The sequence below is a fragment of the Cyrtonyx montezumae genome, unplaced genomic scaffold (assembly GCF_038088225.1).
Source record: "Cyrtonyx montezumae isolate F1298 unplaced genomic scaffold, pur_monq_1.0 scaffold_8, whole genome shotgun sequence".
NCBI classification, from domain to species: Eukaryota; Metazoa; Chordata; class Aves; order Galliformes; family Odontophoridae; genus Cyrtonyx; species Cyrtonyx montezumae.
Genome location: NW_027072089.1, coordinates 18,669,836 through 18,741,075, shown reverse-complemented (window position 1 = coordinate 18,741,075; position 71,240 = coordinate 18,669,836). Strand labels below are relative to the sequence as shown.

General features: G+C 46.5%; 2 protein-coding genes across 3 annotated transcripts; both read right to left on the bottom strand.

Annotated features, from left to right (window-relative positions):
- Positions 1-15,324: 15,324 nt before the first annotated feature.
- KLF10 (KLF transcription factor 10) lies at positions 15,325-18,413 on the bottom strand. The gene is made up of 4 exons (XM_065752514.1): positions 18,327-18,413; positions 17,383-17,622; positions 16,459-17,266; positions 15,325-15,570 (listed from the first exon to the last, which is right to left on the bottom strand). Exons 1-4 carry the CDS (start codon positions 18,402-18,404, stop codon positions 15,332-15,334), a joined length of 1,365 nt encoding a protein of 454 aa, XP_065608586.1. The 5' UTR covers positions 18,405-18,413; the 3' UTR covers positions 15,325-15,331.
- Positions 18,414-28,397: 9,984 nt separating this feature from the next.
- Positions 28,398-51,963, bottom strand: AZIN1 (antizyme inhibitor 1). Of its 2 annotated transcripts, XM_065753261.1 has the most exons (12): positions 51,712-51,963; positions 46,751-46,888; positions 40,135-40,332; positions 37,887-38,060; positions 37,433-37,605; positions 34,665-34,799; positions 32,966-33,047; positions 31,877-31,951; positions 30,787-30,952; positions 30,112-30,230; positions 29,713-29,927; positions 28,398-29,072 (listed from the first exon to the last, which is right to left on the bottom strand). In XM_065753261.1, exons 3-12 carry the CDS (start codon positions 40,234-40,236, stop codon positions 28,961-28,963), a joined length of 1,353 nt encoding a protein of 450 aa, XP_065609333.1. In that variant the 5' UTR covers positions 40,237-40,332; positions 46,751-46,888; positions 51,712-51,963; the 3' UTR covers positions 28,398-28,960. The 2 variants fall into 2 exon arrangements, with proteins under 2 accessions (XP_065609333.1, XP_065609334.1); XM_065753262.1 differs by lacking the exons at positions 46,751-46,888; positions 51,712-51,963 and adding an exon at positions 39,040-39,210 and having other exon boundaries at positions 40,135-40,222.
- Between the last annotated feature and the right edge of the window lie 19,277 nt (positions 51,964-71,240).

The following is a 71,240-nucleotide window of genomic DNA, read 5'->3' as shown; positions in this document are numbered from 1 at the left end:
CCTAAAGATGACATCTGCAGGCAGTAACCTATGTGGAGAACCAACTGAAGATGATCACGTATGGCTGAGACAGCGCTGGAACTAATTGTATGATAATCAGCTGCTGTAATTTGCGAACAGAGCTCAGTGCTTGAAAGAAGCAGCAGCCACCTTCCAGAGCCACTGGAGGCTGTAACAGGTGCACACAGTCAGAAGATCCCCTTGTTGCAGTCAAGGCAGGTACACACTTCTGCTCTGCTCTGAGGAAGTGGCAGTGAGGACTATTATCACCATCCTATTGATCTTTATATAAGCATCATCAAACATATGATGAAAAAATATCCATTAAATTGTCTAGCCTCACCAGCCAGCTGTTGCCTGTAAGTGCCAAGTGATTACGTTGCAAGAGGGCCATGGCGGCCCGCTCTCACCAAGCAGCCTACCAGGACAGCACAACTGGAGAAGTTCTCTCGGTGCTTGCTGTGTGGCCCTCAGATAGGACTCAGTAAACAAAACCTCCTCTGTGAAACGAATGATTGAAGCTCCTGCCACACAAGAGGAACCTCCTCAAAGCTCCTTCGTGTGGAGATCAAGAGCACCAGAGCTTTAAAGACAGAGCGCTGCCGTCAGAAAGGTAAGCAAACTGCTTCAGGAGGGACTCTTCACAGTCTTTGAATTCATCTTTTAAATAAAACATTCATCTCAGAAATAAAAAAGGTGATGCCTTTTGTAAGTAATAAAGCATAAAGCAATTCTTTTATTTTTTTTCTAGACAGGACAATTATTCAGTATAAAATAAGCTGGCTTTTTGAAAAGCCAAACTCATACTTTGCCTCTGGAAAACAGCCTGCCATACAGCCCTCCACGTTGCAGATGCCTCAGAGGCAGGGATGCTGCTGCTCTGCTTGGGGTTAGCGTCCGTGTGGCGGCCTGCGAGAGCATGGTTTGTGTCTCAGCTGCAGCACTTATTGGAGATGATAGGACAGAGGCTGCTGGTGAGCATCAACTGCTGGGAACAGTGGTTTGCTGAGTCCTGCCCTCAAAGTGCATATGAAGCATTTGGCTTTTAAAAACTGCCTGCTGGCATATGTGGATGTAATTAGGTATGTATCAATCAAAGTTAGTTGAATGTTTGAATTTCCTCTTGCAAAGGAAACGCCAGCGTTTTGGTGTGTGCTCCTTGTGCATACTCGGCAGTGACCTGCTCCCATTTGCTTCCTAGGGTCTCTGTTGGCCTCCACTGGCAGTGGCAGCGATGTGCTGCAGCACAGCACGACAGGAAAAGGCCGTTCCATCGCACTGTGATGGAAGCTCTCCGCCCACTCCGCACCACACTGGCCGACTAGCTCTCCTAGGATACCACTGAACTGTGACGCGTCAGCAGCTCCATGACATCACAGAGTTCGCTTGTAAGACACAAGACCGACGGGAGCACCTACAGCTCTGCGCTGCAGCTTGTGCCTGCCCGCCGATTTCCAGACAATTACTTTCCCAAGTGTAACACTGGGGTACTGCACTGATACAGTTTGTCACAGCCTGAGGATATCTCAGCACAGTATCTTTATGAAGGATCATGACTGGGATTTTAGGCGCATAGAGAGAGAGGTACAGAGGCAGATGCAGCTGCTGGACCGGCACCTGCATCAGCTGTGGGAGGAGCAGCTGCCCCGCTGCTCCTGTGACCACCCCGTATCGCCCTGCTGCCCCTGCTCGCGCACGGCTCCCAGCCGCGGTGTAAGGGCTGCACGGAATGTGAAGAAAAACATGGCCAGGTAATGGCGCCTGGGGCTGAAGCACGGCCTGGGCCTGCGGTCGGAGGGAGCCCTTGCAGCAGGACACAGGCTGACACGGGTGTGCGCGGGAGGGCAAGGTTTGGGGTTTCTAGGTTTGGGGTCTGACCACTGTGGTGGTGGTTTGAAGGCTGTGAGAGGAGATGAAGGTTGCTGTCAGTACAGATAAATCCAAAAGGCAGCCCTGTGGGAATGGATAAATCCTTTCAGCTTGAGCTGAGACTTGGCCAAGCCCTGAGAAGCCAAGAGGGATGGGAGGTGCCCGGCCATTTTGAACACACCGTGCCCTGCTGGTCACTGCAGGCTCTAAGTGCTGATGCCGAGCGGGCCGTGAAACAAACCATGCTGGGATCTCTTACTGCAGTGAGAGCACATTGTCCTCTTAATGCAGTGCCTTCTGCTCTCTTCAGCTGCGGTAGGAGAAATGCACTCTATTGCATCTAAGCATTTACAGCACAGGACAATGTGTGACATGGACACACGCAGCCCAAAAGGCATAAAAAACAGCACCAGGCTTTGTGCTGAGGTGGAAGAAATCTCACATTCCCAGCTGTCCCATCTCAAGAGGACATGCTGAAATGTGCCCAGCCATTAATATCTGCAGATGTGGGCCAACACCACCGCATGTGCTGTGTGTCAGCCTGCATGTGAAGACAGCCAATGGTTTTTTTCTCTTGAGCTCAAAGTGACCCACCCATTTCTCCATGAGCTGGACTGAAGGGTTTTCTTCTTTTTATTGCAGTGTATGGAGAAAACTGACCAGGATGTGCAATGCTTCCCAAGACAGCTGTGAAGATGGAAACAGCACACAGCCACTGTCCTCACCTGAAGCTCTGAGTTCCTGAGGCACAGCTGGACGGGCTGTGCTGAGTACTCCCTCTGCTCCATTGTGTTCATCCATAGGCATCACCAACTCCCCTTACCACCCCCAAAACTAAACAGAGCATTCAAAAAAAAAAAAAAAAAGAAAAATTGTGTGAGCCTCATTTCAAAGGATTTTGGTGATCAGAAAGTGGTGGGGACAAGAGGAAAAAAAGATACAGGTGAATACTTGGCTGGGGTCACTGCTGGAGGTAGCATGATTTAGAGCAGGCATTGCTGCTGCTTGTAATCTCATGAATTTCAAAAGCCAAATGAAACCATTGCTCAGTCACATTTCTATAATAAGGTCACAGCTCTCTATCCCATTTCTTCCGTTTGAGCTGTGGGATATTTTCGAGGGTTCAACATAAATCACCTGAAGGGAAGAAGACTCCTTACAAGGCAGCACCATGGGCTAGCCTGCTACTGAGGAACTGTCCCAGCTCTTGGGAATTTGTGCCTTTGTTTCTCCTCTAAATTCGTCTAGGTTTCCCTAGGTGTCACCCCATTCTTCCTGTGAGATGCCACCTCTAGCAGAAGTCTCCTCACTATGTTGGTGAGCCCTCCTGGGGGGGAACAACAACAGCAAAACTTTCTCTTCTTTCTCACTGGGCCACCGGGTTTCCAATATTATTTAATTATTTCAGTTAGAAAGGATCATGCCCCTGGACACTGGAAATGCACACAAAAGCTTGGGGAGTATCAGTATGGCTGTGCCACGTCCCATGTTGTCTCACCCATCAGCTCCTCCGGACCACCTCTGTCTCTTAGAAAGTTTCATAGGAGGCCACCAGGGCTGTGTGCTGGTTAGGTGGTGAGCATAGGCTGTCCCAGTCTGCATGGGGCTGCAGCAGGATGAGGTGCTGCTCTGGGAGCAGCAGGCAGGAGCCCTACAAAGAACCCACAAGCAGTACCATTTGTCCACTCAATTTGTCTCTTACAGATGTTGCACTACTAGGAAGAGCCTCGTTGGATGGACAGAGGGTTTTAATTTAGAAGGTGTTGAAAATATCGCAGAGCATTTCCCAGCAGATGAGTGCTGTAGCACAGGGCAGAATCAGTCGCTCAGGATGTTTGGCAGAATCAATAGCTCAGGATGTTTACAGCTGGGAGGGAGTGAACTGTCTGAACTTTCTTCAGCCACACTGGAGGGTGGCATTTGCTGCCATTTGGACCAGGCTGGCAAAGTCAGCAGTGCTCTGGTCTCCCCCCCTCAAATCCTTGCAGAACAGCTCCATCAGCCAAATGTCCCAGCAAGAGGATGAGGATGGCTGGGCAACTCAACTCATTGCAAGATGTGCTGTTTCACGCAGGTGGTCGGCATCCAAGAAGCTCTGGTATAAACTTCAAGCTTTATGGGTTTGGTGTGTACCTGGGTCAGCACGTACTGCCCATGCACAGGTAGCTCACTTTTCTTGTTGTTGTTGGAGGACATTTAGGAATGTGTCTTGCCCCTATGAGGAGGTGTCAGAAAACCTCCTGCTGTCACCAAGATGGGGTCAGCAAGGTTTTATTGACAGATATGATGTAATTCCCACTTTTCAAGACCAGAAGGCACTACCAGATCTTTTCTTACAGAAATGAACCACAAACAGACATTTTTTTCCTACTGAAAGGAGCTGTTAGTGCTTAAAGTCACAGCTGACTTGGAGACTGGGAGATACATCTTAGGGGATGAAGAAAATTCCTAGTTCATTATATGTCCTGCGTGGTTGTGGAGTCCAGGCCAGGCAGAGCGTTCTCCCGACTTTTTCAGTAAGAGAAGCTCATCGTTCAGATAGGTCTGAGAGCACCTGTGTGCTGCAGGCACTCCAGAGCCTATGCACAAGTGTGCTTGGAATCAATATCCTCCAGACGCTGCTTGGAGGAGAGCTCGCTAGATGAATACCCTCCAACCCGGCATGGCGTGCTCACGGGAGCATCTCCCTCTAACAATCACGTTGCCACTAGGTGGCAGATTTATTGTTGTTGTTGTTTGTTTGTTTGTTTTAATTTATTCCCGTGTAAATGTTTATTAAAAGCAAAATCAGCAGCGGTGCCGTTCCGGAGCAGGAAGGCAGGTTCCTGCTGCAGCATGTCTGCAGGGCTGGCAGCAGACAGAAGGGACAGCAAGAGCCCTCCTTTGTGCAGCTGCCGTGTGTTCTGCCGTGTTCAGCTCCTGCGTGCTGCTGTGTTCTGCAGCAGCGTTCCACGGAGTTATTCTGGGGGCCAGTTTTGGCCGTCCCCATAGAGCAAATACCCTCTCTGAATTCCCTGGCACAAGGAGGATGCCTCAGAGGGCTGTTAGAGCTCCAAACGCTGCTGCATTCCTGAACTCTAGCCTTATCGGGGGCACTTATAAATAGACAGAGCTCTGCGGTGGGAGGTCATCTGAGGATGCAGCCCTCCTTCAGTCGGGTGCTTCCAGGAGCACTTTTCTTGTGAGCCGGCAGCCCGGAGCAGCCCTGCACCAGGACACCACAAATCACAGCAGCAGGGGTGGGCTTGCCGCCGATAATCTCGCATTTTTAGAATGTTCCTTTGGTTTATTCGGAAAGAAGGGTAACTGAGTGCCTTTGAAGAGACAGAGGCTTTCCCAGTGTTAGCATAATTCTCACTGACGTTGTTTGTGCTACTTTTCTCCTGGGTATGAGGGTTTAACTGGATTTCAAACATTAGCACAACGTCTCTAAAGGTAAAGGTCTGACATTTTTACTCTGTCTGACTGGAATGGGTTTTATTCAGGTTCTTTGCCTGCTATTATAGAGACACTTCTCGCTCTCTGAAAACAGTGTTAAATTCAGGAGTGCTCACAAAACCCCATAAAAGTAATTTATTGCACATCAGCGAACACCCTCAAGAGGCCTGAGACAGCATTAGCATTTTTATAGGAAGCGCTCCCAGACCCTTTTGCACACACTCCACCTACTCTTATGTTCCTGTTGTGTCTGTGGGAAGCATGCAGCTGTGCCCAGCCCCACACCAGAGGCAGAAGCTCAGCTCCCACTGCTGTGGCTGTGCCGTGGGACGTTCAGCTCCTTGGGGTGCGGGGGGCTGGACCCGTGGCACCAAAACCCAGCCAGGCTGTGACACAGCTGTGTTTCACCTGAAATAAGGGCAGACGAGGCAAGGAAATAACCTTAAGATGTCTAAATAAAGAAAGAGAACAAAAGCGATCTTGTGCTTACTGCCAGCTACATCAGTAAATGCCACAGTAATTCAAGACTCCAAGACAGTTGTTTGTTCTTTAATTGTCAATTTTAATCAACAAAGCGGTATTAAAAGTTTCATAAGAGCTCATGCAGCTGGTGCACATTGACAGTCACTTGGAACCAAAGTGAAGCAAGGGAATTGCTTAATTTTGGCTGAGGCTCTCTGGGCTGTGGGAGTTGTAACAGCAAATGGATTTGTTTCTTCATCAGCTGATGTTCCCTCTGATCCAGCCTTGGCTTTTCCTCTTCCCGTGCATTTTTTTGCTTGTTTTAGGGCATCCACATGGAACGAAGGGGCAGCTTGGGGGACTGCCTGTGGGCACAGATAAGCACAGCTCGTATCCTGGTTACAGGAAGAGCAGTATACAGAAACATCTGCCACACAAGATGATTTTCTGCTTCATCTGTGGCCCTAAAATAAAGTAGCTGAATCCATTGCTCCCCCTTGCTCCAATCTAGGCACTAAACAGATCTGAGCTCTGTAGCATGTGGGCTGCCCAGAGGGGTGGGTCAGGAAGATGCAGGCATCCAGACCCTGGGGAGATCCCTGTCCGTGCAGATCTTGGCCCTGGAATCCTCTGTCTGTGAAATAGCACTACCAATGCAGGCACCATGTGATTGATTGTCCTTGCTCCTCATGCCTGTGGGCGTCAGCCACAGCTTAACAAACTTTCCTAAAGGCAACGGCGGTATTTGTGATCCCTTGGAAATGCCCTTGAAAACTTCAAGAGAATGATCAGAACCATGCCCAGGGCATGGTGTAATCCTTGGCAAGTGAGAAGGCGGCCTCAGAACGGAGCGGTGCTGAGGCCGTGTCCCACACAGCGAGGTCTGGCACTGGCTGAGGTCATGGCTTATGGCTTCGGCTTCAAACCGGTACATTTGTCTTCAGAAGAGCTGGAAGAGAAAAAGGAAAGAAGGAAATCTGAGAGCTGCCACGGGGCCTGCTGAACAAACCTCCCCAATTTCTCAGTACAGCCGTGTGTTTTTGGTTTGCTGCAGAGTTACATCGAGTGCTGCCATCAGCACAGAAACCACTCAGAATGTAATCATGCCAATCTGCTGAGAACTGCAAAAAAAAAAAAAAACAACCCAAAGCAGATAATCACGTGGCAGGAGCATGGAGGAAGGAGGCAATGCAGGAGGAGGCCTGGCGGTGAACCAGGTGCGACAACGCTGCTGTGCTGATACACGAACCAGGGCTGACATGCAGGTGGATGCACTGTCTTATCCCCCCTACCAGTGTTCCTAGCATGCATAAATGAGATGAACGCCTACATCACCTACACTGCCTTCATACCTGCCAGCTCTGCTCGCTGCCTCTTCCTGGCAGCAGTTTTGCGGGATTTTAGGATTACCTGGCACAAGGCCTTGCCTCCTCTGGGTGCTGCAGAGCCTGCATACCTGGAGTGTCTCCTTTTACCTCGTACCCAGCTGCCCTCTGCGCAGTCCTGACCCCACCTGCAGGCTGCAGTCCTTCTCCTCCCACCCACAGCCTCACCAGAGCCCCCTGTTGCTCTGTGTCACTCAAAGCACTGGGGCTGTGCTGGGACCAACACAAGTAGGAAGGCTGGGGGACACGAGACCTGCTGGCAAGCAGTGGCTTCAGGAGTAGGGGTGGGCACATCTGTGCATCACAGAGAAAAGTATAGCTGGGTTGGCAGGATCCTCTGTGCCCCTCTGGCCCATCTGTGCTCCAGCAGGGTCACCCAGAGCAGGGGACTCAGGCCCATGGCCATGCAGCTTCTCAACATCCCCAAGGAGAAGACCCCACTGCCTCTGGGCAACCTGTGCCAGTGTTCCGGCACCGCACAGCGCTGGGAACCACTGAACAGAGCCTGGCTGAGTCCTCGTGGACACAGCCTTCCCTTCAGGTATTTACAGACACTGGTGGGATCCCCCTGGGCCTCCTCTTCTCCATTCTGAGCTGACCTCTCCTCATATCAAAGATGCAGGACCTTCATCATCTCAGCGGCCCTTGGTTGGAAGAATGACAGAATGAAAAGGGTTCCAGCCCTGATTCCCAAACACACAGCAGTAGTAACACAAGTATGTTCTCTCTTAACCCCAAACTAAAAATAGCAATGTGCCTAAAGCCACACCCTCAGAGGCAGATTTATGAGGCCGTGGAAGACGGCGTGTCCCACACCACCATGTGCAATGGTTGTCCCCGCCAGGACCCCCTCAGCATGGAGCCGTGCATGTGCTTGTTCTGACTAACATCTCTGGGCAAGGCCAGAACTATTTTGGACATTCTTTTAAGGGTGGGAGTGAACTACTCGTGAACTATTGCATGTTTTTCTCTGGAACACTGAAATACGAGCTGGCTGTGTTAATCCTGGTGATTCAGGAACGTGAAGAACTACAGAAACTATGGTTTTATTCGGAAGAGACCTCAAAGCCCACCCAGTTCCAACCCCGTGCCATGGGCAGGGCTGCCACCCACCAGCTCAGGCTGCCCAGGGCCCATCCAACGTGGTCTTGGATGCCTCCAGGGAAGGCACATTCACAAGCCCTGTGGGCAGCCTGTGCCAGTGCCTCACTGCCCTCTGTGTGAAGAATTTCCTCCTTACAGCTAATATAAACTTCCCCTCTCTTACTTTAAAACCATTCCCCCTTGTCCTATCACTGTCTGCCTGTGTGAAAAGTCGGTCCTCATCTTTTTATAAGCTCCCTTTAAGTAATGGAGGGCTGCAATGAGGTCTCCCCAGAGTCTTCTCCAGACTGAACAAGCACGACTTCCCCTGCCTTCCATCATAGCAGATGTGCTTCAGCCCTCTGAGCATCTCCATGGTCTCTTGTGGACTCACCCCAGCAGCTCCAAAATAGTGCAAGTGACAGCCACCTCTTGTTTGAAGAAAGTTGTGTGGGGACAAAAGAATAAAAGGCATTAAATCTTCCTGATTTTCCAGGCTGTGCTCAGCACTGGACTGTAAGGTGGGCTGTGAGGTGTGGGGGCCCTTGTGGGGCAGTTTTGCCCCAGCTGCTGTCTCCATGCACCTTGTTGCAGTTTCAGGTCACTTCCAGATGGTTTCAGCTGTCACTTCTGAGCTGGGGCTTCTGCGGTAGCACCAGGAGATACCTCTGAAGCAAGAAGAGCAACCGAGGAAGATTTCTTTCAGCTAAGAGAAATCACTCATCACACAGGAAAGAAAAAAAAAATGAAGAAAAAAAATCCTCCAGGCAAAGATATTCATTTGTCCAAACTAAGGGCTGCCGTAAATCTCTGCAGTCAAACATCTGTTTGGAAGGCAGCTGGCACTGCAGAGCTGCGTTGGTTTCTCTGGAAGGGAGCTCTGTTGTGACGGGGCTGTTGCCATGGGAAATATCAGTGTTTGTCAAAACTTTAAGGAACAGCCCAGCACATGGAGGCTGTCAGCCGGAGCGCGGGGCTGAGGGCAACGGCAGATGGTGGCAAAGGGACTGCGGTGCGGGTGGGGAGCTGCTCCTTAAATATTTAAGAGAAGGAAATGGGCAGCAGTGGGGGAAACAGAGCGTCAGCGCTGAAGCACAAAGCAGAAACAAAACGCAGGGCAAGGGGCGATGCAGGGCAAGGGGCGATGCAGGTCATGGGGAGCAGCATTTCATTCCGCTTCAGTGACATCAGGAGCGGCGTCACGCTCAGCCCTGGCACTGCACGCTGCTGGTGCTCGGGGCCGGTACCGGCACAGCACAACTGCACTGCTCGAGCAAAAGAAAGGCTTTATTCCGCAGGCTGCCCTACCAACCCACTGTGTCGGTGTGTGGAAGTGGCATGGGCTGAGTCCTTGCTGCACTGATGATTTTTATCCAAGTGGTTCAGGAAAACCCCACCTTACAGGACAATTAAAAATTTGTTCAAGTGTTGGAATGGTTTCAACGTGTGCTTGAACGCCTCCAGAAGTCAGCACCGTGCTTCTGAGTCAGAGCCAAGGCAACAGCAGACCCTCCGGGGCTGAAGAGTCCTTCTCCGTACCAGCAGCACTGTTGCAAAATTAAATCCATTCATACTGTTGCAAGATTTCAGTTGACAGTGGTGGCAAACACAGGAACACTCCGCTTTTCCTCTTTTCATTACCTGCTGGCACTGGAGCTTTTCTAAGCACACACTGATGGGAGTCCTCCTCCTGAGAGGGCACGGGTGCCATGGGCACTGCTTCTCACAGCCTGAGCAAGCAGAGTGAGCCCTGCTCTGCTGGGACATCACTTTGGTTGTTCCTTCCCTTCACCACCACTTGAGCACGTCCCGCAGCAGCTGCGACCGCCCCAGCTGTACCTGGCAGAGCTGAGCAAGCTGCCACTGGGCTGTGGGACCTGTAGCCAGGCTGTGGGCTCAGCAGTGCCTTCCCAGCCACACATGGCATCACTGCCATTAGCACATGGCCCACGTCTGCACTGCAGGCGGCAGTGAAGCTCACCATGGCAAAGCTGAGGGCCCTCCCACCATGCCCGAAGCCCTTCTGTGTGCTGGGAGCACTCCTCACACAGCCCAGGGACACGCAGTCCCCCCAGAAATGTTAGGTCAGCCTTCTAGATCTCTCTGCATCTAGAATAGATTTCCTTTCTGTCTTTCGCGTTTTATAAATAGTCTGGCCTTCCTGCAGCTATTTTCCTGGCCTGGTGACTCACCATAGACTCATCGGGCTCCCTGCATCGCTCCAACAGGGAAGTCTCTGGCACAATTAGAAAAGAAAAAGATTGAGATCCCTGCAGCTGACATTAACAACTGGTTATGATGTGTTCCTGTGGAAGACCTGAAACACGTCCTGCTGCCCCCGGGGCCAGAAGGATTAGCGTTAAGATGAATCCATGCAGGACAGAGGTGATGCTTCTCAGGCCTCCCAGACGGTATGCCCTTGTCCTGCCTCCTGCCTCCCTCGGGCCACTCACAGACAGCAATTCCTCCTCCTTAGGTTATTGCTGAGTGGTTTTGAGCACTTTACTACACCAAGAAGCTAACAGGGCTGCCAAGCTTTCCATTTACTTCAGAATAGGGCAGGACACTGAGCAGTCTGCACGTGACAATCCCTATTTTTCTTTCCTATTTTGGGGAGGGGTTGCAATTACCAGCTGCCTTTTTGGTAATTAAGCACCAAGTACCCTCTTTTCCAGGGAGGAGTGTTGGGAATGGTTGAGCTCCCTGAGCAAGCTCCTGGTGCCAGGCACCGAGCTGCAGGGATCATGGCCTTCACAATCAGGCGATGACAATTTGATGGAATTCAGCCCAGTCCATGCTGATGTCACGATGACTTTGCCTTTCATGGGGGAATACACAAGTCAGTATAAGGTTTCACCCAACCTGTGGCACCCTAGCAAAGGCTCTGAGCTGTTTAACACACAGCATTATCAGTTCCTGATTTATACTGGGGCACAGCAAATGCGTCCGCGGGCTGAGTCTGTGCATTCTCATCAGCGTGACGAGGAGGCTCAAGATGTGACTTGCTCTTGCTGATGAGGTATCAAACTGTCCTCTGGAGGAAACAGGATGCGGCCCGGCTCAGGGTACCCTGGAAAAGTCAGCACTGTGTGACCAGTTCCACCCCGTTGGGAGCTGTATCCCAGAAGCTGTGGCTGCATATGACCCCCGCCGGCCCTTTCCCTTGGAGAACAGCAGGTAGTGCGGCCCGCAGCGTGCCTATTCATTCATCCAGCTTTTCTCCAGCCCCGATTGTGTGTTATAACTTTTCTAACAGCTTGTAAGTGTTTCCGTGGTGACAGAGTTATGTTGCCAAAGCAGACAAGTGAATCATCTATTTGCAGGAGTCGAGGCGAGCTGCCACGGCCATACCTTGTGTCCCTGTGTGTGGAGCAGCCCTGGGATCAGCGCAGCCCTGCCTGCTGGCACTGGGGCACTCGCCACGTCTGCAGACGGCAGCGCCCAGCTGGGGCCATGGGCTGGCCAGACACGGCCTCGCAGGGCTGCAGGGAGGAAGGAAGGAGGAAGAAAGCCTTCAGTTCACTGCTGTGCAGCCAGAGCTCCCTCGCTGGCGTCCTAGCCGTGCCGGTGGCTGCAGCTCCCGGCCCGCTGCCCCGTCCCAGGACTCATCCTGTGAAGTGCGCATTAGTTCACTTGTCTAGCATCCAGGCCTCCCACAAATGCTGTAATGGAAGTTATTGTTCTCCCAGTCACAGGGGAAATGATGACTTTTCCAGCTTTCTCCCCCTGCCCTCTGCAGAGGTAAAGGCCCCACACACCACACGGATACTCTGGGTGTGCGGTGAGGGGCTGCCGCAGCGCTGCAGGGGGTGACCAGCCCCAAGCTGCCATACTGCAGGGGGATGTGTGGATCCGTGGGGCAGATCTGTGCATGGGGTAAATTTACGGTTACGACCCTGCCTTGAGCTGAGGAGGGCACTGCCTTCCTGCTAAATTCTGAGTCTGAAGTGAGACTTTTCTTCATTTAGCTCCCAGCAGTGCCTCAGATTTGCCAGCACTGTTCTGGTGAGCGATCCCGGCTCCAAACAGAGCCCTGCACCCTCCTGCCGGCGTGTAATTAGCACTGATTCACAGGCTTAAACAGACCCGCCTCACCTGCAGGTCTGACCCGGCTGCCGGGGCCTGGCAGGCCATACCTTGGGATGCACTGCTGATGCAAAGAAGCAGCAAATGGACACGTACATGGTGAGACAAATTAATTGTCGTGCCTGGGCCGGTGCTCACAGAAGGTCACCCATTTGCTGACTCTTCCCTGTGTCGCTTCAGATTGTAGAGAGGGTCTGCAGGCTTTGTAGTTGAAAAGTAGTTGAAAGAACCTTCCTTCTGCTGCTGGTCCACTCAGAATCATCAAACAGTTTGAGTTGGAAGGAACCTTGAAGATCATCTAGTCCCAATCCCCTGCTACAGGCAGGGACACCTCCCTCTAGCCCAGTAGTCACAGCCCCATCCAGCCTGGCCTTGAGTGCTTCCAGGGTGAGGGCATCCACAGCCTCACCAGGCAACCTGCTCCAGTGTCTCACCACCCTCACACTAAAGACTTTCTTCCTAATATCTCGCCTCAATCTACTCTTGTTCAGTTTAAAGCCATTTCCCCTCGTCCTGTCACTCTGCCCTCATGAGAAGTTCCCCCCCAGCTTTCCTGTGGGCCTCCTTCAGGTACTGGAAGGCTGCTATAAGGTTCCACTCCTTAACACCAGCATGCAGTGCTGGCTCACAGCATTGTGGGCAGATCCACCAGCAGAGCTGTGCCACGGCACCACCCTCCTGCAGCAGTGGAGCTCTCCTGGACACCCACGTTTACGTGCAGCTCCCTCCAACCTGAGGTGCTCCAAAGCTGGAAGCAAGCATCGAGACAAGCTCTGCTTGGCTGCCTTAAGTTAGCTGTGTACATGGGAGCTTTAGGCTCCTGCTTCCAAAGTGTAAAATACCGTGTGTGAGTTAAGAGGGAAGACTGGGACTCTGCTCATGGAGAAGCGTCTCCTGCACTGGGCTGCGGGGCCGTGCTCCTTCCTGGCACAAGAAGAAAGCACGGCGACTCAGGGTTTTACTGCGTAGGGCACTGCATCAATTGGGAAAGGAAAGGAGTGCCCCGACCCCAGTGCCACTTACCCTACAGGCAACCAGAGTGAGTCAGCAGCCACGCAGTTATGAAATGTGGGAATCTCTGCGGGCAGAGGAGGGAACCAGAGCAGGACATGGAGGAGCCCGCATAACAGTAGCAAGCCATCATCCTCTGCACAGAGGAGCAGAAGGCAGAAAGGCGCTGCTCACCTGCTGCTCTGGAGTGAAAGCCCCACCTCCGTGCTGCTTCCTGCAGCAGTCACAAGCGAGCTGCCTGCCGGAGAGCAGGCGGGCCTGCAGCACGCACAAGGGTGAAATTCAGCACACGCCTCTCTTGGTGTGTCTCAGACCAGCTCCGGCAGTGCCACAGAGGAATCCCAACTGCACGTTGTGCAGGCAGTGGCTGCCACCTCCACCTGACGGCTCGGCCATCTGCAGCACGGGCTGTGTGTCACTGCAGGCAGAGCAGTTCCACCATCGCCACAACAATCGCTTCCAACAGCGCTGTAGTGGCCCGCATAAGGACATTTATTTTTGGGTGCCTGGTGGAAAAGCGGGGGAAGAGTATTCAAAGCACTAAGTGCAGACCTCCAATTCAGCTCCTGTTGGCTTTACCGAGCTCATAAATCAAAGGCTGAGACAGATGGGATCTCACCAGTCAGGACATGCACTGATGGACACCGTGCTTCACTCTGACGTTCACTTCCCTGCTAAGGGGGAACAGGGCGAAGTTCTGATATGGAAAAGAAGTCTGTGTTAAAGAAAATTGCATTTATTGTAAACAAAGTATAAAGTACAACATAAGAAATGTGCAAATCTTTAAAGTAGTCACAAAAGAGCATATCTAATACACTATTTTCAAATGGTTCTCTTTCTGATACGTGTCCTCAAAGAGTATGATAAAATATAGTGAAATCGATGCGTTATTTGTCACAAAATATACAGCTTTAATTCTAAGCCGTGTCTTTACTGCCTTGTTTAACATTTCAAATCACAGCCTTCTAATACAATACATAACATATCCATATTTTATTTTTAGTATAAACCATCTTTCAAAGAGTAACACGGTCAAGAAGCCCAAGGCTCTTGATCCTCTTCCTCAATCAACCCAAGCAGCTTAGTTTCACTGCTTTTCTTTAAAGTACACTGTATCTGCTTATGAAAAATGCAGCGGTATGGAATTTTGAGAGGGTACAAAGGAAACTGTAAGCAACACAGAAGCAGAAGCATCCCAAGATGCCTAAGTGTAACCAGTTGTAATAATCACAAAGCTTTCAAAAGAAGCCAGGAAAATATTACAAAGCTGATGAGGATTCACAAACATTTCCCCACCACCCACTGCCCACAGCTGCCCCTCCGAGCCCTGTTCTGGGCAGCATATAAAGCTGGAGGCCCTGGGGCACGCGGCACCGTGTGCAGGACAGGCCCACAGCTCTCAGAGCGTGGCACTGAACCGCCTGTACCGCTGGGCCTGGGAATCTACCAACCAACAAAAGGCAACAGAAGTAGGAAAACCCATTTGGATTACCTCTGGCAGGCACGGCCTGGGCTTTCAAGCCTGTGCCTGCACACTGATGTCTACCTAATCTGTGTTGTTGGTTGTGAATCTCCAGTACAGGTAAAATCTGTGCTGGTCTCAAGCATCAGCCGCAAACCTTCAGCAGCACTGATGCCCGACTGATAGATAGATATATCTGTATATATAGCATACATGAATAATCCGCAAGGTTCAACATCTGCACGGCGCGTGCTGCTCTGCTCCAGAACCTTGCTTCTCTCTCCTCACCAGTGCAAAAGACACCGGCTATTCCAGCCAGCCCGACTCAGCCACACGCTGTGTCACTGCACACAGACCACCTCCGCCTCCCGGCAGCGCAGCCATCAGCAGCTGGCACTGGAGAACCACAGACCTGCGGCAAAAGCTTTTTTGTTTTTTTTTTTTGTTTTTCCTTTTTTAAAATATTTTGTTTGGGTTTTTTTAGCTGGCACATCGCAGTGACAACAGCGAATCCGCCGCCTTCCCCTCAGCCCCTTCACGGCGCGGCCATGTCGCTCAGCTTGCTCACTTCCACCTGCCAGCTGGGCAGCTTCTTGGCGGAGAGGTGGCGCCGCGCGTGCTTCGTCAGGTGGTCGCTCCTCATGAACCTCCGCTCGCACATCGGGCACGCGAACTTCTTCTCCCCGGTGTGCGTCCTGCGGTGTCGGGACAGCTCGTCAGAGCGGGCAAACCTCCTCTCGCAGCCCTTCCAGCTGCAGCTGAAGGGTTTCTCTCCTACAAGACAGCAAGGCATGAATACAACTGAGCAACCAACGCTATCGGCTTGACCGACGGCAGCTGACTGTTGGAAGGAACGTCCCCGTCACAACAGATGAGCTGAATTCCATATGCATCTTAATTACTTTTATATCTATGAAATGTGGAGCTAACATTTAAACGTGCAGACTCACTGTCATCAGTACTAAGTAGCACAGAAGGTGTGAAAGGTCCTCTGGAAACAAAACTGAGATGCTCTCATAGGACTGATTTGAGCTCTGAGCTCCATGGGTGCTGCAGGTTGTGGTGCCTCAGCATGACCGAAGCGCTTCCCCTTCATGCAGCCTGTAACATCGGCCCCATTCCCACATAACAGAGCTCTGGCAGCACACTGTGAGTCTCTATGAAAATGCATGTGCCTCTTTTCGCTACTGTGAGACTACCGTAAGAACTGAGGCACAGAGAAGTTGCTCAGAGATAACCAAAGTGGGAATATCTTTGACTGGACACTTGCTTTCGTTCATAAAAGAGTCCCTTTTAAGTTAATCCTTACCTTAACCTACTTCTCACATTCTTGTGGAGAAGCCTAATAAGGCATCTGTAACTACAGAAAAACCCATCCTAGGTTCGGGCAAGGCCTTGCTCCCATCCCTTGTAAGACATGTCGCTGTCTCCCTTCTGACATGGAGCAAGGCCAGCACAAACAAACTGCTGAATCAACTTCCCCCGGGGTATTTCCTCTCGCGGATTAGGCAGCATTATAACACACACAATGGGATAGAAGCCTTTCATTGCTGCCCCACAATATGTTCCGTGAACACATCCAGTAACTGAGTGACTCTTAACAAGTAGTGCATACAGCTGCAACATCACGTTAACTTTTAACAGCCAGAAAGAGTGACCAACCTGTGTGCGTTCGGACGTGAGCCTTCAGATGGGAGCTCTTGAAGTAAGTTTTCCCACACCCCGGGTAGTTGCAAATGTGACTTCTTATTCTCGAAGAATCAACAGGAGGAGTGACTTTGGCTGCAGAAGGTACAAAGCCAGGAGCGGGGGCAATAGGAGAGAGCCTCGTGCCATTTGGGCTGAGGACCGGAGCCTTTGAGCTCTGCACCACTGGTTGTGGCACAACGAACATGACGGCGCCCTTGGGGACCTGGGTGCCCATGAGCACCATGGGCTGGCAGAGGGCAGGCGGCCGGCTGGCTGCAGCACCAGGCACCACAGCAGTCACAACAGAGTTGCTGGTGGGCAGTGGGACCATCTGGCAGAACACCGGCACGGGAGGGGCTCCGTTTCCTGGGACAGAGCACGGGGTTGCCACCGGTACCGACTGCTGCGCTGACCCAGGGACAGACGGATGCCTGCTGACCACGGGTTTTGTTGGGTGCTCAGGGCTGGGAGCAGGCTCTGCAGTTTCTCTTTCTGCAGCTGGCAACTGTCTGCTTTCATAAGTCGCTGTGCTCGAGTGCCCTGCTTCGGCAGGCTGTTTGCTATCAGTGTCCCGCGACGCACCGTCCTGGTATTTCAGCACGCTGGCCGTTCTTGCCGGGCAGGTTTTGCGATTGCAGAGCTGAGCATCAGCCGTGTGCCGAATAACACTGGTCGCTTGGGCCTTCAGGGGTCTAGGTGCATGGGGCTCAGCCTCTCCGCGAGGTGTGGGGCCGCTGTGGGACAACTCCAGGTCGGATGGGCTGTACGGGGGGGTCAGGCACTGCGGGAAGAGGCGAGGTTAGGAGGGGGGGGTGCACGTAACAACCCGCTGCCACGCGTTACCGACTGCTGCCTCACGGGCACTGAGAAACGAGCATGCACACAGAGAGCACTTACAAACGCGGGTATGGTGCTGAAGTCTGCCGCTCCAGGGAGCAGGGTCTCATCGCTCTCCTCTGACATATCAGAGGCCGGGGTGATGGGTCTCACGTCTGCGTGTTTCTTCAGGTCAGGCTTCCAGTTGCAGCTCATAGAAATAAGGGCCTCAACAGCCTCGTAATCACCTTTCTCAGGGCTGCTGTTCCAGAAATAGCGAGCATCACCCCGCTTCTCGGGCATCACCTCCATTTCTTCCTCCTGTCGGGGTCAGAGTTCAATAAGCCCTTAACCCGGGCGAGCTAACAGCGCCCCATGCAAGGAAACGCGCGTGACAGCACGGGGCACGGCCACGCCGCCCTCTGTACAGCGCACTTTATGAAGTCATCTGCGGGGAAAGCCGCCATCTGCCGAGGATGACACAGCTCCTCGAGACAAAAGAACTTCCCCCACAGCTCCCGGGGCAGCTCCGTCCCGCGTGGGAGCGCCGGGGCGCGGCCGCGCTCCCCACCCCCACCCCCACCCCCGGCGGCCGCTGGGCGCGCGCCACCGTCACCTCGGCACACCCCGGCGCCCCGCCCCCGCCCCGCCCCCATTGGCCGCCCCGTGCGGGGCGCGGCCGGGGCGGATGCACGCGAACAAAGCGTGATCGGCGGCTGCCGGGAGTGCCGCGCGCCGACCTTTCCCCCAGTTCGCCGCGCGCCCGCCCCCGTCCTCAGACGGCGCGGGAAAGGAGCGGGGCGGCAGCGCACCGCGGCGACGGAGCGGAGGCGAAGGGCAGCCCGCAGTGCCGGCGCCCAGCCCGCCCGGCACCGGTGCTCCCGGCTGCCCGCTTCCCGGGAGAGCGGCTGCCCGCGGTGCCGGGGACGCGCGGCTCCCGCCGCTCCGTCGCGCAGCCGCTCTCCTCCGTCCTCGGCGCAGTGCCGCTCCTCCCGCCCCGAGGTGCCCCCACAGCCCCCGCTCACCTCGCACAGCGCCGAGACCCCGCGCCGCCGCCGCCGCAGCCCGCGCTGCTTTTCCTCTTTCTGCCCGCCGCTCCCCATTCAGGCGGCGGCGGCTCCGGCGCCCGGCGCGGGTGGGCGGGGCGTCGCCCGGCCGGCAGCCAATCGGCGGCAAAGGTGTGCGAGGCGGCAGCCAATGGGCGCGGGGCGCCCCGCGCGTGATCGGCGGCTGCCCCGCGGCGTGGCCGGGCTGTCGGCGCGGCGTGCTCCGGCTGTCGGCGCGGCGTGCGCGCTCCCGCCGCCCTCCCTGCGGCTGAGTCAGCGCGGCCGGGCGGGGGCGGCGGCCGCGCCACGAGGTCTCGCCCCGCCCCTCCCCCACTCGCCCCGCGGGGGTCGCGGCTCGGCTGCCTGCGGCCCCTGCGTGGAAAGGGCTCCTGAACGCTGACCGGCAGGAACACGTATTGCACTTCTGACAAAAGGGCGTGAGTGATTCTTTCAAACCGCCCGTGTTGGATGTGCGCTTCGATGGGTGCCATGATTGAAGGAACCGTTTTGAATGTAACCCAAGCGATGGCCGTTACAAAAAATGAGACGCTTAGCAGCTGAGCTAAGCGAGCGCTGCAGGGCGGGCGTGTGCAGCTGACGAGGCCACCTGTCCGTGTGTGATCAGACAAGTGTTTTTTCCCAATGGAAGCATTAGAAATCCATTTATTTGCTTCTTCGTGCCCAAACTGATTTTGCTCATTACACAGTGACTTAATAGCTGCTGCATTTCCAGGGCAAACTCCAGAGGCAAGCAGGTGGTGGTGTGACCACAGCGTTTCATTTGACATCCTAATGTGGAATGGAAGTCAGCAGGGACTTTCCTCCTTCTAACAGAGGTAACAGCATTTCTGCACTTCCAAATATGGATATTTTGATAATAGCGATGTGAACAAAGGTCCTTCCTTTCTTTTAGCTCTGTGAAGCTAATATTTACTCCAACTCTCACTGCATGCATGATAGTTCATATTCAAGCAAGTAAACAGTTTCTGAACAGGGAATTGCAGGTGCAGAAGTGCAGGCAGTATGTTCTACATACAGTAGATTGCACCCAGTTTGACTCCCTGCACCCAGTGCAGTCCCCCAGTGTGCCTTGGCAAGCCTTGAGCTCTCACATCCCGCTGCTGCCTCTTGTCAAATGCCTCTGCTCACGTCATGGTGCAAAACACACCACTGGTGTGCTGTTAAGCAATCATCCCACTATTAGTAATTGATTTTTTTTTTTCTTGAGACATCATGAGAACTAAGGGCACACTTTCAGGATCCCTGGAACTCAAGGTCTTGTGTCTCATTTAAAGAGATGTCAGGAGAGTCATGGCTTTGCCACACAGATAGGCTTTGGCAGCACAGCAAGAATTGAGCAGTACTGTTTTTTTAATTAAAAACAAACAAACAAACAAACAAAAACTAAATGAGAGCCTGTTGTGGTACTGCACAGTGCAAGTATCTCAGCAGTACAAAAGCCATGTAGGGCTGCAGGGTAGCCTCCCTGTTTCCTGTCCAGATGCACAGTGTGCAAGTAGCGATGGCTTCATGAGTGGGAGGGAACCCCAGCAGTGGGATTGCCCTCATGACCAGAAAAACTTGCCTAAAGTGCTTGTTAGGTGTGCCAAGCCCCTGGACTTTGCCAGAGCTACTCAGCCCTGGAGGCTTTCATGCAGGTAACACGGGAGCAGGTCAGTGAGACTGGGAGGAGCAGTGATTACATGGGCAGTGTGCAGGGAGCAGGAAAGGCGTTTGTCTTTGGTCCTCCAGTTGTTTCAGTGCCTCAGATAGAGGCAGGAGATGGCACAGAGCACACAGAGTGCAGCCTGTCCTGTCCACCTGCATGGCAGCAGGGTGCTGGCATTTGACTGCCCCCTGAACTCCTCCCTGCAACTCACTTTGGTCCCATAGTCCAGGTTGCAGAGCACACGCCTCATTCCTGAAGCTCAGCATGGAGGCATGTGCCTCATCTCACTGCTGGAGGCATACACATTGGTCTCACGGCTCACTGCTGTCGAGATTCAAGCTCCTCTGTCCCACAGCATCCTTCGAGGCACACTGCACCTCAGTCCCACTGAGACTCACTCTGCAGGAGCTGCAGCAGCAAGGAGGGAGCTGTGTGAGCCATAGCAAGGTGCAGAGTGATGCCCTGACACCATGGAGGCTTTTCTGGAAGAGGAGGGCAGTGGCTTGTCCCCAGTAGGTGAATATACAGTACTGGTGGTATCTGCACTGCAGACTGATCCTGAATATCCAAAAAAGGGTGGTGTTTGCCAGCCTCCAAAGGGCAGTGCTGTTTCTCTTTTCTGTGGAAGGACATGCCACATTTAAGGGGCTGGCAGCTAGTCTTATAATAACCCTATCTATCTGAACCCACCCATGACTTTTGTCTTCCTGCTCTTAGAATACCCTGAGTTGGAAAGGACACAGAGCGATCACTGCACCCAGCTCCTGGCTCCACACAGAACCACCCAAAATCAAACTCAATTCTGAGAGCTCTGTCCAAACAGTCCCTGAGCTCCAGCACCTGGGGCTGTGCCCACTGCCCTGGGCATGCTGTTCCATGCCCACTCCCCTCTGGTGCAGACCCTGTCCCTGGCCCCCACCCATAGCTCCTCATACATCTCACCCTCCAGACCCTTCCCCATCTTTGTAGCCCTCCTTTTGACACGTGCTAATAGTTTTATGTCCTTCCTATTCTGTGACACCCTAGCTGCACCCAGTGCTGCAGGTGAGGCTGCACAGCGCAGAGCGGGACAGTCCCTTCAGTCAACTGCTGTAAGTCCAAAGTCTCCTCTCCCCAAGGGGAAGAAGGGACCACAGCTGAGGTCAAAGCCTGGAAGGCTGCAGGTGCCTATATACATACCTGTTGCAAAACAGCAGCTGAGGGCTGTGTGATGGGGCGTGTGCTGGAGAGTGCACTGGCCAGGAAGGCCATGGAGACCCAGGAGTGGGTATAGCTCTGGCACAGGCCCCGTGCTTCTGCTTATCTCTGCCATGGGTGCAAATCATCTGCTCCAGAGGACCCATGTTTGAGCAGCTGGGAAGCAGGCCAGTCTGCACCGCATGGCCCTGAGCCTGAGGTTGTTCTCTGGTTCAGATAGCAAAGTGAATGTAACTGTACCCAGACTTTGTGGGTGAGATTCATCTAATATTAGGTGCTTGTAGCACAAGCATCTGTTTTTATAGCTCTTTTTATGGCCATTGATGTGGTAGTAAATATAAACCATGGGGTTTGAGCACATTTCCTCTTTGCCCTGATGCAGTATGAATTGCACTCAGCACTGCTGACTCCATCTCCAGTGCAGATGATGGGAACCTGGACAGCTTCCACATGTGAGTAAACCCACGAAGTAGAATGGTGAGACAAGGGGAATCCCACTGTGAGCACCCACAAGATGAGAGTCATCAGCTGGGCAGAGGAGTGCTGTGAGGAGGGGCAAAGTGCTCAGCCTTGCTGCCTGGGGTTATACTGGCTGTGTGCTCCCCAGGCCAGCCATAGCACAGCTCCGTGCTGCTGAGAGATCTGCCTGAGGGCTGGGGAGAGAGATACTGAAAGTGATCGTTCGGGAGCTGAAGAAGCCTGAATCTTACTGCAGGACCAAGGAGAAAGGATGCCGTGACTGCTGAGATGGGGAACAGCTGAGAGACAGCAGCGGTCTCCAACATGCAGGAAACCAGGGTCTCCCAAAGCTGCAGGTACAGCTCGCTTGCCTCTGCCCTGCAGGAGAAGCTTCCATTTCCTCTAGTTCCCTCTTTGTTGGGTGCATGGCAACTCAAAGCAGATTTGGTGGGTACAGTCTATACTGGAATGGATGACTGAAGGTTGATTGACATGTTCTTCCCAGCAGTCCATTCAGCTTCTTCGCGGGCACTGCTGAAAAGGCTCAGTCTGTTCTATAGTAGTGGCAACACAAAGGGATCCTTGTGATATACTCTCTCATCTCACTCTATTTAGGGACAGAAAATGCTGATATTGGACTGGCAGAAAGGCAGTGTGATTCTGCAGCTGTTGATTCCCATGTACTGAATTATTCTGAGCAAAACTGAAAGATAAACCACCACCAGAAGAAGGCTTACATCCAGTTGTTGGCTTCAGGAGCCATTCCTGATGGCTGTTGTTGTATATTTGATGACACCATAAATTGTAAAAGCAACATTGATATTGTAATGTTTACGTGTGTGCGTGTTTTGCAGCTAGAATGATTATAATCATCAGTCAGAGAACAGTCTCATTCCACTGTGAGTGGTCAGGATCCTTATCAGGAACCCTTTTCAGATCCCTTCCAAAAAGGGGCAGTTCCCACACTGGTGAGTGTGGGTGGAACAGAAAGCAGCAAACAAGAGCTGAGGGGTTCCTTGTGGCCATCACCCCCTTATCTCACAAAGCCTTCTGTGGACACAATCTGCATACGTATTTCACCTTCCTCACACGTATTGAGGTGCAGCGAGTGCCCTCCTCATGGGAGCTGCTCACCATCAGTGAGCTCCCGAAGTGGAAGCAAAAGCTGCAGCCTTCAGCTCTGTGCTGTAAGGTATGGCTCCCCAGAGCAGGTCACACCTGTGAAAAGCCTCCAGAAAGCTTTGCCTGCTCTGACTTCTGGAGAAGTCTTGGGAATTCCTAAAGGCGGTGTAAGGTCCCTGCTGTACCCCACTCCAGTGTTTTCTGCCCACTGTGAGCTATGCTGCCACATTTTATGGGTTTGATTTGCACTTCAGGTATGTTTCCTCACCTGCAGCTAGTTACAGGCTCAGATTTCACTCAGGAGCGATCAGAGGCATTGCTTGCAGTGTCAGAAAAATCAGTGATATGGTATTGTCCTGGTTAACATACCGATGGGAGGCAAAGCTGAGAAGCCAACGTGTAGATGTAACCCATGCATGAAGTCCGTGTCTGAAAAGCATCTGTTATAAACTGCAGATTCAGCACAGCAGCCCATGCTGAGAGCTCTGTGAATCCAAATCGGGATGACAGAGAAGCTGCAGTTTCCAGGAGGAGACCTGTGCATATAGGGACAAACCTTCCTCCTGTTCTTGGAGTAGCTATAAATAGACCAAAATCACAGCATAGGTGGTTTTGTTTGGTTACTGCAGTGCTGTGTGGCAACTCTGGCTGGATGCCCCTAGATAATCCTACTGGCCATGTGTACTAGAGAGCTTAAGGCTTTGGAAAGTTCTGGGTCAAATCTCCTCTTGTTAAATAATCAGTATTGATCATGTCAGATGGTGGAGTATCCAAGCGGTCGTTCAAACACCCCATCTAGTTGGAGTTCATTTTTAGGTATTTACAGATTGACAATCCCTGGAAGAATCGTTGCTTCAGCGCTCTGCTCACACAAACCCACATGGCCCTGCACTCGTGGGCAGGAGGGCTCTCAGGTGCACAGGGGATTTGGATGCTCACTTGGTCTGTTTTACTTGGACACCTGAACTCCTCAGACAGATCTGGAAATCTCAGCTATAACTTCTTGTTTGTTTTAGTACTTTGAGAGGAGAACTTTCCCGTGTTGGAATTATTTCTAAGTACTCCTCTCTTGCTGCCATAAAATACAAATGAAAACGTGTTTAAGTGGATGCTTTAAAAGCATCTGTTTCCCTCAACTTGCCCATTTATCACACTAGTTTGCTGTTTTGTTTGACAGTGAAGCTCTTAAGCCACGATCTGCATCAATTTTGGCCTGAGAGCAGCAGCAAGGAGGTTGGCAGCAATAAGCATCAGTTTAAAATGGCTTTTTGTTGTTGCAGTTATTTATACAGATTAGACATCCTGGAAAGTTTTTCCTCCTCTGAAGCCTCTCTCAGCTGCACTGTTACAGAGCTGCACTCGAATATATGTCAGGAAAACACCATATGGCTCTGCCAGCTGCAGTGCACGCACATACACACAAAAGCACTGGTTTGCCACCAAAAAAAAGGTGAAGAGTGAAATCTGTAAACAGAGCTTTATAGGTGAAAGGCTGCTCAGGGCTGTGCGTCATGGCCAGAGCAGGAAGCCATCACGCAGCAGCAGCATGCAGAGGCTGAGTTCCTCAGCTCCCACTGCACTTTGTATCTCAAACAGCACTCCTGGGGCTAGTAATCACTGGCTTGGCACTAAAAGTGACCCAGCTAACCTGAAGGCCCAGTGCATTGCCAGCGAGAGGCTGTGAGCTGCACTGAAGCAATGAGCAGCTCGTGGAGTGCCTGCAGCTGGGTGTGCCGCAAGGTGTGCTGCACGCTGCAGGGCCCCACTGCCTATCAGTACAGCACACGCTGCAGGAGATGAGCAGCTGCCAGGTTCCAGCCCGCCCCACGTTCCTGCCTGCCTGCTTCCCTCGCAGGAGCACCGTACCACACCTTTGTGTGAGCGCTGGGTCCCCTCCAGGGAGGACTCCACACTGCGGGGGCAAAGCACTCTGCATTCACACATTCATGGGAACAAGGGATGAAAAGCTACCATCCTTCTCCCACAGTTGTTTCTGCAGGAACCAGACAGAGCGTCTCCTCATGTAGGGCAGGGATGGGGGTGGTCCAAAACAAGGAATGATTTTCCCCAAACCAATGGGAAGTGTCACCATGCCCATGCTGCAGGGCTCTGGCTGCTGCTCCTGTGAGGGACCCCCCCAGGCCAAGCCCTTACCAACTCGGGCTGCATCATTTTCATCTCAGTTCTCACATCACCCACACAAAGCTACAAACACCTGCAGGGGAAGATTCCGAAGGTGCATGGAGGCTGAGAGTGAACAAGCACCTGCAGACAGCCCAAGGAGCAGCGAGTGCAGGGACTCTGGTAAAAGAGGCCATGGGAATTAGTTCCATAGGGCTAGATGTGATAAAATATAATGACTTTGCTATCTGTCTGATATGAACTTGGAGAACCATTCCAGAAGGAATGACCAGAACTTAAAAGTTCCTCCTTCTGGGCATGTTGTAACGACAAGGCTGTGCAAACAAGACAGCTCTTCCTAGATAAAGAGATTTCTGCACAGAGGTGCAGCACAGGCCTGCTGCTCTATGACGGGTGAATGCTGCCTGACAGAGCTCCTGAGTACTGCCACAAAATTAAAGTTCTCTCTGCTCTACAAAAACATTTGAAATCTGAAAGAGGAGATGTAGGTTGGGTGTTCAGAGGGAATTCTTCGCTCAAAGGGTGGTGAGGCATTGGCACAGGCTGCCCAGAGAGGCTGTGGGGCAGCAGGGGAGCCCCCACACCAGGGGAACTGCAAAACAGAGCAGCCGAGGAGCAGCATGCTGAAGGTCAATAATGCCAAGCAGCTTTGTTCCGTGCACCTGTTCCATAAGGCATCAAGCAAACATCACTTTACAACGAGATGGAGAGGGGAATTCCTCTCTTATTTCTGGCCATCCCCATGCCCACACTGGAGCCCGGCCCAAGCTGCATAGGATCTGACCTTCAGGCCAAGGCCGAGAGCTACACAGGTCGAGGAAAACCAGAGGGGCTGCTGATGGCTTTGTTGGAAAATAACTTGTTGAAACAGCTTTTACTGGGAACATCCACGTGGGGAGGGTGCAGGCAGTGCTGAGGCAGCCGGTGGCGGGAGCTCCCTGCTGGCCGCTGACCCACCAGCTGAGGCCACAGCCAGGCCTGCAGCCTGCACGGCTCCGGGCCCCGCCACCACCGCGGGGACCCGGCACATCAGCTCCATCCTGTCACCACCCACACTGCGGGCACTTCGGCTCAGCCGTGCACCGAGCCCAGAGCCAAACAGCTGAGGTTTTCCTGACAGCAACGTGCAGCCCTCAGGTGCCTCTGGCCCAGCAGCCTGCCCACCTGTGGCTGCGGGACTGCACGGCTCACACACACCTCCTGAGCCCCTCTTCCTTCTGAAGAGGGCTCAGCATCACCCACTGCAAGTGACCTATTAACATACCTAACTCAGATTATAGGCTATGCAGCTGCAAAGGGATTAAAGTATCAAGTGAAAGAAAGCTCATTACACTATAAGGATACAGCCTGACGGCAGGTGACTGCACATCACCCTGCCCTTGCACTGCTCCCCCCACTTGCACCACCCAGCTCTTGGCTCAGCATCAGACAGGCACATGTACTCTCGCAGAGAACAGCCCACAAACCTACTAAAGAGCACACTGTGCACAGCCACTGCCTACGTCCACCTGCCTCCCCCCCACTGTTCCCATTCCAAGCTCTGCAAGCAAATAAACACCAACTGCTCATCAAGAACTGGTGCCTGTTGGGCAAGGGCTGCACGTGCTAACAGGTTGGGCTTTTCCCTAGCCCCAGGGCAAGCACTCCCAGTGCAGGACTCTCATTAAAGCAACAAAACAACGATAGTAATACATGCAGTGACTGATCCACAGCCCTACCTTGGGTTCGGAGCCAAGCACACCAGGTGTGGAGCTGCTCAGTCACACACCTCAGCTGCTCCTGAGGGAGCTGGCACAGCTGAAAGGCAGTGGTAACCCAGAGCTGCCTCAAGTTGTTGTCCCGCGTCCTCCTTGGGAACTGGGATGCAGCTGAAGGGTGTAAGGGTACAACAAATGGATGGGGATGTACAGACTGCACATAGGAACACTTTCACTAATGAGTGACATTCCAGTGACTGTAGCCAGCTGCACTAGCAAGAGCAGTGCCCAGGCAACAAGTAGAGTTGCAGATGTGTATTCAGCATGACAAAGCTACATTAGTTCTTAGTAATCACTATATGAAATCATTCCACTTCTGTTTTTAGTAAAAAATCTAGGTTGCAGTAACAATATAAGCAAATAGCAACACTCAGCAAAGGTAACTGCAATACATACCACCTTCAAAATTCACATTCTTTTAACAGCAAGCTGCCTTCACACACGCGCATCAGTATTTCTGTTCTGACAGTATCATGTGGGATACTTCGTTCTTAAACTGACCTGCAAGTTAACACAAAACAACTGCAAGACTACAAAGCAACCCCTCTTAGCCAACTGTAGCTTGTATTCTGCAGTAAAAAAATGCTGCAGTCTTTAATAAGTACACTGAGCTAAGTGCACAATGACTTTGTAAAATGTCACGATGGATCAGAATTTCAGGTTCAAGGAAGCACAGGGTTCCAACTGCTGTTACTTCCCCCCTTCCTTTTTCCAAGTTTAATTCCAGCAATATTTCTTAACGCTATCATCAACGTAAGCCACTTTGTACTTTTACTTACCTGGCCTATAAAACTGTCCTGACAAGTCCAATCTGACAGGTTCGTGCTCTGCTAAGTTTCCTTTAATCTCAAGTAAAACTCACCACATTTTATGAAACCTCAATCTTTCATTCAAGTAAGGCACTCTCTCTCACTATACAATCGCAACTAAGAGGCAGAAATCATCCCTTCATCTAAGGGTTAGAACAGCTGATTACAGGATCTAGAACTTCATACACCATTTCAAAACCCTGACAGCCCTCCTCACAGATGTCACCTGGGGCAGATCACATTAAAATGAGAAAGAAAAGCACCCGGAAAACATCAAGGGGCTCCAGTAATAAAGAGAAGGTTGTGAACGTGGATGGTTTCAGCAGTACAAGTTACCTGATGCACTTGCACTCTACCAGAATTGGAATATATCCTCAAAGTGAAGGTGAAGGCATATATTAAGTCTAGTGCAGGAGAGCACTGATGTTTCTGAGGACCTCCAAGGCCCTTCTGCTGAGTTAGGACTACTCAGGATTAGTTGAAATTGAAAGTCAGACTACAAGTTGGACACAAAATAATAATAGCCAGAAACGTGCTACAGAACTAGTGCTTGTGAAGCTGTACAAACCCACACTGCCCTGGGGGCACTACATGTGCACCAGCTACACAACTACTATTTCTTCATACATTTGTCATCTGTTGCATGTTTGCCATTGGCTGTTAGAACTGAAACTGAAGTCACACTATAAAATTAAACACCACAACTTGCATTTTCGCCTTCCAGAAACAATCAGATTTTCACTTTATACAGATTTATCGAGCTTAAATTATTTACAGTTTAACACCAAGCTGCAATAAAGGCCTGAAGAGAAGGCAGCCTCCCAGTCTGTGGACATCTGTCTGTTCTACAGCTACCTCTTCTGCCTGGCCCCTCCCAAAGGTAGCCTGAAAAACATTAAAATCTACACAAAGTTTTATTGCAATCGTACAAGGGATACATCAAGGGTCAAATACAACAAATACTATGATGCAACTTTACATTTATTAAACTACAGTTCAAAGCACAAATTTACACATTCTAAATACACTAAACATCTAATGAAGTCACACTGGTCTCCCACTGACATTTGATATATCTGGGCGAAAGACAATAACTTTACAAGACTTTTCTAACAGGAATCCTTAGTATAAAAACTGTGTACTTGTATGTAAACTGTTGAAGAACCCAAGTGATGGGTTTCCATCTCCACTAAGTCATCCATTTTGTTGCATATTTAAACGCTCAGGGGTTGAATAAACATAAGTTTAAATTTGGACGCCGTTATCTAACCCTCCCTCCCCCCGGTGAATTGTAGCTGTAGCTTGTTTTGCCTGGTCCCCATTAGCTATTACTATTTTTTTCAAGTTTTGAAGAGAATGAATTGAATTCAAGATTGTTCCATTTCTTCTGCACTGGAATGTTGACCAGACAAACTACAGACTTGCAACTGCAGGTCTAAATGAAGCGTTACTGCCTGTTTAAGCTGCAGTGGAAAAGCGGTCTTCTGGGCTCAGCTGAATGCAAGAAGGCACAAAGAAGAAGTTCTTCATCAATGTGTCTGAAGCAATTCCAGCATCTTGCATCTCATCCCTGCAGCAGAAAAAGATGAGTTGCAATATGGAGCTCTGTGTACAATTTAACACTGGACATAGCATTTGAAGTCTACTGCCTCTAGATATGTGGACTTCGGTCTTGCAGAAGGGAGAACCACCTACACATGTACGTGGCAGACACAGGAAGGCTGTGACTCCAACAGATGTGCAGGAACTCTATTACTCAGGCATCAGGGCATCATGCAACTCATACCATCTACGCATCAATGCTACAACCCTTCCTGCCCACAGCTGCAATGCTAATGCTGTATGCATGTCACAATTAGGAATCATTAGCAGTTCCCTAGTTTTTCCTAATCATGTTTGCAAATGCAAAGTTTTACAGCTGTACAGTTTCTTAATTCTATCAGAGAAACCTCCACAGCTGCTGCCCAGCAATAGGCAGTTACAACTCAGGAACAGCTACCACGAAATGTTCAGCTCACATCAGTTGCATTGCTTCCCTTTGTCAATCCTAGTGACAAGTAGGAACTCTACTGCAGCCCTCAATAACACTCAGCCATGCGTGAGCTCACCTGCATCTTCCCATACATGTCATCCTGAACAGTTTATATTTGTCTGAAGGAACACACTGCTGAAATAGGTGAAAATCTTGTAACTGTAGAGAGTTTTCTTACCAGTCACTGAAGGACATCATGTAGTAAATGAGTGGCCTCTGATAGTCATTGAAGGTAGACTGTTCACCCAAGGTACCAGAACCCATGTTACCGAAGATCAGCCAATCTCCAACACTCAGCTCAGGAAGAAGACAGTTTTCCACAATTTGATCAAGCTCATCACAGGATGGACCCCAAAGGCTGCTTGCAAACAGAGGCTCATCTTCCTTGTATTTCTGTACAGAAATGTACCAGTAATTCAGGATTTAGGTTATTCAATAGGAAAATGATCGAGTACAAATAAGGATAATTTTATAAATATAGTTACATGTATATGCAAGTATGTACAATAGAGATGCTGTGTATAATCTATACATTGTCACCATAAGGTCTATCCTCAAGGAATACAGAAGGACTCACCTTGTGAACCTCTGGGTTAGTATTCAGTTTCTCAGACAATTTACTTGCAAAAGAACCATAAACACCATCGTTGATGTAATATGTAAATACTGGTTCATCCTCATTCCTAGCTTGCTCCACTGCAAGTTAAAAACATTTCAAAATAGGTTAAAAGGAGTCTATTGATATAAAAAATGCATGCAAGCCAACATAATCCAACTGCTGTCTCCTGAAAAGGGACTTCAATATATTAGAATGGGAAGATTATGAATGGATTGATCAGTATGAAACGAGATCGACTTAGTTGTAACATTAGATGTGAGGCTTAATAAAATTACTTTCTTCAGTAGTACTCATTTTGAGTAATATAAATCCAATGTCTACTCCAGCAGAAAAAAACCTTGTACTACTTTGTTTTATCATGTTACTCTAGTATACAACTTCCCAATACACCTTCTGTGAAGTACTTAACTCCACTGAAAAGTCAAATCTATTAAGTAAACTAGAAATGCCTAATTGTCTCCCTCACTTTGTTATGTTTCACAGATAACACACAGCCAGAACCAAGAATGTGGGTCACATAGCATAGACATAAGGCATATATTGAATATACACCAAGGCAAACTAGTCCTTTCTTACTGAAGAGGTCAGTTATCTGCACCAATTCATAGCATGTAAAAGAAATGCATTGTTTACCTCCAGAAGGAAGAAGTTTGTCACACTCAACAGCCTTCTTTGCAATGATGTTAACTGCCAGCGTAAATGCAGATGAAACATAGTAACATCCAGGTTCTGCAATCACATCGATACCAGATTCCTTAGGAAAGTAGACATCCAGCAAAGGCCTGATGACATGATTAACCTGGGAAGTTAAAGCCAGAGATAAATGCATGAAACTCCACTTGTACATGTAGATCAGATACAGACACTGTCAGAAGCAAAAAGTTCTGAAAAGCATGAGGCAAAGCTTACAGTGTTCCTACATTATGAGGAATGAGCCAAATTTACAACAGGAGTGTTCCCACATGGGTCATTCTGCTGAACACTGTGGACTGAGTGCCACAAGTGAGAATCAAGTTTGAACCCAAAGCTCAAGCTGCAGGACACTCAGACAACACAAATCACTTCAAAGCCTTTTCCAGCACAACAGTTAAAAGTCGTGTATTAAAATAGGAGAACATTGGAAGTGTTTTCGTGATTAGTTCTGAACGCTTTTCTATTAGAAACAGATAAAGTTGTTTAATACTGATGCACAGATCTTCAGTAAATAAGTATGTGGCTTAAGCTGAAAAGATTCTCAACTAGTAACTGAACGGTTAAAGCTCACAAAGGAGAATCCTGAGTGCCACTAGCAACTTTGTCACTGAATGCTTTCACTGTCCTACGTTCAAGAACCTAACCCTAACAGTAAAAACAAAGGTTATTTTTTCTGAAGAACTCAATAGCATTTGGCCAGCTTAGGCCAAATCCACATTAACAGTTATTTGAAGGCAAGAGGATTCATCATCAGTTCTGAAACAGTGTGAGCAGTTTTATTATTTACTATTTATTATTAGCCCTTACAGAAGTTATGTCACAGACAATTATAAGAGTCAGCGTTCACTCACTGTGAACAGGATTTAAAAGGAAACAAAAGATCTCCCATTATTATTTGGATCTTGTGGACTACAGTTTAACACAGAACTTAGTATAAGTTTCAGCTGCTAATGTTTACTGCAGTTTGAAACCAAAACACTTCAACTTCCTAGATCAAAACAAGTTTCAGCTTTTATTAAACATTGCATACCTCTTCCAGCTGAAGTTCCGAACCTGTGAAGCCCCCACCGATATCCAACACGTTCATCTTAAAGCCAAATTCTTCCTAAAAAGTTGAGGCAGAACATCATGTAAGTAACACCACAGCTGTAACTATAAACTTCTTACCATGCTTTTTACCCCAGTTATTTCTACTTATTTGCTCTTTGCACTTAGAAAAGCATAGTCTAGTGAACAAGCTGTATCACAGTAAAAAATAGCATAGTTCCATTAAGATGAGTAGCAATAGCATGAGGATGTCAGTAGACACCACGCAACCAGGCACAGGTAACATGCTGACTGCAACATTAAAAGCAAAGAGATTAACTCATATTCCCTCCGATTCTTCTCTATTTTATGAGTTGCTTATTTACACAGTATTTCCAGAGATGGGATCTGGGGGGTTTGCAAGACAGGAAATGCATACAGAACATGTAAGAATTATTTACGTGAGTCATCTGAAGCACCAAAAAGATCCACTGGTCACCCACATTCAGATCCACACCAAAATATGACCCCTCTAACATCTAAGCATTATAACAAATAACCTCAGAAATCACACACAGCAAGTTACTCCACCACTACAACTGCCAAGATCCAAAGGCTTCACATTTTATAACAATTTCAAAAAGCCAGTTGTGTCTCTGCAGGACTGAGATCTGAATTTCAAAGAAAGAAAACTTTACCTAAACTGGGAAATTTTTGTTTTTAAAAGGAAAAGTAACAGCTGTTATTTCAGCCATTTAGCTTCATTCTTCTCTAGGAAAGTAGGTCATCTTAGAAAACTAAGATACATGCTAAGTAAGCATATCAACACTTTCCAGTGGTGCCTGTAAAAACTTAATGCCTTATAGCTACTGGCAAACCAGGTTACTCCCTATCAGGGAGGCAGCATTTCACTTGTTAACTTTTGTCCTCAATTAGGATTGTAAAGCCTGCTTTACCTCCAGCACCTCTCACAATGAAGTATTGAATCCCTTACATTGATACACTGTGACAGTAACAGTTGTTTCACTAGTGTGATTAGTGCAGAGTGGATCCTGCACTGAAGCATGTGCATGTCAGTAAATATCCTACTTACAGCCATGTCAAACACACACCGAGCATCAGATATAGCATGAATGTACGTTTGCAGTTCCTTGCAAGAGCCTGAAACATGAAATCTGTAAGAAAAAAAAACACAGTCAGTACACAGAGCCTTGCAGCTTTCAAAGCAAACAGGTTCACCATCTACAACAGCAGGGGAAGACATTCAGTCCCAAGTGGCACAAGGCAAGTCTGTGTGACAACACATTGACTGTGTAAAGAACATGCTCGCAGATGACTGGATTTGCACACAAGGCATGTCTAGCTTCACAGCCTCACGCTGCTAGGAATGTCCTACAGCAGCTCATTCTTACAAAAAAAAATCACCACCACAATCACTGAACTTATCAGTCTTTACTACAATAGCAGCTAAAATTTTCCTCTGTGGGAGCCAGCATTAACACAGTACCTGTAGGGAGTCATCTCTGTCTTATCCTCTTTGTACTGCCTTGCACACCCTCTGTCCCAGACCACTCAGATCTCTTCCCAAAGCTCAGGCTGCACTGTACAAAGCACCACTGTCTCCAGCACTGGGAAGAAGGTGTTGAGGAGCACATCTCACTGTCTATTCACCTCAGGCCAGGTCTTAGATTCACAGCAAGACAAAGCAGTACCAATGCTTCCCCCTCTCACAAGCTCCTGAATCCCCTCTGGCTCCTTGTCCAAAAGGTTCAGTAGTACCAGAACACCAGCAGTAACTGAGGTCCTTAACCAAGCACCATACTCCTACAAGCTTCTAAAGACTTGTGTGGTGTGCTGGCTCTGGACAACCACACATACCCATCTGCACCACCACACTGAGTACATTGATTTCTTTCAGGAGTGCCAACCCAAGACAAAGGTTATGAGTAACTTAACTCTTTAAACTCAAAATGCATAAAAGCTACATGCTCCTGTTTAAAGTTAGTGTAAATTAATGCTTATTTTAATACCCAGAATGTTTATCTTTTCTGTAGCATTATCTAATTTTCAAACAGATTTGTAATGGTTGTAATACTTCTGTGCTCCAATTTAACATCAGTCTTGGAGAGATGCTTTGTTTTAACTTAAAAAATTTGACTTCTGCTTTAAATACTTTCTTGCTGCTTTGACAACCTACCCCATTTTACTTGTTTGATTGCTTCCTGAAAACATAAGAGAGCATGGCATACACCAGCAGCTGAAATTAAAACAAACTCATGTATGCATTTTTCCTCTAACAGTGAAATATTTACATAAAAATTAAAATTCCACAGGCCATTTGAGTGCTCTCAGAATGCTGTGATTCACTGCTGCCCTTGGCACGTGAAAAGCCTTCCTGAATACTATGTCTTGACATTCTTGACATGACCACAGAGTGACACAGGACCCAACTCTGAGAAATCCACTACCATATTCACATTGTTCAAAATCATTCAAGGTATCTCATGCTCTACCATCATATCTGTTCTGCTGTTAATTGATAGGGAAAAAAAAGTATTCTTGGTACTCAAATTGCTTTCACGCCAGTAATAGTTACTGTATTTTATACTAGTTTTTGTGTGGGTACAAGTGTTCTGCTCACAAGCAAAAAATCATGATCTAGAATTTTTAATTCATTGTAAAATAAGAAAAGTGTCGAGAGGGGAAAAAAGACTTTTTGTGCTGTAGCTCTAAGTCTTGAATATATCACACAAACAGCAGCTCAGCCAGCAGGGAACAAAGAAGTTACTCACTTCACACCAACTATTTGGACTCCAAACTCCTTAGCACATTCCATGAGGTGCCTACAGTTCTTCAGGGTGGTGCCAAACTTCATATTCATCTCCTCATCAGCAGTAATGTCTTCTGTGGCAATGTGCAGTAAGAGCCTAAGAGAAGGGGAAGATGATTGGGGCAGTTGGTTTACATCATCAGCACATGTGAAGCCTGAAGACTGTCAGAAGTATGTTGATTATGTTGTCAGTACTCCAACTCCATCGATGGATGAGTCAAGTGAACCTAGTTAAAACAATCCTGTACAGAGAAAAAACTAGCAATTAGGGGCTAAAACATGGAGCCAACAAGGGTAAGGGATTTCGAAATGCAGCAACTAAGACTCTTTTGTAGCAGCAAGAGTCTCTTGAGTGCTGTAATAAAAGAGAATGTTACCTTCTGATATAGTAGGCTTCCCCATAAAACTGAGAGACTGCAATATGCTTTTCCTATCTGTTCTCTTTATAGCCCAGGAGAGCACAGAGACACTCATTTGGGTCAGTCATATCTCAGGATGTGGTAAAACATCTGATGAACCCTGGTCTGACCTAAAGCACATTCTGGATGCATCTCTCCACTTCCCCCACCCCCACCCCCCACATCCTGCCTGGTCAGTGACTGGGGTTCCCCTCCATCCCCCCCGCCACGTTCCTTGTAGCACTCTTGTGAAGCAGCACAGCAGCAAGTGCTAACTGCCATGGGCAGTGAGAACACCCTCCCTTTGCTCAAAGCTTACACCTGGGCAGCACTGGCAAACTGCAGCATCATTGTTGACAGTTTGCTGCACTGAAGTAACGCCTGAGTGGCAAAAGCATGATCACATCAAAACCTCTTCACTCATACCCCCAAACTTGCAAATTCCAAGTGCCATTCACTAAGGAAATCTCCAGCCTCCCCCCACCCCACCACAGAAAGAATTATGTTATTAACAATGTAGAAAAACTGTATCATGATAAATACAGACTACATACAGCACATCACTGTAAACTGAGAGGGAGAGCAAAAACCAAGGGTAAAAGCTCCACACCTGAAGTGAAGCAGTTCTGTGAACAGACAGCCTAGCCGTAACTGCCACACTTCAGAAGAACACAGCTACATAAAGACTTGGGCATTTTGGGACTACAGCAAAGAAGAAAAGGAAGAAAACCCACAGTTGTCACTTCAGCATTCAAGTTTTAATGAGTGTCAATGTTTTAAGAGAATTTAAATTAAAAGAACAGCAACAAAAATAAAGCCAACCAAGAGCAAGTGAACAACTCTCTACCAAGCAGGAAAACTGGAGTCCAGGTTCCTAGAAAACTTAGATGGCAATCCACAATTCTTTCATGGAAGTCTCATGCCATATAATCAGGAACCTTCAAACACAGCAGGCTGTGGGATCCTTGGAAAATAGTACAAGGGGCAACTCCTTCATTCTGTTTTCCTATTTTGCAATTTTTCTGTTTCAAGAAAACCATGCATCCTAACTGCTCTTGCTGTGGACATTGAGATAGAGAGCACCCTCTAAAAGAGGCTGATAGACTTGAAGAAATGAATTAGAAAGCCCCTAGTGAAACACTGTAAAAGCACCAGTTAATACTGGGAGATCACTCATGACACAGAAGACAGCCTTGGCATAATCAAAGCACGCAAATGCCTTGAAATGTATGTCCAAATTATACACAGATTATTTATCAGAGATGACATTCTTTGTGTAGTTAAGTGCTCTCCAGCATGCAAAGCTCTGACAGGCTGCCACAAGGACAAAGCCTAATCATTACAAACAGCAATATTAGCTCCTCAGATAACCTACAAAAAAATACAGAAGCACCAAAAACCCAACCGTGCAGTATGAGCAGTCCTCCAAACACTGGACTCCATAAAATCTTCCCAGTTCTTCAGTTACAGCCACAGTTTGGAGATGATGTGAATCTTTAAGGACTCTCTACAATCAAGAACTTTGTGAGAATGCCAGGAATTTCATTCTTAAGTGTGCTCTGATGACATTTGCAGGAAGCTCTATAACATTGGATATTGGGAAGGAATACAGCATTTGCTTAGACTGACTCCCAATTCTTGCTCATTTTAAAAAGATGTAGCCCACAGCAAAAGCCTTCATACATGAGGGAGGTGATGCTTAATGACATGAGTGAGCATCTATCAGTCCAAAGTAAACCACTGCATACCGGTAGCAATGTCTTCACAGTCAGAATATCAGCTTTCGTGATCTCTACAGAAAGCATCTGAGTCAATACTTAAGTAACTAGAAAAAGAACTGGAGTCACTAACTGTGGGGAAATATCTGTATGCATATTTAATAGACTTCACAGCACATCCCAACCCTACATGGAACTCATCATATAGGCTCATGTGCTGATAACCCCCATCCAGACTTGGGCTAAAGCCATTAACTTTCAAACAGAGTATTCTAAAAGAAAATACCAAAGCTAGCAAGAAACAGAGAATGAACTGGCAGATATGACAAGCTATTAAACTTGTAAAGTCTGACATTTTTATATGAAGATCATCCTACAGGATTTCTCTCGAAAGAAGGGCCCTACTATTGTTTACAAAGCTGAGACCCAGAGGAAAAAACACTGAAGTGAAAAAGCGCTACCTTCAAGAGAGGTGACAGAAAGAGAAGAGAAAAATAGATGTGAACTGCATTAAGGACCCGAATGTCATTGTTGCAGCTCAACAAGCAACCCAGAACATTGGCAAAATGAAGTTTCTACCACACAAGAAACAAAACCAAAATTCTGACACTTACTTAGCATTTGGGTGGTTACGTGCAATTTTCTTCAGCTCAATTTCACTGTCACAAGTCATGATATTTATTCCAGCTTTTGCTGCATACTTTATCTGAGAAGCTTGCTTGCAAGGATTTGTATATATAATGTTTTCAGGAGAAATGCCCAGGCCTTGCACCAATGCCATTTCAGACTGAAAAACAGGAACATACCAGATTCCAACAGTCAAGTGCACTATCGTTACTGAGTTTTTATTACTATGTGCATTTCAGTACTGTATGAAATAGCTGAAATAAGCTAAGGAGAAAACCAATCACTGTTTCTAGATTGGAAGCATACATTTTCAATAGCCAGTTATATAGGATAATTCAAAGTACAAACTCCTACGTATAACCATGAGAGTTCATATCAAAACACTGACTTTAAAACAGTGGAGAGGTAGAAGGAAATAAGGCACAGAAAATGGAAACTTACTTTACTGGAACATGCAAATCCAATCCCAAGAGTTCCCAGAATTTCAAGTACACCTGGAGTAGAATTGCATCTTACAGTATAAAATGGTTTTATCGGTGCCATCACATTCTGCCATTGTATGTTTTTCTTTACAAGTTTTCCAAGATCACCAACAAAAAATGCTCTTTTTCCAGTCTAAAAAACAAAATTAGAAGAATAAAATGTCTGACATTGTGGGTTTGCTGTCAAAACACAAACGATCTATGAAAAGTCATAGAAAATTACATATTCTTGTCCTCCTATTAACTTAGGTTGGACACTGAGCAATTCTCATTTGAGATTTTACCTAGCAATTTGAACTAGCTTTGAAATCAAAAGGAATACCTACCACTTCAAAGACACTATGAATACTTTTCTAGACAATATTCTGAAATTCCTGGACAGAAGATACTACTTGAAAGCCAAGTAATGATTTTATCTAGAAATAAAGAATAGGTTACAAATCACTTCAACACAGTTACTTTTAGAAGTCTGCAATTCTTTGGAGGAAGAAAATCCAGTAGGATGAAAGCATCCACAGTCTCAGCATGATTTGCAACTTATACATGGGGAAAAAAATATATAGATATCTAATGTAATATCATTATTTCAACATCTAACAAATTTTACTGAAAATTTGTTTGATCATATCTAATTCACATATTCAAATTTATTGAGACTGTTCTCCACGTTTTTACGGAGCACAAAGTCGAAGCAGAATTTAAAGACCCAAGTTCAATGTGTTAACGTTGCAGAGTCAAGTACATAGCCTTAAAGAAAATGCACAGAACTCTCTGGAAACTGCAACAGTCCCTTCTCGTGCATCCGTCACCATAATCTTGCTTAATATCAAGTCATGATGTCGATGTAGAGGACCTAAATCCAAACTGATCATTCTGTATTTGTTCAAAATGTGCACTCAGTAACAATCCTGTAAACAAATAGCCTCCTTTATATTAAAGACCAGCACAAAATACATGATCAATCTGAATTAAGACTGTACATCACATGTTAATTCTAGCACTTGACTTTTGCAGATACAAAGCTTTCTGTTGTGGCCTATTGTATACAAAGTCTTTATTTCTGTTTTAAAAAAAACACAAATAGAAATTCCATCGGGTGGAAGCATACTGACCCCCTGTACGGGTCACCAGCAGGAATGGGATCTGGAGCTTTAGATCCATGGCACACGCCTTTACCCCTTGAGCTAAAGGAGTAAATGAAAGCAGCAGGAGGCAGCTATCCTCTGTGAGCCAGCCAGTGGTTGGAGACATGACATGTTGCCAGTAGTTTACCTATTTATTTGCTAGACAGAAAAAGAATATTAGGAATCAGGATTTGGGAATCCTTTACCTGAGTTCAGAAGGCCATGGGATTTAGCTATTGGCTTTACTATAGTTGAGCACTTGCATTGGAACATTAGTTCTGATAAACCAAGGGAAAAAGCGAACAACTCAGATACGGTATATTAAGGATACAGGATTTGCTTAATGAAACTTCACTCTTTGTAAAGGTTTTTTTTCCTACAACCTTGTCTATACAACAAAGTCCGTAACATCTTCCTATGTCCTAAGAAATGAGTGAAGCCTTATTTCAATAACACTGTTACTGTATACACTATTTTTTTTTCTCTCCAGGGGATTACTAAATCTTAACAGCTTTCAGACCAGTTTGTTTTCCTAGAAGAAAAAAGCCACACCTCACAATGCATCCTTGTTCCTTCTACCTGTGCTTCTTACACGGAGAAGATTATAGGGAAGGTATATGACCATATGAGCGTGACAGACCGCAGCAGTTTTAAACATGGCTTTAAGCTGGCTCAGCATATGTAATTTGCCCAAACTTTGGCACACGTTCAGGGAATAAGCAAAAAATTGTTTAACTCAGCAATATCTACTTGTCAAATTTCAGGTTCCTGCTCTCAACCCCACTCAACCCCAACATCTCTTGGAGGAACAAGATAGGAACCTACATTTAACACATCAGCAAGGTTATTTTCCTGCTAGCCATGCTAAAGGAGGTAACAACTGTTGCCCACACTTCCCCAGCAGAACTTAGCCTTCAGCAAACAAGTAACAGCAAAGTAGAATCAGAATAGGTAACTACTCTGTAAGGTGAGCTTTAGCCGACTGTTCCTCTGTTGCTGTCAGCTCACCAGTGCTAAATACCTTGCCCTAGTTCAAAGACTTAAGGAAATAAACAGAAGATGTGGAAAACATATAAAACTTACATGAGTATGTTCATAAATACAGTTGTCAATAACATCTGCAAGAGTTGCTCCTTCATCCAACAGGCCAATGGAGTAATTTGCATCCTCGAGAAATCCTTTCATCTCAGCCGTATTCCGCAAAGCCGACAGTCATAAACCAAGAAACACAAGGGATGGGCTTCCAAGCCTTATAGCCGGGTCCTTAAATTATGCAACAAACTGCACAAAGAAAACATGGGTCAATGAGAAGAGAAGACAACACATTTATCAACAGAAATAGAATAGTGTTTATTAAACAAAGCTGACTGTTTATAAGACATCTGCGTTTGCCTTCAAAAATAATAAAGTTTCCTAATTAAAAATGTTGACAGACGTTACAGCTGAAGGGTAAAAAACTTCACTAAGATTCTAAAAGTTAAGACTGTTCTAACTTCAAATGATCCCAATGCCACAACATGAGCTCAGGCTCACATTTATTCCACCACCTCTCTACAGTAAATAAATAAAATCACAATTTGCAACAAAGTTCATCAACATTGTCAACAATATAAAAAAGCTACTTTTGCTCAGCTAATAGTAAGGAAGTCAGCTACAAAGCAGCTCCTCTTCCCTCCTGTCATTATAGACAGTAGCAGGGAAAACCCTAGCACGAGCTGTGTGCTTTCTGCACGGTTCATTTTGAGTATGCCACCTCTGCTTCTCAGAAGAATGACTTACTGCCAGGTGAATTAACTCCACAGCAATGAGAACCTCCAGTTACACTCAGGAGATGAATGATAAAGACAAGTATACTTCTTACTCAGCACACTTGCATTAGGTGAATCATACACCTAAGTGAATCCTGGAGATCCAAAACAATTATGAAAGAATAAGATAAATCTTGACATCAGCGTGCTAAGTAAGATATGATTATAACAAACTGACTGGGTGGTAGACATTGCAACTACCTGGAAAATTATACTTGGAGTTCCATCTCATTTGAAGTTTGTGAGTAACAGATAAAATTCTTTTAAAAACCCTAATGAACTTAACTCAGATGTTTCATCAATCCCAAGTCAAACAAATGGAAACACTACAGCCATATTCATGCAACCACTGTCACACTGAATATGTATGCCAACATCATCCTTGATTTCCTAGCTAATTAGAACAAAGACCTGAGCACAGACACCTCCATAAAATATCCCTGGTTTCTAGTAGCAGAGTAGCAAAGCCACTTTTTCCTGGAAACAAATCTGGCATCAGGATTTGACAAACTGATTGAATTCTCAAGTTTTGGAAAACAAATAGTGAAAGAACCAAACACGAACATAGCAAAAATGTTAACAGTAGAGTTTAGATCTCGTAGAATTCCTTCCTGGTATGACTTCAGCAGCCCAAAGTTTAACTAAGTTTAAAAGCCCTTCATGCACCCTCAGGAACTTGGCAGTTGTGTAACAGAACATTAAACTTTCTTTCTCCTACAATAGATCTTTTGTCATGCAGCTGCAAGAAAAATATCCAAAGAGAGGAATAAGTAAACAACCATCCTGAACACATGCAAAAGCAAAAAGCATTCCCATTTTCAGCAGATCATTCAAGTATAGTAGGTAAGGTCAGCCATTCAAAACCACAATTTTCACATTTTGTTATGCCGAGAGGTGTTCATTTCAGGGAAAAATACATTTTGCGTTACATGCAAACCCACAACATCCTTTGGACACAGCCTCATAACTTTCTGAAGTTCAACAACTCTCAATGGCAAGATTGTGGCAGGGCAGCCCTGTAAAGGATGACCTTCCATGACTCCAGTTTCTCATCGCCCCTCCCCACTCACATCTGACCTGTCACAACTCTAACTAGCTGCAACCAAATGAACGCATGTGAGAAGCCACTGGGCTGACAGAAGCCTCATAACTGAGCTGGACTGCCCCCCACACACACGTTGTTGGGTGAATTCTCCATTTCTGACCAGAAGATCCAAATTCCCTGACACATTGTACAGGCCTGCTGAACAGTCTGAAAGCAAAACTGAATTAAGAACTGACTGTACATAAAAGGGTACTAGAGTAGACTTTTTCTTTCCCCACCTCTCCAGTACAAGGCACTCCAAAGTGTGCAGTGTCAAAGTCCCTTCCACTGCACTCCTGCATACCTCCATTTTCCCTCTCTGGAAAGGAGCACAGATCTCCGCTGTTGGAAAGTCTGAGCACACTCAGTGGCACCAGTAATAAGCACTGAATAGATGTCAGACACAGCAGACATGCACACACCCTGCAGGCTAATTGCTGGTGCCTCTGACTGCACACCAAGCTTGGTCTAAACAATAACTGCCTTTTCTTCTCTCCGAGCTCTCATATTTATTGAGTTACGTGGGAGTGGATTTAGACTGATTTATAGTACTTTCTTGGTAGTTGACAATCCCGGTGTCTAGAGTTTACAGAGAATAGTTGCCAACTTTTCTCCAAAAGCTACCCTTTAACATTAAGGGAGAACCTGTGGGGATGAAGGAAAGAACAGGTTCAAATAAAGCACAGAGGGAGATTAAGTCTTTCTACTGTTATTTCCTCAAAAACAACAATAAGAACACCTAATGGTAAGTTCACTTCAGATCTAACTTAACCTTCTACTTAGAGTAAGTTGAAGAAAAATGTCTGAGAGCAAAAATAAACATATTAGTTCCAGACAAGCAGAAAGCTCTATGAAGGATGGTGAAAACATCTGTGTTTCACTCAACTAATTGATCTCCCCAACTTTAAACAACAGCAAGGATCAATCAGGCAGCAAGAGCTTGTTGGTAGCTTTAATGCAAGCCACTTCCTAAGAGGCTGTCTCCTACACTTCTTAGTGAAAGAACACTTCCTTTTTCTAAGCATGCTTGTGAACTTCTCATTTAGCAAAACACACTCAGCAAAAAAATAAAATAAAGCTATCATCAGCCTACCAACTTCTGTCCTCAGCCCCAGCTCATCCCTCTCCTCTCCCTTGTCTCCTCCCCCAGAAGAAATGACTTCTCTTCAGTCTTGCTGAGACCAAGACAGGAAAAAGGAGACTCACTTCTCCTACCAGTACTGTCAGCAACATCACAAAAATGATGCATACAGAGGAGATTTTCCTTCAACAAATGCAGAGTGATGAAGGATTGTACTATATAACCTTATTCTGGTTCAGCCCTCAACCTCAAAGGAAGAAAATCAAGGTGTATGTAATGAACACATGCAAGAGGAAATCAGAAGGATGATTTAAGACTTCTATATTTATAGGACAGAGTCAGAAATGATTAGAGCACAAAGTTCAGTCCACATTGGGAATGCTGACTTATTGCTAAGTCATAATTCTTACAAACTTCACCAGCTGTTAAAAACGTCAGCCTGCACAATGCTCCAGGATGCACATTTAAGGGCAAACAGAGCTGCCAAGTGATACAAGACTTCCACGTAGGCACAAAACTGCTTTCTCTGAAGTAAGCAATACATCCTCAGGCCCCTCAGGATGTGACATGACGATTTCCCAGATTAAGAACTTTATCTTAAAAGTTCAAATATGTAAACACCATCATTAATGCAAACATCTGGAACACAAGAAGATTACAGTCCTCCGAGAAGTGAGTAAACACGTGCTTGTCACATGTGCAAGCACCTGGAACAAAAACATCAATTTTTCTCATTACATTGTCAAAACTACACATTGGTTGGTCTGAAAATAAAAAAGCTGCCATCGTTTCCCCCTCCCCCCCAAATCAAAACTCTGCAAAGCAGACAGGTTCCCAAAAATGCCTCTCGCTACATGTCTTATTAGGCAATATAAATATTTATAAGATTAATAATTATGCCTATTCAAAAATTGTGAAGAGGCAGGAGACCTTCATCTCACATTCCTTACTGTTCTGCTTCTTTGAGAGTAAGAGATCAAAAAAGTAGAAGCATTTTGTCACTACACTACCAGTTAGACACCAAAGCAGGTGCACCAGAAAAGTAGAAATACAAGTCCTTTATTTTTAGTACCAAAAAATGCCCATTTACATTCAGAACACCTTGAGAAACTATTCCAAGATGCTGTTTCACTAATGTGTGCCCTCATCATTCAGTCACAATTGTCAACCAAGTCACAGGTTTCTGTGTTTACAATGATGGTGGATATTCTGTATCTTCAATCTGCTCCTCAGAAGGGTCATGGCAGAATACTGCTCAGGTATTTGACTTGTGCAAGAGCCATACTTCTGAAAACTCTCCTTTCTTGATGTTTGAACACATTATTAAAAGCTGATCAGCTAGCAAAGCTTACCAACAGGAATACTCTGGAACTGCACAGGTGCTTGCATGGTAATGTATCAGCACTTCTCCTTCCCTATAATGCAAGAAGTGCTCTCTTGCTTTAATCCTTACTCCATAGTCAGGTTCCTTGTCCCCACTGCCCCCAGCCCCTCACTGCCTTCCCCGCTCTCATGTTTCATGACTGCCACCCGCTCCCATTTAGACAGAAAGTCAAAAGAGTCCTTAAGGATACAGGTCCAAATAACAGCTACTTGCACTGGGCACAGACAGGATTGGTTAACAGGTCATATTTCTACTGCTAATTCCCCCCAATCATGATAAACCAGATATGGCAATAGATAGTACTTTTTCCAAGACCAATACTTCAGGCCAAAGCTGCCAGGTTGTTTGCTCAGGAAGATGGACCTTGAAGAGCAAGTACATCCCAAGTTCTTCCTTGGCCAGTGTAATACGAGGACAAAAGTGGGAGGGGAAGAGTTATAGGAAAGAAGCAAGTTTAATGGGAATATAAGTAACACCCTCAGAGAGAAGATTTTTATATGAGTTCTGTTGTAACATAAGATTAATAGTTACACTTAAAAGCTCAGTTGACCTTTTCCCCCCATTAAATCACAAGTGGAACAGGACTCAAACTACCAATTAGCAGGCTAACTTGAACACTTCACAGCTATGTTTGAAGCAGTTATCCCTGCTTCAGGGCACCAAAACACACAGAGTAACTGGCAAACATTCATAAAGCGCTGCTACATACTCTGCATTCAATACTGAACCACTTACATTTACGTGCAGTATACTTGGATTGAAGATGTAACAGAACCAAGAGCAAATTAAGTGCACAGAATACAGCAGATGCAGTGCCATTTCCATTCTAGGACAAGCTCCACCTTGCACTACTGCAGCAGCACAGCAGTCATGGGCTGGAGAAAACAGCCTTCTCCAGAAAGAAGGAAACTTCTGAAGTAATACTGACTTTAACTGAACAGTTTAAGAAAACCAAATTATTTTCTTTATACCTTGAGCTTTTATACTATACCACCCCTTTCCTCCTGACAATTCTGCTGCAGATCTATTTTTTTAACTGCTTCTTTGCTTTTTTCAAGTACAAACCATCAAGAAAGACAGTTCTACCCACATACAGAAGTGAAGCAAAGCTCAGAAACTAAGCAAGAAAACTTTCTTAGAGCTCCTACTTACAAGAAATAATAATAAAGGTACCAATAAAGCAACACCAACATTCAGAGAATTTTCAGTGTCAGCTGTATTCAGTTGAAAAGAACAGTGCTCTATATAGAACCAGCTATATTTGGCTAATTTCATCATGTCTTAAACACAGACAGAAGAACCCATCCCTGGAGAGAAGAGAGAAACCACGATACGCTATGCTCACCCTGTGCTTCCCTTACCACTCTATTTACATAGGGCAGTGTCATCAATGTAAGAACCTTATTAAGAGATGCTACCGTAAGTAGCAGCTAAACTTGTGTTGTGGACTTGAAGCAGTACCTTGTTCAGTGAATCACACCTACCTATTCTCATTCTTAAGCTTTACATTAAAAATACCAGCTAACCTGGAAACCAGCTCAACAGATGCTATAAATGCATTTCCAACCTTAACAATTCTATGACACAGTTGAAACCATATGAAGCTATTGTTTTATGTTAACAGAACAGGATAACCTCACACATTCCACAGTCTTCTGTGCTCCTTGAAATCAGCTACATGCATTTGTTTGCTTTAATTTATTGTAGGTTTTGTTCTGCTCTAGTAACTGCTTACTTTAAATTTTAAAGGCTGTTGTAATTGGTGTATGATATCCACTCAGCACAGAATTCCACCTTCTACAGCAGCTGAACTACAACTATTTGTGGAAGTGAACAGCAAGTAGCAAATAATAGAGACAGGCATTTGGGGAGGCACACCCTTCATGATCAGCAAGTTACTGTTTACAATAGCAAATTTTAACTATTGTAACTACTTCAGTATAAAACGCACTCAGCAATCACACAGCAAACCATGACTTGATGTTAATAGTCAAGCAGTAGCAAGTCATTAGTAACACTGAGACTGAAGCTACTGCATTTTACTTTAGGATTTCTGTAGCTAGTGGTCCTAGCTCAGAAAAGTAACTATTTACAAAGCTTACTCACACATTTAAGTCCCACAGAAACCGATAACACCGTTGAGAAAAGTATTACTTAAGTATAAAAATTACAGTGCTGCACTGAATGAAAGCCCAGGATGCCACACACACTTCCATTTCCCAGTTTTCAATAATCTTCATAAAGACAGTTATCTTGCTGATCAGAAAGCCAACACAGTGTTCACTGTTATGAAAGTGCTTGTTTTCCTGAATACAGATGAAGAACAAGGAAGAAGGACTTACATGGACAAGTTAGGAGATGGAACCCTACTATCATCAGCTAGGTTCCCAAGGTGGCTCAGCGTTGAAGTCGAACTGCTCTCTATAAAGCACTTCTCCTAAGCCTTCTGGATAGTTGTAAACTTGATCAGAGATTTTGCCCTGTGGGAAGAAATGCAAACAAAAGTAAACTGGATAGCCAGAATGAAATAAAAACTTTATCTTAGAACATGTAATGTGCATTTTCAGTTCTGCATATAAGGAGGTCTGCAGCTTTCCCTTTGGAAAGTTGCAAACACATAGTGCCATTTCCAGCAGTGAATGTAAGCTCCGAGAGAGACCAAGTCACATGTGTAACACACTGCTAAGTAGGCACATGAAGCTGCCCACTTGTGCCCACCTTTCATTGCCTGAATTGGAAGATCTTTAACCTAGAGGAAAAGAGCTCCTGCTTTGAAGAAGGCCTCAATGCCTGACCACCCTCCCAGAAATACCTGTAACTCTGTAACTGTTACCATTTTTCCTCACTTCTTTTTTCTACTTTGTAATTCCTTTGCCTCTTTCTCTGTTGTGAATCAAGGTGGCATGTGGGTGAAAAATCTCTGTGGGTGAAAACAGTGCTTTAAATAGCAAAGCTGAACAGCATACATACAAATCCAGAGATGAGCAAGACGTGAAAAGAAACAAACTTATGCTTGCCTTTGAGAGTGAGGAAACATTTCAGCTGGCCCATAGAGACTAAGGCTGTTACACACAACACCAAAGCAGCTTTCTGAAGTACACTGCTGCTTTATCAGGACCCCCAGGTCCTTCTCTGCAGAGCTCCATTCCAGCAGGTCAGCCCCTAACCTGTACCAATGCCCAAGGTTGCTCCTCCCCAGGTGTAGGGCTCTGTATTTGCTCTTGTTGACCCTCATTAGGTTCCCCTCTGCCCAACTCTCCAGCCTATCTGGGTCTTGTTGGATGACAGTACAGTCTTCTGGCACATCAGCCCCTCCTCACAGCTTCATATCTTCAACAAAATAGTGATCGAATTATGGAACCCATGGAATTCTGCCATCTAGAATTAATGTATATGCAATGTGTTTTATCTCTTTCTTCCATTAAAGCAAGAAGTCAGTAACATTTTGTTTTCAGGCTATGTATACAACACTGCCTGAAGCCACGAGCTCCACTGTTCTAACACTTTCCTTTTTAGCTCAAGAACCTGTACAAATTCCAATGATTTTGAATTAAGTCTACTTCCCTAGTGAAATAAGTCATTGAATACAGGTACTTCTAGGGGAATACATGACCTTTAGTGCAAAACATAAAAGGACATCCTTTGGACAAATGTAATCAGCAGTACTATTCTGATAAATGCTCTCATATGTTAAAGAAGAAAGCATACAGGGAAACAGCTTCCATGAAGTTGAAAAGAAATCCAATATTTTCTGTAGTAAGTTAACCATGAATGGTTCTAAGCTCCAAGAGCCCTTTGGAATTTCCTTTAAACAAAGATTATTTATCTGAAAAAAAATCTACACAGTCTGACTTATTTCATACTGGCAAATCCGCAAGGAAGAGACATTTGGAGATGAAAATATGATTTCAAAGAATACTAATTTCACTTTGTAAGCCAAGTAATTTAATTAAAAAACAGCTTGCTCTGCTGCAGCAGGGCAGGACAACCATTATAAGCCATAGAAGCAGATCAAATGCCTATAATTCATATGGCCAAGGCCAATGCTGTTTATGTGATGAAGCATAAATGACAAGTTCTACTGTAAAAGGGTTTTAAAGTAGATATACAAGTTCTTCACTTAATAGTGAGCTTGAAGTTGTGGATATGTGTTTGCCTTCTAATACTCAAGTAACGCCTATATGGATGCATTTATATACCATCTGTAAATACACCAGCAAGTGCCTACATTCTGACTGCATGCAGCTTGACTAGCAATGCTGTACTTTGTACCAAAGAGCAATGCTATCTTGAGGCACAAGGGAAACCCTAGTTGTCCAAAGATCATAGTTTTTCCAAAACAACCATGTCAGCACAATGCACCCTCTGAGCATCAGCCTGAGCCCTTTCTAGCTGATATGGCCTTTAGATCCCAAGCTTGCCAGAGACAGGCCTATAAAACTGAGCATAAACCATTTTCTTTGCTAAAATGATCCACTGCATCTCTTAAGTTCTAAAATAAACAAAAAAAAATTAATAAAAAAATCTTAGTTAACTGAAATAAAATATCTAGGACTCAAACCCTGAATATCTAGAGACAGCCTCACACAGACAGACAGACTCAGAGGCACCAGCTCCTCAGGTCCACAAATAACACAAGCTATTCTTCTGGCACAATGGGACTTTTCCAGCCCAGTGCCAAGGCATTTCTGTGAGGCAGACTGAGGGAAGTGTGGCTGTGCTCGCTGTCCCAAGGAGCACACAGTTCTGCCAGCAATTCTCCCATCAACTCTCTCCTGCTCTAGGTCAACTCCATTTCAAACTGAAATTTGCCATTAAACCAGAACTAGTCCATTACATGATTAAGCATCCCTTCAAGAAAAGATGGTATAAACTCCCTGCCAGAGCACTGTCTCTCCTTTAATTGGAGAGATTGAATCATTCTCAAATCATACACTCCAGCTGAGCATTACTCCCAATATACACCTGCACCAGCTTTTTCTTTAAAAATACAAAATGAAAAACAGCCACCAGCATCAAACTAACCCAGACACATAAGCAGATTGCCTCCATGCAGCTGCAGCACCAGAGGATGCAGTGAGTCTCCCTCTTGCCTCCAGTAAAGCAGGAGTAAATCTTGCATGGCCGTTTACCAGCAGACAATGCCACTCCACACAAATTCTTGTGGAAATCCCTCTTTTTCATGGATTTTACATCCTGGGAGCTAGTGGCTGCCTGCTCTCCCCCGGCAGTGAGATGGGAGGGAGGCCAGCATGCTCAGTCCACTCCAGGCAGAGGGGGGAGAGAATGGGACACCTCCCTGCACTTGCCACAGCCCCAAACACATGGGGAGGGGGCTGCAGTGTCACAAGCATCAGCCACAGCAGCAGTAGCATTGTTTGCAAGGTGACAGGAAGGAAAGAACTAGACTGGACCAGTCCAGACTGGAACAAACCCCTCCTACCATTACTATTATTCACAACCCCCACTGCCCCCCACGCCCCCAGCACTGCTGTCTCTCACATTTATCAAGGAAAGAATGGCAGCAAGTGCAGGGGCTTCAGAGCCAAAAACCCAACAGCTGGGGTGGGGGTTGAAGCTGGACAGCATCCCCCAGCCCACCACCATACAGTGCAGAGAGCCAGCCCCGCTGCAGCCTGGGAGAGGAGGCAGACCCAGCTAACCCACTCCGTGGGATGCTGTGTTTTGGTGCCAGGTGGCTATTTTCAACTGGGAGTACACAACCAAATCATGCTCAGTCACCAGAGACTGCTGCAGAGCTCTGAAACTCAGTGCTTCTTCCATCTGCTGGCACGCATGGGCTGTGCAGGATTCCACTGCACAAGAGATGTACTTCAAAAGGGCTAGGAGGAAGGTTTTAGCTCACTCACTTTCCTTTTTGCTATAATGGGGTTCCCTGGCAAAGACATGCACCTTCTTGGGCTCTGAATAGGTCTCTGACACCCGTGGAGCTACCTACTAACAGGCACAGTGCCTTCCTCCAGCCATCACAGGTGTCCTATGGCTGCAGCCCCCTTACCCACACATGACCACCCCCCCATCCCAACAATACTGGCAGCTCACTGTGACCAGCAGCATGGGACACCCTGACACCCAGGCTTACACTTAACACTGGGCTACAACTCAAACCTCTGCTCTATGCCTCCCAAAAGCCACCAGCAGCCAGCTGAGCCACCAGGACCAGCAGAGGCAGCCACATGGAGGAGGCAGAGCCCCAGGCAGGAGCCTTCCAGAAAGACCAGCAGCACCAAACCTGCTGCTGTGCTGACCGCCCAAGGGGAGGGGAATCGGTGCATCCTTGAGACAAGCTTTTTTCTGCTGTCTCCTCTGCAGCTCAGGAAGGAGGAACATCTCTGGCCCCAAACAGCTGACAGGAGAGGAGGACTCCCTTTTCCTCAGGGTGTTGAAGCAACGTGCCCCGTCATTGCTGCTCCCGTGCCGGAAAGAGCCACTTGTGCAACACGCCATGACTCGGGCCATATCATGCAGCCTCGTGCTGTCACCGCGCTGCGGGACAGAGCTGAGGTGATGCGGGGCCACCCGCGGCTCAGGTGAGGGGAAGAAAGGTGTGACAGCTCGGGAGGGAACCCGGATGGATGGCCACGGTGACAGACACACAACATGGCCTCTGCGAAGCCGAGGTGCCTCGGCCACGCCACGAGCACTTCTGCTTCCCCAGCCGGGCCCGCCCGGCAGCCCTGCGCTCCTCCCCGACTGTCATTTACCGGCGGGCCGGCAGGGCAGCCCGCACCGCCGCCGGGCTGGGGAACCCGCTCGCCCCGAGGGACCCCGGCCCTCCCCACGGAGCCGGGACCCGCCGCCGGCACCGCGCCGGGCGACCGGGCAGGGAGGGGGGAAAGGCGGCGCGCAGCCCCTCCGCGGGGATCCGCCATGTTGGGGCTGCCGCCGCCGAGCCCCCCGCCCGCTCCCCTCGGGCCGCGGCCCGGCAGCCCGCTCGGGCCGGAACCCCGCAGGAGCGGGGCGCGCCTCCGGCCCCGGTGCCCGGCTCGCCCCTCCCGCCCGCGGCTCCGCGGGCACGGCCGGCCGCCATGTTAGCGCGGCGCCCGCTGACCCTCCGCCCGGCTGCCTTCGCCCACCCCTTCCCCGGGACGGCGGCGGACAGGGAGAGGGGCGGCCCCGGCCGTGACTCATCCCCGCCGCGCTCCGTCTGCCGCCGCCGGCGAGGGGACGGCCGGGCTCAACCCGGCGCTGAGCGGGCAGCCCTCGGCCCCCGCCCCGGCGCCGCTTTCCCCCACCCCGAACCCCGGGTACCCCGCGCGGGCGGGGCGGCCCCGGTACTCACGTGAGATAACGGCCCGAAAGATTTGGTAAATCGTCTTCTCTTTTTAGGCGGAATTTTTAAAGAGGGATGTGGGAACCTACAGCAGAAATACAGGCGGCGGCAGCGGCGCCTTCCAGGGCCATAGGCTGCGGGGGCGACCGACGGGGAAAGCGCTGCGCAGCGCCAATACGGGAGGGCACGGACACGGAGAGACGGAACGGAGCGGGCCGGGGCGCGGGGCTGCGGCGGAACGGGAACGCAGAGCGAGCGGCGGCGCGGCGCGGCGGGCAGAGGAGCAGGGGGCGCCGCCGGCAGCGCTCTTATAGGCGGCGCGGCCGCGGGGAGGGACCGGCGCCGCGCGTCACCGTCTGCGGGGCGGGAGGAGCTGCTGCCGCCTTCCCGCCTCGAACCCGGCTCCAGGCGGGCCCGACCGTACTGCCGCTCGCCTCGTTGCCCCCTGAGCCCCGTTACGGCTTTCTGTGACAGCTTGCATGTCCGTGACAGCATCCGCGGCAATGAGACCAGGCCGGGGTCACGCAGCACGGAGCAGGTGGCAGGGGCCGGGCGCTCGCAGCTGCTCAGGAACTTCCTTCGCCGGCGGAACGGGAGCCCGCTGCATGCTGATGGTGCGTGGGGTGTTAATCAGCTGTGAGCAGTGCTCGCTGGAGGTGACCGAGGATGGAGCGGTTTGGGTTGGAAGGGACTCAGCTTACCTCGCTCCTAGCTGAGTTTCAAGACAAGTAAATACATGAACTATAGGATTTAGCCGACCCGCTTAGGCACTCGTACATCTGCACGTCCTTATTACTTCATAACATCCTTGCGAGGAAGTGCAGCTCGCAGTGCAAGTGGAAAAGAGCCACTCAGAAACAGGGAACTCAGGTAAAAGTCACCAAGGAGTTAGGTCATGGAGCTGAGGACCGAACCCCAGTCCCACAGTCCTGCTCACAAAGAACACAGGGCTGTCAGGTTCTTTAAGCTCCTTCAAGCAGTTATAGTCCTTCCAAGGTACTAAAATCTCCCGAGGCCCCAATAGAAGTGGATGGAAAGTAATTGTTTTGGAAGGTGATTGTTAATCTAAGAATGCACCAATTTATTAATTAAAACCAAAATCCAGTGGGTTACTGCAAGTAGGATTTTTTTTTATTTCCAAAGCAAAGCTGGGTTTGTTCAGTTTTATAGAAGATAGAATGTAGAAAAGTGGCTAATAGACACACACACCTGCCATCTCTTCAGAAATAAAATGAGACAGAAGTTCTGCAGCATGCACTGATGGAGTTTGTTTACTCCTCATCTGTTGTCACCTTCTCTTTTGCGAATCGTTTGAAATGAGGAGGAAATGAGCTGACAAATGTATGCAGTCTCAGTGCGGTGTCTCATCTTTCCCGATAAGAGCACTAAGAGGATACAGATCTGCCAGTAAAATCAGGCACTTAATGCTGAAGCTGGAGGACCTCTTGCATACATTTGCAACAAACCCTGCATTCAGGAATAAAAACGGAACAGTTTGCGCCGCTGTTTTCTCAAGTGTGTTCCGTGCTACACCCCTCACTGGTGACTCGCCTGCTGTTTTGAGTTCCTATTCCAGAATAGGAAGTGCGGGAGGAGGAAAGGAATCACCGAAAAACCAAAACTATAACCCACACACCAAACAAAAAAAAAGAAAAGGAAAGCTGTAGAGAGATAGGAAGGGAGATTTGGGCAGATCCTGGACAAGGGTACCATAAATGTGAATCATTAACAGACAAAAAGGGAGGAGGGATTAGAGGGGAGGACAAAGGTTATAGGGATATGACCAGAGGAGCCGTTCAGGCGGCTATATTCTTAGGGAGTATAGATATATTTAAAATGTATTTTTGGAAGGTATTTAAACTAGGAAAGGGGCTTGGTTTAAGGTTTGGAGGAGTTTAGTGATGATGAAAGAAAAAAAAAAATAGGTCAACACTAGTTCCACGTAAACTATTTTATCCATGTTCTTATCTTGTGATGACAATAGCTGAAGATATCTCAGCAGTACATGAGGGATGTGAGTGCCACATCAGCTGCTGTCATTTCATCTACGTTCACCTTCCCAGAGGAGTTCTTGTTTTGCCTGGTAGAGGATGTTTCTAATATTCTTACCGTGCGCATGAAAACAGACTGACTGTTGAGGAGGGAAGGACAGTCACGTAGGCCAGGAAAAAGAAGTTCAGTTTGATAGGCAATTAGTTGGGGGCAATGTCAGCTATTTTAAAAACACATGGAGGGAGGGAGGATTTCCTGCTCATGGAGGAAGCAACACTTGAAAACAGAAACATAAACTTCATCCTCTGCAGTCTTCTGAAAAAAACTAAAAGAAGTGTCACACTGTTCGAGAGTGAACTACGTACAGAATGAGGACCCATGCTTTATGAAGTGTTTCCACTTTCACTAGTGATAATCACACAGAAATAGAAAACTGATGTCACAGCTCAAATGTGTATATAGTCTTAGTATCATTCCGCACAAAATAAGTGCTGCTTCGTATGGACAGGCAGAATGTAAGGAAGTTCAATAAAATTCCCTTCACTTCATCAACATTTGTCTACTCTCAGTTTTAATCCTTCAATTAGTAACCTTGTGTGGCTTCATGTGCACAACGTGCTCCATGGATTACTGGAGAAACAGCTCATGTTTTGTTGTGTAAGATGAAAAGGCAGCAGAGCACAAAAGGCAGGTACAGCCCTCACTTCCAACTGCGTGGCACTTATACCGCATTTCCTTTCCTGCCTCCACACGTGTTGTTTCCCTCGCTGCTGACAGTTGGATATAGACAAGATTAGGTTTTATCCCTGTGACTCAGATAAACAGGAGCAGGAAGGACACTCTTCCCCATCCCATCGTTTTGGAATGCAAAAAATACTCAGTGGTGTTGTAACCCTGTGGTCAGGACTTTCAAATTGATTTGGACAGATGTCTGAAGGCTGTGTAGCCCGATGACCTTCTCCCCTAACCCAAAGTATTTCCTTCTCTTTATGTCTTCCTATGGGCTACCTCTTCTCTCCTCTGGTTCTCCCATTTCCTTTCCCTCTCTGATGCACCCTCTATCACCAGACATCAGCAGGGGGATCAGATTCCGCTCCTGCAGGTGAGAGAATGAGATTATTTCCTCCTCCATCTCCTCTTCCTCTTCCCTCTCGGCTGCCAACTCCTGCAGTCATCTGTGTTTTTTCTTAAAGCCTCAGGTGCAGGAATTATATGTATGCAGGAATTTCAAATTCCATCGAGAATAAAGTCATCATAGAGAAGAGTTTGAAATATGTTTACTGAAAACACAGAGCAACAAAAGATAAATACAAACGATAACCCACTTTTTGTGTAGGGAAAAGGTTGCTGCAATTTTGGAATGCTTGGACTTGGCAGTGAGGTTCCTCTCTTGGCTTCTTGGCTTCACGTCCATGCGGAGGCATCTGGTGCCAGGAACAGTTAGCAATCTGTAGCTGTCCAGCAGGAGCACTGAGCCATTGTGGTAGGAGGAAAGAAGCAGTCAAAATTTCATTTCGGTCTGAGCTGTGTAGGGGAAGAATGGCCGTGCACAGGGCAGGCTTAGGAGTTAAAGAAAATGAGCATGGTGACAGGTCTGGACCCTTGTTCCCACTGTGCTATTGAAGCACCAGAGTTCCTGCAACTGTCCATTTGGCACTCAAATCTTTGTACCTTTCTCATCACTGCATACTTCAGAGCTATCACTGTTCCTGTCCAGTGGAAAGAAACACTGATAAGCAGCTGGAGGAATGATTCATAATTATTAAAAGCCCAGAGGTGGTGGGAGGAAAGACATCTCTGCCTTAGCACACAGAGCAGTCGCCTCTCAGCTATGTTTGCTAAATTATTTGCTGGATCAAAATAGCTGCAGCAGAAATCAGATCTGCTCTTGGATTAGCCTGGTTTATGCGGTGAATATTTACAGAATAGATCTCATGCTCAAGCTAAGTCATTGGAACAAAGGAAAGGTTAAAAAATGAGTATATACGGGCTCACTGTTTGGACTGACATAGCTTCTACAGAGGCATGTAGGGTGATCTGATGTGTGGAAAATTAATGGAAACAGTAGCTCAAAGCCCTATGCAAAGGTATCATAAATAACAATGAATTTGGGTTGCTTTAGAAAAATCAAAAGTAGCAGGAAATAACAACAACAAAAAAAAAATCAGTCTTGATTTAGGAGTGTCTAGCAGTATGCCATAAGCACAGTTTTGCTTTTTACAGATATAGCCTTCTGTCAGTCCACTGCTAGAATGTTATTCACCTCTACAAAAATCTAAAGCAGATGACCAGAGGCTAAAAGAAAATGGCTATGAGCTAAACATCTTACCAGCTGTATAAGGACTTATCAAAGAGAATATTCAAATGTGAGCATTACTTTAGAGCCCAGTGGTCTGCACACATACGCTGTATTAACTAGTAAACAGCAAGAAGATCTAAGTACCTGCAACAGAATATGGACTTCCTACTATCAGGAAATATGCCTAAGCCCAGCCAATTAGAAACAATTTGGACTCATTATCTAGTAGAGATTTAGTTGTGTATTGATCATTCACATTCATGTCCAGGTACTGTGGTTCGTCATAAAAGCCTGCAGGATCAGCCCATGGCTGAGGGTTCAGCCTGTTAAATTTATCTTTTCTCACTGCAAATATCTTTAGATTGGTGAAGAGGCATGAAGTTTTCCTTTATGGATAAACAGGATTCATCTGTTCCCAGAAGAGTGAACTAATCAATGGTGATATGTCTATATCAGCTTAAAAATGCAGCAATACAAGTGCTGAAGTGAGGTGAAGTGTTCTGCGTGCCACCCAGGCCTTCTGATGAAGGTTAAAATAAGTGTATCATGTGCTGTTACTGGTGGTTACAGAACGGAGGGAGTCTTTTTCTGGAGTAGAATCACTGAATCACACAACAGCTTGGACTGGAAGGGACATTAGAGACCACCTGCCATGGGCAGGGTTACAGCCCACCAGCTCAGGCTGCCCTGGGCCCCTCCGGCCTGGCCTTGAATGCCTCCAAGGATGGTGCATCCTCAGCTGCTTTGAGCAGCCAGTGCCAGTGCCTCACCACTCTCCAAGTAAGTAATTTTTTTCTCAGTCCTGTGGGTTTTGTGTAAGTAGTCTTTCCCAAATTTGATCCTAGCTGCACACAATTAGGAGTGTTCTCAGGCTCCTATGCTCACTGGTAATTCTTGTCACTCACCCTTCAGCTTGCCAAACACACACGTGTTCTTCTTGTGTTTTCCAGACAGCAGACGCTGTTTGGCTGAGCTCCCCTGGCTGCTGGGGCATTTTGTCGAGCACGAGTTCCCTCAGTTTTCAAAGAGGAAGTTTTCCAACTGAGCCCTGAAGGAACACTGCACTCATCAGTGTCCCGCACTGCCCTCCCGTGTGACCTGTGAGCAGTGAGGAAGAGAGTGAGCTCTCAAAACTTCATGTCAATCTGAGAGGCCTCTGAATATCTTCATTTTTTTTCGACAGCAGTATTGTCTCAGACATTTCTGGGTTGAGAGAGCCCCAGCACTGGGCGGAGGCCTTTTCCACCAGGGTAAAAGGGGCAGGACCCTTTATGGTGTTTACAAAGTAACAGCACATTTGAAAAAAAATATATTTGACCCACTTAAGATGAATCTTGTTTACTTGCATGAATAGATTTACTAATGTTAGCAGGAGTAAGACTGGCACTATTCACAGTGCTCGGCTTTCACATGCCCTAGAAGTTAAGACAGACTTCCTCAAAAGGAATTTTTTCCATAAAGAGAAGAAAACCCATATAGACCATGAATTGCAGCAGAGACCAATATGGATCAATTACCCCTATAACATGGAGAGGGGCATATAGGACTTGGCAGGATCTGCACGTACCTTGCAAGGAGAGGAGCTACACAGCTCTAACTTGTGCACTGAGTTGTCAGAGCACTGCTGCTGGCTATCGGGTCTTCTAAAGATATGGTCAGTCAGCAAGATTTTGAGTCCCTAATTGGATGCAATCAAGATGGATTTTCATCTCTAGCAAGCTGTGTTAACGTACCTGATGTACTTGAGGCTAACCCTTTGCTCTAAGATTTGTAGGTTGTAATTTCTGTTTCTAGGCTCAACCTTTCTGTGCTCCTCAAATTCAGGGAAGGAAATCCCTTTTAAATTTTGTTGCCATTAAGATCCTCTGAGCCAATTGATCTTATTCAGTACCTCAGTCACATTTTGCTCAAGAATGTGAGGAAACTTCCTGGGTCAGATGTGACATGGGAATGCAAGTGAAATCTGGATATCTTTTGCTTGGTGTTTGATGCTCTTTTTCATACCCAGCAGCCAGGATGTGTGGCCCAGCATGCACACTCAAACCAGAAGACGCATTACCAAGCCAGAAGTTCTCAGCTGTTTCTAACCACTCCTAAACCCCAAGGTATGATCCCAAGGAGCGGATCCAGAGAGGCATCAGGGTCAGGCTTGGCAAAGCCAGCACTGGGCAGGAGCTGCAAGCTGCTGAGAGCTGCTGTGCTTAGCCAGGCAAAGGGGCTGTGGCTCTGCTGCTCCCCTCTCCGTGGAGACCTCCAGAACTGGGGATGGCAAACAGTGGCTGACATCAGTGAGCACAGTGCTGTGGGTGTTTCCTGTCTGACATCTGTCTTGAGAAAAGCCACTAAAACTGGTCTGCAACTCTGAGAACAGGATTGGGTATTTTGTTAAAAATTATGTGGAAAGGTGGCAGATAATTCTGTTCATGCTTGAAACAGAAATAAAGTAACAGTGAGTGCTCTGCAGAATACATTTTCCTGTGAGTAAAAGATTACAAGGCACCAAATTGTTTTTGATGGGTTATTTTGAAATAAGCAGAAGGATGCGGCCTCGCTGAGATTTCTGCAAGCACTGACAGTGCCACAAATGCATTGATGTGGCAGGAACATGTTCTCTGGGTCACAGGGACATTTTCAAAATTCCACACTCCTCTTTGATGCCACTTAGCAGACAGCCTTGAAAACTCATTTTGTTAGCAAAAACACCACTATCCTCTCCTTGCCAACTTCTTTCTATGCCCTTCTCTTCTCCATTTCATATCATTTTCCTGTGCATTTCAGAACTTGCTTCCCCCCTTCCCCCGTGTCCAAGCAACAACACTGCACAGAGGAGAATTCTGTGATCCTATAACTGGTTGTCCTCGTAGGGAAGAACTGTGTAAAGCAGAGTGCGTGCAAGTTACTGCCTCCCACACAGCACCATATCCTTTCATCATTCTGGATGTCCTGATCCCTTTCTGGTTACAGAACAAGGCTTCAGGCATGCTTACCCTTTTCTGTAAGAGAAGCAGGGTTTTGAAGATAGAGTATGATAATAATCTAGGGATTGTATTTCTGAGATTTTTCAAGTAAACACAATCTTAAGTGTAATTGGTTTCAATGACTTCCATTTAATTCTTGGACAAAGTTTGCTTTTAAATGCCACACCAGATTGGACATGGCCAAAGATAAATTGAATGCAATTAGATCTACTATTTGCTTTGATGATATGCTACATTATTTCTTACAACAAACCGTTTATTATACGAAGCTAATGGTCATACTCATGCATTTAACAAATCTAATATATTGAAAACTGTGGCAAAATGATAAGTTCCAAATTGAGTTATTCAAGTCTGGGGAATAAAAGCTTATTCTTTGAAAGAGTTTCATCTACAGTTATGTTCTTGTCAATGCCCAAGTCATCACTTTCTCAAGGAATTATTAACCTAAGAATTTAATGTGAATTTCTCATCATTACACAAATCAGAAATCTTAATTACACTGCCTCTTCATGTTGACTTTAATTTACATTCGCTTAATGAATGTATGTGCTTAAGTAGAATGTCTGAATTTAAATGTCTTTATGGCGTTGTTAACATAATACCCCTTAAAACTGTTAATAAGGCCTCTAAAAAGACTTACTCTCATCTACGCTGCGCTGGCGGCTGCATTGGGCTGCTGTGGAATTATCTGAATACTCATGAAATTATCTGAATATTCTTGAAATTTACTGAAAATTAGCCTCATATCCATCATCATCCCCTCCAACAACAACAACCACAAAGTGATGTAACAAGAACAAGAAAGGGAATCCATCCAACTAGACCCTCTTGACTGTGACAAGAATTTTTCAGCTTTATTTCCTGGAAACTTGTACAATCCAGATGCTCTTCTAATACTTAACCTGAACAATTCTTCCTTCCCTCCCCTCCCCCCTTGCTGAAATGTATCATTATTTCTTCACGGCAACTGCAAATTAATGAAGAGAGCAGAGTCACTGAGAATACAAATATTTGATCGTAGGAATTGTTAGCCCTTGAAATGCAATGCTGCTTACCACAGAACTAATCCAACTACTCTGTGTTCTGAATTTCCACTTCAACCCTTGCCTTCAATATTTGTCTTGTTCATGCAGCTGAGGAATGCAAATGCCATGCTTTACAAAATAAGAACCGAAAACAGCAGCAGAACTTCTGCCATCATCCATTGACCAAAAACATAAGTGCCTAGACTTCAGGAAAAATGACTTGCCCAAATTATACCATTTCTACAAGGTATTAAGGAAAATTTATGAGTGCCAGACTTTGCTATTTTGATGTCTGTTGAAATTCCACGGTGGCAAAAACAGGACACACATAATGTCTCCAACATGGTGGGAAGTCTTCTGGTAGAGGTAACAATGGAAAGCCTATTGAGATTTCCAATATGCCTAATATACAGTGACAAGGCAGGCGTTGTGCTCCTTCCTGGCCCACCCCCAAACTCTTTGCTCTCACAGCTCTTCCCAGCTCCAGCTGCACCTGGCTGTAGTCCCCAGGCGTACTGCTGGTCTTACACTCTGATGCAGTGCCTTAAAGTTTCTTCTTCCTTCAATTTTCCTAATTCCTCAGGGACTTTGCTTGTTCCAGTATCCCTGCTACTCCAACTGTTTCTTTTTCTGAACTTGATGTTTTCTGTTCCCTATTGTAGGGGACTTCTCAACAGATCAATTCCATTGAAGATGATAGGAAGAGGTGATCGTTACAGATAGCTCAGAAAAATCTATGTTTCATGACAAACACTTAAAAAACACTCAAAATGCTGTGAAATCTTAACATGTGGACTGTCCCTTCTGCCAAGTGCTTAGAAACGGGCTTGTAAGGGCATCTTGCCATTTTTCTTTTGAGAAAAATTAATGGACTAGACATCCAAATCATCTTTCTTGTCCTGCCACACATATCATGTGTTCATAAATCTGTTCACCTCGAATAAAAGCAGAAAACACAACACAAGATTTGGCACATGCGATCCCACTTGCAGCGCCACAGCTAAGACATTGTTGTGTTTGGAGCCCTTTATTCCAAAGCAATGTCTCGTTATTGTCTTTTTAAGCCGTCTGGTTTCTGAATTCTGATCAGAAGAATGCTCCCATCATCCAGATACCAGCCTGTTGGCCCCACTGGCATTTCCTTGAGGAAATTGTTCCTGGTATCCAGAAAAGGAGCAGAGCACACTGAGCATGGTTAGTCTGCTGCGCAGCCATGCACCTTGGCAACCTGTGCTCATCACCCCACTTGTCATAAAGTCACAGAATATCTTGGGTTGGAAGATACCCACAAGAGTCATTGAGTCAAGCTCCCAGCTGGACCACACAGGACCACCCAAAATTCAAACCCTGTTTAGCCCTATGTATTGAGCACAACAAAATCTCCTCCATCTTTTTCTCCAAGTGGAAAGAATCAAGGAAACAGTCTTCTTCTTTTAGTGGAAAGGAACAGGATACAACTCATGCTCTGCTCTTCCTGTATGCTTCCTACAGCAGGGAGACTGTTTGGTGCCCACACAAGTAAAGGCATTGGCAGGAGGCCACGGTCATTGCTGGTGCTGGGTCAGGCCTGTTGGCTCTTGTACATCTCTGGCAAAAACATGAAGATAATGATGACAACTATTTTGAAAAAAAAAATATTTTGTAGCTGAGAATTTCTCTATCAAATGGTGTGATTGTCCATTTTGTAGCTGTTGTGGTTTCCATGGAAATAAACAGGAGGCGTTACTTATGGAGCAGCCTACGTACATTTGCTTGGCACTCTGAATGAGCAAACGAGCAACATATAAGGCAAAGGGAACACTGCAGAGCCCTCCAAGGAGCCCCTGGGTAGGACCGATGGGAGCGCATGCAGCTGCGCTGCCCGCAGGATGGGCTGCTCTCGTGCCTGACACCATTAGCATTCCTCATCAGCCGCAGCTCCCAGCACCGTCTGCGCACAACTCGGGAAAACCAGGTCACTGTCTCGGCTCATCCTCCTCGATAAGCAGTTTTCTTCCGCCGCTCTGAAGCTTCGGACAGTGTAATTAGTGGTCACTAATGTTCGGTTCTGTGTTCAACTGCTTCAGCTCAGGCCAAAAATGAAGGTTTTGCATAGTTTGCATGCCCTAATAGGAGGGGAACTTGAGAGAGACCCGTTTTCCTTGCGTTATAATGATGCAGCTGATATTTTTCAAAAGACCAGAAAGAATACTAATGACATGTTAAGCTTTCAGCACTCCCAGAACAGAGAATAAATGAGATTCCAATGAAAATACAAAGCTATACACCTACCCGTGCCAGATAACAACTTGTACTGCAAGGCTGTCATAACGAGCAAACTGAAATCATGCCCTCAAGCAGAAAAACTGCCTGAAATTGCATTTAACTGCTTTGGGTTTGCAGGAAGATGAGAATCCTGATATTCCAAAGAAGCTGGAGGGCAGAAAAAGGGAAGAAAGTTAACCCAAGCGCCAGACCAGAAATCCAGGTTTCTGCAATGAGATGCTGGAGATGAGGTCTTTTAAGCCTTCGGGGAATATGTTTGAGGGGAATGTATGGAGTTGATACACAGTGATTAAGCAACAAACTTTACCAAAGGTCAAGTGGTTTTATGTTGTGGATAAACAAATAAGCATAAGAATGATCTGGATGATGCAGCGTAGCTTGTTTCTTGGCAGGGCAGCTGTATGGGTAATTAAGGCTGCATTAATGCGTTCTGTAGGTGTCACTGTAATGGCAGTGCCTGCATTGACCGAAGCGATGAGCAGTGTGAGGAGCCAGGAGCCTGCCAAAAATGCGCTTAGAATTTGACATGCCAGAACACCATTAAAAATAGCATCACTCAAGTCATAAACAACAAAGCAAATGATATTAGCATCCACTACGGTAACTGCAAAATCAACGTGCAGTATTTCGGGAGATGGAATACGAAGCAGAGCATGCAGTAACAGTCATTCCAAGAAGGTCTCTTTGGACAGAGCTTCAAATAACTGCGTTCTGTTTTGTTTGTCCTGGGAAGTGGGGAATGAGAAGAGGTGCCATGAAATTACAGCTGGGACCGATGACACTGGAAACACTGAAATTCCTCTCTCGCAATGATTTGGGTTAAGAAGTCCTAAGCAAGCAGTACGAGATATATAAAACTCTGCAAACAACCGTAGGTCAGTTCACTTGGTAAGGTGAAAGTTAAAAAGAGAAACATTTTCTGAAAAAAAGAAATATTTCTGTGCAGTAACCTATGTAGTTAAGCGTAGGTGATCCTCACTGCCCCAGTCAGCAGGGGAATTCTGTAGGTGCTTCCTCAGATATGTTAAAATACATCAATTAAATACATTGAAATACTTCAAATACATTTTAATATCATCATTATTTGAACAGAATTCAGCCCCGGAGGCCACATAACAGTTAAACTTGTCATAACAACTCCGAATATAATAGAAGCACAAGCTCAAGATACACTTCAGATGTGCGGTGCTAATTGCAGTTACAATGGTATTATTTTCCAGCTTCATCTCCTGCGAGCCAGCACATTACTAATACGTGGAGAAGGAACTCGTTTTGGTAAGCCCAGTCACACAAGTGATCAGTGTAAGGAAAGCTATTGCAGCGGTAACCACAATCAGTAGCACGTGGTAGTCCTCTGCGCTGTGCTCCAGCCTTGCTTTGGTTCACAACAGGGCATACATACCTGACCGATACTGAGGATTTGGTGATTACAGATGATGAACACAAAATTAATTTAAAAAACTCCAGGAGCGAAATCCTTCTTGGCAACATTTCCAGACTCAACTAGAGTGCTAATTGTGCTTAACGCTTAATTTGCAACAAAGAACACCTTACTGTGGCTGGATGTGTGCATTGCGAGAAGTAAGATAAAGGAATGTCTGTGACACAGATTCTTGCGGCTGACGTTCTTTGGTGATATTTAGACTATGTAAATATGGGCAATGGAAGTAGCAATCTTATTTGCAATGCGGCTGCTGAATTCTTGGGAAGAAACCCAAACCTTGCACTTGCCTCCTTCCTCAGAACCAGTCCCACAGGAGCACAGCAAGTGCTCTCTGTTTAGGTTCTGTGCAGAGGAAGATCACTGTGTCAAAAGCCCTGCTGCACACATTGACTCTGCAAAGGAAAACATACAGCAAGAAGGTGGTTTTTGTTTTTCGTAGTTGTTTGGTTTTTTTTTTTTAATACACATCTTCCAGGAGGAAAAAAAAAAAAAAAGGAAAAATTTCCACATTCACAAACTCTCATACGTAGGTTGCTCCAAAAGTAATGCCTCCTATTTATTTCCACGGAAACTACAGCAGGTATAAAGAACACAATAGCAGTGCTTGGTAGAGCAAATTCTCAGGTACAAAATGCTATCTTTCAACACAGCCACCACCATTAGCTGATTCACGTAGATGAGCTGCTTGAGACCCTCTTCATTTTGTGGTGTGACAGCTAGGCATGGCCATCCAGAATGTGGTTTTCAAGTCACAGTCACCACTACTGAAACGCAGCACCCACCGCCTCCCTGTGCTCACATCCACTGTCTTGTCTTCATAAATGTTCAGGAAGTATCGATGGATGTCAGTGGGTGACATTTTTTCCTGCATGGAGGAATTCAGTGACACCCCTTTGCTTCATCCACACGTCCATGTCAAACACCATTTTGTCAGACTGCCCCTCTGCTGCCATCTGTCACACAGCAACAACATGTAGCAGAATGTGGGCAGGAAGCTTCAACCTCCACCACCTGCTTCTGATGTCATAACACAGGACACAGGCTTTGGATCAGCCCTCATAATACATTGTCCCTTTTAAAACATTAAAACCTGTAATCAGAAGCATAGCAAGTATTGGAGCACAGATTGAGTTTGCATTCTATTAGCATCTTTGTCCCTCTCTAACAGATGATACTTCTATTGCATAGTAAATAAGTGATGTTATTTGGTATTTATCTTATAATTAAAAGCTAAAAAAACTTGAAGTCCTCATCCCATTTCTTAGACCATGTGAGCTTAAAATGTTCACTGCACTGTTGCACTAATAATCTCAGAGGAGTGTTTATCCACTGGTGGTCACATAGCATGAAGTAGGAAAGCAGAACACTTTCTTCTGGCAGTACTGCTGTGCAGAGCCCAACCACACTGCAAGGGCAGGTGAGGAAAGCATTGGTCGGGGACGGAGAGTAGGTCTGTGGAATTGCAGAGCATGCAGTGCAATATGTTACAAATAAGAAGCAGCTTTGTGCTGGCCCTTTGTCATGCAGGTGGCAAGACTGTCTGCACAGACCCATCTATGCTGACATCTCCTGTAGGAAGAATGGGTTCTGGAGGATTTTTTCTCATGCAAATGTTGCAGAAAAAGTCTGTAATCTTCTTTGAGACCCTGAGAAATGTGTTCTGTAACAGAACGAGGCCAGCCTGCCTTCATCTGCGTACTCATGAAGAGAACATATTGCAAGTAAATCAGCTTTGTGTGCCTCAGGCTGAACACAGCTCTGCATCTAAAGATCCCTGAGCTGAATGCTATCCACACATCGTCCCACAGGAGGTGCAGTGCTCACCTCACAGATACAGCCAAACTGGGAAGGAGTGTCTATAGGTCTTCTTTTCAGTAAGAACGGATGGGGCCATTTTCAGCAATCTCAAGATACACTTCAATAAGACACCACTGTGATAAGAATAATCTGTGTGGTTTGAAAACACATGGGGATAGGAAAGCTGTGTTTGCAAGCACAGGACAATTCTTGTGTTTGTTTGCTTCTGGAAATGGCAAGTATTTAGACCAGTGCCTGCAAGTTTATAGACAGTCCTTTAGGGACTTAATAATAACCTGGGAGCAACTGACCAGAAGCTGCTGTGTGCACTTCCCCTGAAATCTGGTCCTGGTAGCCATTGCCTTTCTTTCTCATGGAAAATGGGATCACAGCACAGGGAATTCCCAGACATGGGAGGATGCAGAGCAGGATGGGTGCTCAGACACTGAGTCTTCCTGCAGGCTCTGCTCTCAGCTTTCCCTTTCACTGGGTTCAAGGAGAGGGCCAAACCCCAAACTGAACAAATAAGCCCTGTGTGCCCCCACAAGCTTATCAGCGTGGCTGGAGCTTTCCTTTAATTTCTTGTTTGCTTGTTTGGGAGAGAATTCTGCAGTGGCTTGACAGATGGGTTATTGTGTGCAACTCCCTGCATGCACAACTAGGTCAACTGCCAGGCAGGCACCGTGCATGCGTGAGGCTCCCCCGGATCAGCCAGCGGCTGCACATTATATTTTTGGAATTAGCTAGGTAGGAGAGAATGTCCTTCCTGGCATGTGCTACCCTGAAACCATAGTCCTTTTGCACAAGTCATCTGAAACCTGTTCTCAGTCCCAGCTGCAGAGCGTATGACATCCATGGCATTCATTTGCCTCCCCCATCAGCAAAGAGGGACTGGAGCAATGCAACATCAGGGGTTTCTCTTCTCCTTCCCTTTGCTGAGCTGGTATCTTCAGTACAACTCAGCTCTCCTGCCATCAGAGCATCAGCTTTTCAAAGCAATTGGAACAAGTCTGGGGTAAGATAAATGTGAAGGGATAAAGACCCAGGACATTTTTATTGGGACTGTTTTTACTCACCATACAGACATGATTTTTTTCACTGCCATGGGCAAAGAACAGTAAGACAGCAAAAAGGACGGCCGAATTTGTGTCTATGCAGTTGGAGTTCAGGGTTCTGCCAAAACATGGTTTCACCAAGTCCGTCCATAGTGGAGCTGAGTCTGTTGTAGTGCTATCAGTATGGAAATGCTGCTGCAAGAACATATTTTCGGCTGTTGCTCAGAAACTGCTGCCAGCCCTCCGCACAGCCTGTGAGACCTTCAGTGCTGCTGGCCTGCCTTTAAGGGGAAAGGCCCTCAGAATAAATGTTTCCACATCACTCTCAGATCAGATGTCCAGCTAAGCTGTAAATGAAACTAAAATAGAATAGAATAGAATAGAATAGAATAGAATAGAATAGAATAGAATAGAATACAATACAATACAATACAATACAATACAATACAATACAATACAATACAATACAATACAATACAATACAATACTGTAATGGAAACTTAATCTTTGACACTGAACATTTGAACAAGAGCATGCACAGTTGCAACGGTTTGAAATTTTGCAAGCAATCAGGGTTTACACCAATCCTTAGCTAGTTGGGATTAGGACATTTCTTGCCCCTTTCTCTGCTGACTGCACTCAGGAAAAGGTTATAGGGCTCCATAAGCCATGTGGCTAATCCTGCAGAACAGCTGATATGACACATTTATGTGTGCTACTTTAAAAAATGGTGTGTCTTTGTCATAGTTGTAGCCCTCATGAGAAAGTCACTCATTTTGAGCAGTTTCTCACTCATGTGTTTTGCAACTTGTATAGTCAGGAATAACTTGAAAGTGAAAACTGCCCAAATGCCAAACCCAGTGAGTGAGCTGTCCCATCCCTGCAGAGGATGGAGGCTCTCTAGGACACCTGCTCACCCTCAAGTAACAGCAGATACATGTTGTAGATTGCAGGCACATTCTGTTCCTGGAGGGATGGATACCCCTCCATCAGAATTAGCCTTGTATGCTCCCTTTCTGCAAAGAAACACTTCTGAAAGTTGTATTTAGAGATACATGATCTTACCACAGAAATAACTTACCCTGAGGATTAAGAAGACAAATTGAAAAAACAGCCACAAGAGCAGAACTATCCAGCAGTTCGTGCACGTCACAGGCTCAGCAGAGGACTCACCCAGTACCACATACCGCTCAGATACCATTTTCCTGCAAAAAGCAGAGCTTATCAGATCAGAAAACCTGGGTTAATGCTACAGCTCAGAGGCGTGACATTAAGACTGATGGGATGTGCAAGCTGCAAAGGCAAAAGGTCTCTGCAAATGTTTAAGCCAGCCATAGTGTTGCAACACTTGCTAAGCTACTGTGAAAGCTTGTGCTATTACATGTTTTTTACTGCCAGGTTGCCACAAGGAAAAGGTCTGTGTGTTTATTAATGGAGGAAAACCAAGGGCTATGGACAAAAACTTGAAGGTGCAATCTTGAGGCTGTTTTGTTCTGTTGTTGTTGATTATAATAACATCTGATTTTGAAGGATTTGGAGCAAACAGTGCAGCAGTTTGCACATTAGCATGAGCCACAAAGCACAGCAACATGAGCTGCTACTTCTGCCAGTCCTGGCTCCCCGGGCAGCTCCTAATGCCCTCAACAGGACAGCAGTGAGCTAGACCTGGGGTGGTATACATTCATATGCATATACATATATACATATGCATAGATAAATACACAGATATATATACCTCCATACCTGACCAGCCACGGCTGGCCCCATTACCAAGGGCCAGGTTTTCATGAATGCTAAGCATTCATATTCTCAAATGAAATAATGGGAGCTGTGGATTCCCTTCACATCTCTCCATGCCCTAAGGCATGCCTATAATGGAAAACCTGCCCTACTTTAACCAGATCAATTCTAAAATGCAAGGTTTTAACAGTGAGATTTTTGCCACATAATTAGTTTAGACAAAGCCTTATGTTACATATATCTAATGGATCTATAAAAAGGACTGTTTCTATTGAGGAGGCTATGGGAACACTTAATTGTGTGTAAAGCCCATGTGGGACTTTTTTTTTTCAATGAGAAAATCCTAAGTTTTACATAGTGTTAATGTCCAGCTGGGTTATCCTCCCTTCTGTCATGGCCAAAGAGAAGGCAATCCGTCCCATCTGTGACTGTGCCCTTCCAGAGCAGACTTTTACCTGAAACACATCTACTAAGACCATTTCCATCTATTTTGAGGTTTTCCTTCTGTGTTCTCTTTCCCTTCTTCACCTGGATAGTGCATCCTTTCAGGCAGTCTTTGCATCATAGAAAGTAACAATCCTGTAAAGAGGCTGCATTTCAGATGCAATGCTGAATTCCTGCTGTGGATGCTAGAATACAGTCTGGAAAATGTGGTCATTCTCCCAGCGCAGCCATCGTTGTGCCCAGCTCATGGCTGAAGGCTCCGCAGGGTGCCCTGGAGCGAGCCCCTTCTCCCAGTGCTTCATCCTCCTCACCCACACAACAGAGAAGCCAGTGATGCACATCACTCTGAGCTTCCTGAAAGCCATGTTAAACACATACTGTTGCTGTTAAGATTTGTTACTATTCAAACTTGTATTTCATTTCTCACCTACAATGTGCGAGACATTACCTGGCATGTAACTCACAACTGTGTCTACCAGATTTGATTATATGGCATCTAAGTTGTGCTGTAGGCAAGAAAAAGCGCCTGCTTGTCTTACAGCTGTCTCAAATCCATGTAACAAATGCCAGCAGCTCTAGCAATCTATCTTGTTCTTAACACATGCCTTATCTTAAGAAGGTCATGTTTCATATTGAATTTTCCAAACCCAGGGAATTAATAGCAAGCTCCTGACTGATTTTCACCATTTAACTAAAACACAGTCAATTCAGTCACTAATTTACATGAGCAGAATAAATATGATTCACTGGAATTTGACATGGAAGAATCTAGTACTTTATTCAAGCCAAGATCAAAATGGGCCAGTAAAAAGACAGACCTTTCAGCTGCAAAATAAACTGATGGCAAAATGTTGCAATAGGTGGGGATGGAATTAACTGAAAGATATTTGTTGTGTTTCTACTTTCCAAGAGTGAGAGAGAATAAAATGCATTCCTTATCTGAATGTTGGAATATTCTGTTAGAATAGACTAAAAGATGAAATATCCAAAATGCCATCGATGAGTGATCATTTATATTTAGTGAGGAGTGCTACAATGAACTCAGATGCACTCTGAGAGATCATCTCATTCTGGTTAAAGGAATGAGCACCCAACAAGCAATGTTTTACTGGGATCAGATGTCACGTCAGGACTCCTGAGCTTTGCTGCTAACAGGCAGTTACTCACCTATACAATCCCTTTTACCTCACATTGCACAACATTCTCTTGGTTGTGTTTCAGGTCTCCTTTTCATAGGAAAAATCAATACTGTGTTATTCTGCAGCAACAAAGCAGGTCTGGGATGACACGACTTGCGACTGTTAGCAGGTTTGACAGCATGAATGTTTGTTTATTGGCACCCTGCTGTTAAAATTCACCTACTGCACAGACGCAGAATGCAGTTTTAAAATGCTTAAATTGCATCCCGAGGGTGTAGTCCTATCCTGTACATTTAGTGTGGCAGGATTTAAAGTTGTGTTTCTTCAAACACAGCAGAGACTACAGCTTTCTTGTAGACCCAATCACCATTATGAAGAAAAGGCTTTGCTTCAATGCCTAGGACTTAACCAAAGCCCCTTGCAGAGCACATTTGCCATCCCAGCCTTATCCCCCAGTCTGAGGGACCTCAACCATGAGAAAGCTCAGAATTTTAATGTGCAAAGTTATACCAATGGAATCCATACACGTACATTTAAAAAACATTAATAATAATGCTTAGACCAAGCTTATTAATAATAATACCTAGACCAAGCTTATCAGCTTAAAACTTTGGCTTTCTCTGCATTTACATTAGTGAGCAGCTTAACAGCTGCTGTACCTGCACCTTCGCTATGATTGAAAAAATAGAGACTTGTGGGGTTGTCAGGTGAACAAAACCTCTAAGTGCTCTTCCCTCACTGCAGCCAAACCAGAAAACAAAACAGAAAACAGAAGAAAACACAAAACAAACAAACAAAAACAAACAAACAAAAACCCCTCCTTTGTGAAGGCAAGGGTGAGATGGAGGAATTATCTAAATTTTTGGAGATTGTAAGACTGTGCTTTAAGCTTTGATGTTTCCTGCTTTTAGCTCCAAAAAAATCGGCATTTTTCATGATTTTTTCACTGAATAAACGACTTGCACAGTCACATCACACTGAGTCCAGCATGAGCCTTTTCCTCTAACTTTCTCTTTACTGAACACAACCAAGAAATCCTGAAAAATACAAAGACTAGCAACGAAGCCACAAGTTATCAAGACTGCTGGAGATATGGCTGTACTTTGGACAGAGGCCTGGCTGGTTTAACAGTCTGTGCTCACTCATACTCTATTTCCCATATCAAGCACTTCCAATGTACTGCCTGGATCAGCACTTCTTTAGTCTGCCTTTCCATTGGCTAAAATAAAGCTGTGAGAAGAGGTGGCAAATTTTCCACTATCACTTGGGGAATATACTTGAATATCTAAAAGTACTAGCAGGTAAATCTCTGCCCTTTTGGAAAATTAAAAATAAGTATGCAGCGTCACACAGTCAG

What these genes read in the sequence shown, in the direction of transcription:
- KLF10 (XM_065752514.1), bottom strand. Translation starts at nt 18,404, where the DNA reads ATGGGGAGCGGCGGGCAGAAAGAGGAAAAGCAGCGCGGGCTGCGGCGG. An exon ending in GGGTCTCGGCGCTGTGCGAG is followed by an intron (nt 17,623 to 18,326) that starts GTGAGCGGGGGC and finishes TGACCCCGACAG; the next exon opens with GAGGAAGAAATGGAGGTGAT. An exon ending in TCAGCACCATACCCGCGTTT is followed by an intron (nt 17,267 to 17,382) that starts GTAAGTGCTCTC and finishes CTCTTCCCGCAG; the next exon opens with TGCCTGACCCCCCCGTACAG.
- AZIN1 (XM_065753261.1), bottom strand. Translation starts at nt 40,236, where the DNA reads ATGAAAGGATTTCTCGAGGATGCAAATTACTCCATTGGCCTGTTGGAT. An exon ending in GATTTGCATGTTCCAGTAAA is followed by an intron (nt 37,606 to 37,886) that starts GTAAGTTTCCAT and finishes CCTGTTTTTCAG; the next exon opens with TCTGAAATGGCATTGGTGCA. An exon ending in CGGAACTTCAGCTGGAAGAG is followed by an intron (nt 30,953 to 31,876) that starts GTATGCAATGTT and finishes TTAACTTCCCAG; the next exon opens with GTTAATCATGTCATCAGGCC.